Raw genomic sequence first — 72,089 nt, forward strand, 5'->3', positions numbered from 1 at the left:
GTTTCGCGCGGGGGAGTTCACGTTGCCATTAATCCGGTCGGCCGTCGCCGTGCGACTATATACACGTATTATATTATACTTGTAAGTGGTCGATCGTGTATAGTATATATTAACTTTTACTATTATTATTGTTATATTCATTGAGCGCGTAAGAAATATCTGCGATCGCCGGACGAAAATAAACGAGACAAATAATCGCGATGAAAAGGACGACGTATTCTCGCGACGGCTGTACGTGTTTACGTTTCACGACGCGAAGCCATCGGAAAATATAATAAAATGTATACCGTACAACTATTGGTGGATATTGGGGATTTTGAGGGACTTTGTGGACTTGAGCACCCAAGAAAATATTCAAGTACTTTCAAATCACGTGTTAGTTTTTCATTAATTTTTCAATATTGTCGAACCATAAATCATTCGAATGAATCATTTTATAAAAAATATACGTTTTTTCTATCAATTTTCAACAGTGATAAGTTACCGATAAATAATTTAAACACAGAATGGACCATAAAAATAATTAATATATAAATAAATAAATAAGTGTTTGGCCAGGAGTATTATAATATTTGTAAAGTACGACCGGTTTCGATTTAAAAATTCATCGTAGGTATGTACAATAAAATCGAGATTTTTTCTGCATTGCGTCGAATTGAAACATGACTTTGGACCACAATGCTTCAGGAGAAATGTACAGATTACTCTGTATTATGTTTAAAAAAATATACGAAAAAAATTTAGATTTATCTACAGAAAAAAAAAGATATATTACATTGAAATAAAACCTATAGTAGATATAATTTTTTATTTCGTTTGTATTGCACTATTACCTATACATGTTTGGCGCCCAACACGTTAATGAACGGTATTCGTAAATTGCGCCAAATTTGGGACACTACCTGTATAGTATACATCTATTGCGCCGGTATAAAAAGGGAATATTTAAAACGCCTAAATCTATAGCGCCGGTATAGCAACTATACAGTACAATAAAAATCATAATGGCTAAAAAACAAAAATTAAAGTTAAAATGAAACTTATCATTCTACATACTTGGTATTTACACTAATAGTATATTATATATATATTTACATTAATGCTAAATATTTTGAAAAGTTCTTAGGTCTAATTTTAAAATTAGTTCTATCTATATTACTATTTATTTTTTTGTCATAAATTTAGAGTTTGGTCTATTTATGATAACTAAGAAAACACGTATTATGATTGTTGCGTTACATTATTTTTAAAACTTCATAAAAAACAAAAATATCTGAATGGGATGGATAAAAATATTTCCCAAACGCTGAGTGGAATGCCTCACAGGCATTTGTTGTCCTTTCGCCTGAAATGTTACACGATGACCAAAGATACGGAGAAAAAGTTGCATTTTCATCAATATATGTATCAATGAGGTAATCGCATAATATATTAACACGAATATCGATCGGCGCAATAGATGTATACCTTTTTTCCATCCCATAACTTTTCTTTCTTTACCAGCGATTTTTGGTGCAATTGATATAAAGCCTTAATGAAGTAGGCGAGTAGTCGGAGTTTAAAACTTCAATTTTGAGCGAGTAAAATAAAAATTCCGAGCCCCTCCCCCCATTACAGGTATGATCAAATATCCGCCTGCGTTATACAACTCTGCGACGCGTTTACAATTTCACCGGTGTTTTCGTCGAACAAACGTGCACGTCGCGTACAATCGCCCCCGCGATGACCCTAAATCCATTTTCGAATTCCATCGGGTATTCGATGTGACAGAGGCGCAGGGTGAGTACGCCCTCTCGCGAATCGAACGGATCTACCCGTGACACGTTGCACGGACGATATTTGGCCGCGTGACTAATGGCATAGACGTCGACGGAAACCTTCCTGGAACTCTCCGATCGTCGAACAGCTGTCAAAAGCCTACGGGGCGGCAAAACTGCTGCGCCAGCGGTCGTGCGAGCGTAATAGTTACAGGGACCGGAGAGGGACGGTCGCACGGTCGCGCGTGGAGTCGTACAATTAAGGATACGCTTTTCGGTGGTCATCAAAGGACCGCACTAGAACGAAAGGCTCGACAAATGATCCGGAGAGACTTCGTAATGAAACGCGGCAACAAAAGCCGTCTTTGAACGTTGTGCGTGCGTGTGCGAAGCGGTCAGCCGTCGGAAAAGTTCTCTTGATAACCAAGTTTGAGTCTACGGAAAGAGAGAGAGAGAGAGAGAGAGAGAGAGAGAGAAAGAGCTGACGTCACTGGTGTCTTGTTTGTTCGGTGACGAACACAAGCTTCTCTCCAAATGTTTGCGAATTCGTGTACTTTAATATATTATCTCGTATGAAGTATACATAATACGTATCGTACATAATATATGTGATTAATACGAAAACATGGTAAAAATATAGTAAAATGTATCGAATCATCGTGTACAGAGGTTATTACACAAAATAATTCAGAAATTAGTGGAATCCTTATAGTCGGGATCGCTGCTGATATTATTCCGGCAAAAGTTATATCAAACCGTAATAATGTTTGTGCATAACGATTATCAATTGGTTATCGTTTTTTTGCTAAGGGAAAAGTTTATTCTCGTTACAGAAAATATTTTTGAAAGTCGTGTAAAACATTTATCGTTTATTATTAGGCGAATAGGTACACGCAGAAAAAAAGTGGTAAATTATTACTTGGAAAACGGGTTGTTATAGAACGATATATTAGTATTTTATTCACAAAACATTATCAAAAATAAATAAATCGACCGGATTATCATCGGACGTATAGCAGGGCGCCGATAAGTCCGGATGGTAAGACACGGTTGAATCAAATGACTAAATTAAGATGAAAACTAGTTATTTTTATAAAAATAAATAAAAAAACGAATCCCTAATCTATAGGTTCACACTTCGATTGATTTAACATAATATATCTACGTGCGTAATTATTTGAATAAACGTGAATGTATATTAATTGAAAATTTTAACACTTCTACGTTACGCGTTTCATGTATACTACTATCATATATTGCTTGTTGCAAACACGCTGGGTGGAAATACAGTAATGATAATAATATCCCCGAACAATCGTTTGGATCGTAAACGCATTTTTCGGACATAATTTATTGCAATCAAAGTCGATTTTCTCACTGTTGAATGTATTACACTTTCGTATCTATAAGTCGATAAAACACGAAAGTTCAAAACGAAAAAATTTACGAACGTAGATACACCTATAAACATAGCTTAATATATACCGTTTCGGTCTACGACTTACATATACTATACATACATATATTCCAGCACGCGCGCGTGTGTGTGTGTATAATTATAATGGTTAAATATATGTATATACAAAATTTCATATAAATATATAATATACCTACTCGGCGGTGGATCGACCGAAGAAATCGATTTCAAAACGTGATTACGCACACGAGCTCGAAACTGGTAGGTAACGCGTCCAGTGAACGAGTGCAGCATATGTGTGTGTGTGTGTGCGTTTGTGTGTGTGTGAGTACAAGTGTTGAAGAAATAATATACGCATTTCTGTTGGACACACGGATTTAGACCTATTATATTTATTACTATTTTTTTTTTTAAATTTTTACTAATCGTGATGGCTGCGGGCATATCGATTCTCGCGGTGTAACGTTCTTTTTTCCCCCTCTTCCTCCGAAGCTCGAGATTTTAAACACACCGATATGCATTTATCATAATATATACTTCTGTGCATGAATAAATAATACTACATTACATTAATATACGCACGTAATATATTACGTTAAATTGAAATATCCGTTTGTCGCGTACGGTGGTGTACTCGCCGTACGAAGAAGATGAAAATCATGAATCATTATAACGTGTCTGCGTGTTTTTATGGCACATCAATGTATACGATGTTTCATAACACATTAAATCAAATCTTATCGCATTCTATAAATTATACATTTTTTTGAATAAAAGTTCCTTTATCAAAACACAAAATATATCAGCACGACGGTTCGTTCGTATAAGCTAATAACAGAAAAAAGGGTGAGGGGAATCTCATGTATTTCAATTGAGATTAGAATGCCCTAATGGTAATAAAGATCATAAATTGACAATATTCGGTTCGGTACACACAGCAACAGGTGTTTCGATACATGTACGTAACCTAATGTACTAATAATAATAACAATAATATTATAATATGTAAAAGAACCGCGCCAAGCCGACAGAATGAAGGGAAAATGTGTTATTTTTTTAAATTGCTATTGCCAACAAATTAAAAAGATAGATGGAAAGAGAGAGACAGAGAAAATAAACACCTCGACAGCTGGCCCGTGTATGACCGGTGCAAATTCTTTACACGAACTCACCCGCCTGATCGACATCATCGCTCGGCGTATGTTTGCATTTGAGTACGCACATACACGCACACGCACACAAATTATATTTTCATCTGCCGCTTCCAAACGGGGTTCCATTGAAACGCGACAATCGTCCCACATTTTACTACGAACGCAGCAGCACACACGCTGCACGACGACAGCGGCAGCCGATACACTGTTATGTTAATTTTTTTAAGCAGCTTAAGCTATGAAAAAAAAAAAATCATAATAATAATAATAATAATAATAATAATCGTAAGAATACATTCGGCCGAGTCGAATATAATATCCTCGATGCGCGTGTACCGAACGAGATCTCGAAAAAAAAAAAAAATGCGGCGTTGCTTTACTCTGCATCGTGATCGCTGCCGTGCTCTTGGGGAACGTTAACTTTCGATCCGTTGCCTTTGAACCGTCATCGCTGAGCCGTTTGAAGGGATTGGTTTGTACTGGATAGATTGTGCCCACAGGATTGGTCCGCAGTAGTATTACAACAGGCTATATAATATTGTGTGGTATCGCGTCGTTCAGGAACATTTTTAAATCCGATGGAAATGTTCCGAGAATATGTTTATTCAAAGCAATCGATACCACTATACTTACTGTAATTCCATTAGTTTTGGATGAAACGTGATATTTTTGCGATTTCGCATGCCTCGTGTTTTCACTTGTTTCGTTTGTGGTCCCGTATATACTTGAAATAATTTTCGAATCATTTAAACAAACATTCTTGAGGGTTTTAAACGGATTCAATTATTCTTAAATATCTACCCTACAAAATTCTATGTTATACAACAAATCAGTCTTTTGTTGGACACTTTTATGTTTTTCAGATCTTGGCAAATAATATGCTTGTCACTGGTGACTGTTATAATTCCTCTCCCAGTATGGACCCGATCAAACGTGGATGCACATAAGGCCTTTAATTGATTACAATGTATTACCATTTTGTTTCACGCAGCTATAGTGTACCCGACTACAAGCACAAAAAACGATTGGCTTACACAGTGCCGGGTTAAGGGAGGCAAATAATTATAAATACCTATAATATTATGTTTTCTTACGCCTCGGGCGTGATTTATTTTTTAGAATTGTTCAAAGTAAGAACATTATTTTTGTGCAAACACATTATATACTTATACGCCCTAAGCTGAAGGGAGTGCATTATTTTTACCATCCTATTTATATGTTTTGAAATATCCTGAGAGAATAATCCTTAAATCCCTTCTTGCCTACCCTACTAATCAGACGGACCCTTATAATTTCAACCCGGACTTATATAACATTGTTTTAGTAACCTTTATGAAAATTCCGGAGACCGACTAAAATATTTTAAAACACACGATTATAACTCACATAAATTACCTAATACTCCACGGGTGTTATCTATCATCATTTGAACTCAACAGATAATTAATAGCATCCTGGAATAAAATAACGTGTACGAACGGTTCGGATTTCATTTGATTAGGTTTTACGGTCGAAAAAATCATAAGCGCAGTACAATAAAAATAAAAAAATTTAAAAAAAAGTGGCTCATTCGACGTCGCGTCCATAGCGAAATTCAGTAGGAAAAAACATACGAAACGTAAAAGTAGGCTAAAGATCAGTGTTGTTGAAGCCGTGACTAATGGAGAAAAAAAAACATATACCTGTATTTATGTATACGTTTCAGATTAATCATAACTTTTACCTATTACGCGGTACGGATCGACGCAACGTTCACTTTTATTCGGTATACGTTTTTCGGCAAAAGGTTTTAATTGGTTCCCCGAGTACACGAGTTGTGCGTACGCGTACGCTGTACCGTGTGCTTTCCAAAGGGTTGTTATGAATTCGGCATTCGAACGCGTCTACGGGTAAGTTAAGTGCGGTGTGAACCCTAAACTTGGCGGAACGAAACCGACCGTCGTAGTCGGTCGCCGGGTGCGCGAGAGCATTTCGAAATGTACCGGTGCGCAGACCCTGTGTGTCCGAGAGGATTTGAAACCGCGAAAGAGCTGCGACGACACGGTACGGCGACGACGTTTTTGACCGCGCGACGAGCGTTCGGTTGACGGTGAAATGCGGTGCTTGCGTAAGCGCACCTACCACGCACGACGTGATACACGGCGAATCCGCGTTCGAATTTCAAAGGGTTCGACGACCAGATCGGATTCATTGTCCGGGTGATACCGTTGACCGGATTTCCGTATATATATTGCGTACGTTTACGCGGTGCAGCAGCAACCACTACGGCCGACCGACACCACCTACCACCACGGGATCGAAGTAAAATGCGTACCTACCGCGAGATGTTGCACAGAAGCGTTTCGAACGGATAACACTAGAAAAACTACTCTAACAACGATATTAATAATAACGATAAAAAATTATTTTTACATTAAAGTGCCAATTACATATAGGTAGGTACCATTTGAACGGTTTCCATCAACCTACGGATAACGTGTATCTATGGTCCAAGACATGTGCGTTAAGTGACTTTTAATTGAAAATTGTTCAATTAAAAGTTTACACTTCCGTAAAAATCGGATGTAGTCCGATTTCGGGTGGACGCTATATGCGCTATTGTCAACCAGTTTTGAATACAACCGTGTCGTTAAAGATGTTTGAAAAAACGCAGAGAATTGCGTAAAGTACTTAGCTCTCGTTTTTGCGAAAACCGTTTGACTTGCGCCATGGATATGCATCGGTGCATTATAGTGCTATGTTCTCTCCACGCTTAGCAGTTGAGTTATAATTCGTTTCGACGATTGAAATACCGATGCATCGCATCAGACGTAGTAGTACATTATTGTTTTGCGATCGACGACCGATTCGAATATCGAAGAAATCGAATTATGCGAGAGTATGGTAGAACCGAGCGACTACGGTAGACGATATTTTGACATCGACGGGCCGAGGTCGTTTAACGCGTAGTAAAAAAAAATTTAAAAAAATGTCCCTTTTTGACCGGCTCACGCGCCGGACCACACTACACGATGTTGTCGCGTTCGTATTATACGCGCCGTTAACCGTCGTCGTTCAGTGCATAATATAATCATAATAATATATTAATGGGTATTTCATATAAAATGTTATATTATCATCGTTACAATATTATGTATACATTTTCATCGATGTTCGTATACATAATATACACGATCACCGTGGCAACCAGTTTTGTCATGAATTTCATATTGTTCGCTCCGTCGCACGATTAACAGTTCTTTTTCTTCTTCCTTACGGTTTCCTGTGTGTAGTACACCAATATTATTCTCGTTTCATATTCGAATTACGTTATCACATAAATACCACGGAACAGAATGTTATTAAAATATTTTGCCAGCTGTAATATAATTATTATATTATTCAAATCCGTTTGTGTGTATGCGTGCGTGTATGAGTGTGAGCTGTTTAATGATATTCGTTCGGACGTAGATATCTTATTATTATTATTCATTTTTTTTTTTTCAATTAAATCGAACGTTATTAATATTTTTCATTCTAATCTTCTATCCATTTTATCACGAACCATCGCGTGTAGTTTCACCGCGCATCTCACCGCCAAACGTATTGACCTTAATCCAACAAAACAACGCGTTGACAGTTCAAATCAATTGAGCGTATCCGAAACCGGAATATTTTCATGTTTCGACATCTGCGCGGTATAATAATACGCACATGTTGTGCACGCAGACCCGCGTTGAAGATTTCGGATTAGCGAATATACGATAATTCGACCTCTGACGCGTCGTCGACTCGTATGTACTCAATATGTAAGGTTTGAAAACTATAAATTTGAATGTTGTTGAAAACTGTTGGTTTTTGCAAATATTGCTGAACACGAAATTGATCGATCCTTTGATCACATAACATACTCATACGATTGCGACGAAGCCCATCGTTCACGTTCTATATGCACATTTTTTTATTTTTCCTTACACATTCGGAGTACTTATGCCATCTCAAACATATGTCACTGAATGACGGTACTGCTGTTACTGCGTATGCCACTTCATATAGCAGCCATATGGAATTCGTCAACGGTGGTAGGCGCTGCAACGATACGCTCTTGGATCCAAGACGAACACGATTTCAATATTTTAATTCGCGCGTATTGTTATCATCGTCTAGAGTGGTCGCTTAATACGCATGAAAACGATTTCTTAGCACAACTTGTTCATTCCGGGCAATAAAAATTTTGAAATTACCCTTCAATATATATTATTAATAGACTGTAACGCGAGATAGTAGTTAATAATATTATTATTATTATTATTATTATTATCGTTAGTATTATTATAGGGTTAATAAAGATAAAAGGTATTAATTTACTCGACAGAAGCAGCCGTTGCCGTGAGATTACGTTTCGTTCCGAATACTACTGCGGTATAAGGTATACACACGTGTATAGACATAATAATATAATATTATTACACATGTGTATAGTTTTACCACACGCACGTACACGGGTTTTGAGTTTTCCGTTCATTAGAGCGGGCGGCGAAACGAATTGAATAGTATGTGTGTGTGTGTGCGCGCGTGAGTAGACACGGGTAATACGGGAAATATATTTTTTGATTTTATTTTTTTTTTTTTTTAATTCGGTGCGTATCCGATTACAGTGATCCGGCCAAGAAGTTCGATCATCTTTCGGTACTCACTGTGCTGTAAGTCGGCGAGAAACGAGAAAAAAATAGCGATAAAAGACATGCGCAACGTAAACCTGTCGATTTACCGTACGTACACTGTTGTTGCGAAAACGTGTCGCCTGCGAAAAGGCCCGATTCGGCCGCCGGTCAGCTGCGGCTGAACGCGCGCGTAACTCTTGGATTCGAACCGATTTGTCGGTGAGTGCAATGGACCTGCGTGTACGTACACGAATAAGTGTTACGCGTTTGTGCACATGTTGCCGAAATCACGAGCCGTTCGTCAACGATTGTGGTCGTTTCATAGAAAAATAAATAAATTAATAATAACAATAATAACAATAATAACGATGTAAACGATTTCGCGTCGAAAATCTACCCACCGCCGGATTTCTACGTGATAGGGGGGTGGATCGGTCCACGATTCTTTGTACCCCTACACTCCCTGCGGCCTTGACGGCGCTAAAACGTCGTCCGCGAAATCGAAAACCACCCGGTCGAGGGCTTCCGACTGTAAGGGCCCCTTTCACACGTAGCCACTTAGCAGCGCTTCTTAGCAGCGCGTCAATGGCATTGAATATTTTTTCAGAAGCATGTTAGTGGTGCTACGAATTACTGATTGATAAAGACTGAAATTAAAATTAAAATTAAAATTAAATTAAAATCGTCACATGGATTAATCACGCTACCAACGAGTTACAAAAATAGTCGCTTGTGAAACCGCCAATCTAAAAACATGTTCTGTCGCGAGAAGCGCGACTTTTAGACGCGGCGTTCTGCGGCGAAGCCGACCGCTGACACCATCCGTGGTGCTTCGGATCAGTGGCTGTGGTCGTGTGTGAAACCATCCGTATGCCTTCATATTTTTCCATTTAGCAGCGCTGCTAAGAAGCGCTGCCGAATGGCAACGTGTGAAGGCAGGGGCGTATTTAGACTTAATTCTAGGGGGAGTTGACTCAAATTTTTTCTTTAATTCAGGCTCAAAATTAACAAGTAAAATTTTTAGTAATGTTTAAATCTGGTGAATCCTTAATGTTTGTGTTTTTTTTTTCAATCTTAAGCCGGATCCCACTTAGAATCGACTTTTTTGTAGTTCTTTTTTAACACATCTTTTTTAATGTTTGTGTTTTATTTTAATTTTTCACCAAGTACAGACCCGACAAAAAGCCCAATTCCGTATTCACGGCCACGCGTAATTTGATTTCGTTACAAAATGATCCACATTGAAAAAAATTTGAAATTTGTATCTCACATATAATCAATTCCTTAAACATGGATCCAGGGGGGAGATGATCGCCCCTTCGCCCTAGGACAAAGTGTGCGTCACGCGTACGACGCGTTCGAACGGATCGACGGTGGTGCACAGGCGTTCCCGTTTCGTCGTCGCATGTGCGAAGCATCTGCACGGCACACGTTGCGTTCTCGTCAACGCGTCGTCTCAACCGTGGCCTGTTCGGTGTCGAAACGATTAGGTTACAATAACAAGTGGTCGAAGAAAACAAGAAAAAGAAACTCGACTGGACCTTTGCCCGACCGCGCAGTCACAAGCTACGTTTGAATATCGTTTGCTGTTGTCGGGCTCGTAGAAAGCGCCGACCAGCGGGACCCGCGGGACGAGCTCGTAAGCCGCTCGTGTCGTCGTCGTCGTTTCGTAGAGATTTTGCGGTTTTCGAAAACCGCGGTCTGCGTCGTGCGGCATCGGAGACGAGAAGGTTTTCAAATAAAACGCTATACAACGATAACAATTACACGAAACGGTACGCGTGAACGCGGCGATTCACCGGAACACCGCTGCAGTCGTGTACTATAAAACGCGGAGCAAAAGTAACCGCAACGTGTCGCACAATCGATTCCTGGTAAATAGGATTATCGTTTGGGTTGAAAAAAAATCGTTACACTCGAGGTATATATTTCAGCGTAGCTTATACTATGGTAATTTACCTGCGAGGTGCACAACGTTTCAAAATCAGTAGCTGTTTATAATTATATATATATATTATATGATTATCAAAATCAACATTTCAAAGAAAATTAAATAGTGTTTCTAGTTAATCTAAAAGTGAAAGTATAAGAATACATCGTACGGCCCAGAGTCAATAACATTTTTACTCTTAAAAATTCAATTTTAAAAATATCGTGTCTTATTGCATCAACACACAACGATATGTACATTCTCTCAAAATTAATAAGTTTAGTAATTTTGGCTGCGCACCGATCAGTTTATTTATATAAATTGATTATTTAACGACAAAATAAAATAAAATACATTTTTAAGAATTAGAATTTTATGTCAACAAAATAATCTTTTAAAAACTAGGAGACACCATACCCATTTAACTTGTTTATAAACTTTTATCCACTTTTAAAAGTTGAGTGCTCGTAAAAGAGTTAGGAAATGTTTAATTTTTAATCACTATCAATCGAAACTCAAAATGAAAAAACTGTATAAATAAACTTATAAATGCTTATAAAGCTTATAAATAAGCAATGCCTTTTGACTAGTCTTAAGTCAAGAATTTTTAATTTCTATTAATATTTTTACGAACTAAAAAAGTTTTATTTAATATTTCATGATGTACTAGAGCTCTGCGAAACCTCGTATCATCTCAAGAAAATAATGTACATATATAAGCTATTTAGTTATAAAAAATTAATATTAAATTTATAATTATTAAGGTTCACAATATTTTAATTGCTTTTTCGCATTTTCTGAAAAAACTAGGTACATCACTATTAAGTGTATTGAACATTTAAAATTTTTCAAAAAAACTTACTCATGATAATGGAAGATTAAAATTGATTTTCCCCAGAAAACGTATGAATGATTCGATAATTATATAAAAATGTAAAAGACACAGTATAAAACGGACGCGATACTATAGGAAAATGAATATAAATTGTTACCCGAACAACAAAATATATTTGCAGTCTATGACTGTCAGTCCTACCACTTAAATCAATAAACTATTCAAAGTAGTAAACTCTCATTACTACTATATATTTACCTATGACACTCAAAAAACTATAAATACCACTTAAAGGTATAGTAATCCTAGTTTTTAACAAAGATCCCATTAATTGCAACTAACAAGTTCAACATAATTTTGACTTAATTTCTTCAACCACTAAGGAATAAAAAATTAAACTAAACAAAACAAATGAAATTCAGGTAAGCATCTCACTAAACACAAAATAATGTCCTAAACTAATTCTCAACATTAATACTAAGCTTAAATCAAATTCAATAAAGCACCTTAGAGCAACTATTGATAAATTACTTGCATGGAAATATAACATAAAAAAAAAAAAGAAAACAATGTACCTACTCGTAATTCACGCCTTCACCCTCTTCGTCCAATCCAAAACTTAGCTTTGAAAACGAAATACTCATTTACTGGGACATTATGGTTCCTGTTTGGTCATACGGCATCTAAATTCGGTGCCAAGCCAAGCCGTCCAATAACCATCCACTGGAAAAATGTCAGACGGTTAATTTACGATTAATTACCAGTCGCCTTTTATGTTTCAAACCTAAATCCACGCAACGACTTAAGATGCCCTTGGATTCAAATCCTATCCCATCAATATTACAATAGATTCAACGACAACTACAAAAATCCTCTTATTTTCAATCCTATCGACGTTAGTAATTTAGGAGTGAAAATTAAAATGTCGTTAAACACTTCGATGTTCCGTGAAATTTGCTACAAAGTTCACTTGTATACTAGAAACGATACTGCAGGTTATAATCATAACAACATCATATCGGTTACTGCACATGTACAATGTTATGTATATGCGAGTGAAAAAATGACGTTCAACAGTTCTAACATTGATTCATTTATGCGTATAAAATATATATTTAATGACGTACACCGAGGGGATACAATGACAGTAATTAATGATGTTATTTCTAAACTAAATATTTATATTATCAAATAAATTAAAAATCGGCTATTTTTTCTCTTGTGAAAAATGATTATCACGTTTTATATGCCTCCAAGACACAAATCATTATTTAAGAATCTCGGCGTGCCAACGAATGTTGTTACAATCGCATATGTACTCGACTCAAGGACACTGCAGTACGTTTCACGTGATCGTAATAATTTAAACGTTTTGATAAGTACATACTTAAATTATTATTAAGCTTAGGAAACAATCATATTTCCTTGTTTTAATATTCTCACAATTTAATTACATTTATTTTTATTTTTTTATTACTTTCTATGTTGCTATAGACTTCGTGTAATTCATAACGTTATGGAATCCAACAGGACCACTAATTTTCATCCGAACCATGTGCGTTCGTATATGCGACTGCTTCGTAAAACATGTATTCCAAATGAGAATATTTAAAAATATAATTGTTACGTGCACGAACTGAACTGTATAACTCAAAGTCAACGTATTGATTTTCACCTTTGTAGCACGTGAAAAAGTGTATACTTAATGTTGTTTTACAAACATTTGTCGAATACCATAATAGGTGGTTTCACTGATTTTAACGATTTTTTCGGTCCCACACACAGACACACTCATACATAATATACATTTAGGTATTTTATTCACGCCTTTCGATACGAATAAATGTTAAGCCGCACGCATGAACGCTTCAAATTCTAAACCTGCATCACTGGAAAAATCGAATTTAAAAATTAATCCCGGTCGCTAAATTCGACGTGGATTTTTTTTTTTCATTATTAATTCAACTCAAAGCACTATTTGCTCACCAGACGAAAAATTATAATATCACGGATTCGAAAACAATTTAAATATTCCCGAGTGGTAATTATATTCGTTAAATATTCACCGCGCGTGTGCATGTACGCATGCGAGTCGACGTGGTCGCGATCGTCGCGGCGTTCGAAAAGCTCACGAAAACGTCGAGGGAAGAGGCTCGGAAAAATTGAACATGACCGCGGAGGTGATAAGTTTACTACCGTCGCGGTGTGTGCAGTACCTGAAAACATCAGTTTTTCGCAGTGCACATTAAGTATTCGGCGGCGTGGCGCAGTACATAACGTTTCGGGAACCGATTTAGACGTGTTGCGGAGACGGAATTAACTTCTTCGTTTTTTGCCGTACGAAATGGTTCTATGCGAGAAACCGCGATTGTGACCGAACAGGATTTTATCATCCCGCGCTTTTGATTTTTCCAGGGCTCCGGCGCGGATAGGTGCAACACGAACGAACGACACAAGGGGAACTCACTTGTTCGTCCGGCGGACTTTCGACCGAGCCTCGGGAAATAATAGCGACGCATTATCAATGTTACCATACGATAACGTACGCACACGTGGTGGCATTAAATTGCATTATAACACTACCGCGTGTGGGAACTTTAGCGGTGCCGCCATCGTCTACCACGACCACGGTCGTCTCGCAAATCGTATTACACAACGGCGTCCGAGAACATTTACCATAAACAACGACGTGCGCGCTTAAAATATCGACCGCCGTCGCCGCGTAACGTTCTAATGTCGTTATCGTCGTGTTAATATCACTAATATTATGAATCGTATTATCGTCATCGTCGTTATTATATTACAAACGCGCGTGCGCAATCGGATTCGATTAATAAACAATCGGATTCGATTAATAAATATCGGTCTCGCGGGAGCCGACTGGCGGCAGCGACGGACTGCAGCCACGGCCTGACCTCCGCCTTGCCCTCCGTGACGTGCGCGCGCCGTATCGTATATTACACACCGTATTCCGGTAGCCCTTCGCACGCCGTGTAGTCCTTCTCCTTCCCGCCGCCAACTGTACATGTAATACCATGACGGCCACTCCTGTCTCTCTCAATCTCTCTTTCGGTTTCCATAACTCTTTCTCCCTCTTACTCCATCGGTTCTCGTACTGGGACGACCGACTTCTCGCGTGTGCGCCGATCTACACGCACGCACGCATAATAATAAAACGTGTATACCGTATATATTTTATATATTTGTAATGCGTGAACCGGTTTCGACGGTATACACGGACGACAACGACGACCGTGCATGCTTCGTATAAATAAACATATAATACACGTTTACCGCTCTCGTTCGTTTCAAATGTGCGCGCGTACACCGGGTTCGACGCGTTCGTTTTCACTCGAAACGTTTTCCAATCGTTTCTCTCGCGCCCGAAACTATGATTCCGAAAATGTAGACCCTGATGAATGTAATCGACATGCAATAGCCGACGAGAACCGACTTCCTACGAGAACAATGGTCGCATACTTATTACACCTAAATCAAATTGGTGGGACTGCACTTGGGCGCGATGAAAAGACGATGTTTACACATTTTTATGAATATTTAATAAAATTGCATATTTCTCCCTCGATGAGTGGGCCATGTTCGAGACGGTCAGCCGAGATGGCAAACGTAACCAACGGTTCCCTTCGTATTTAAAAAAAAAAACAATTTTCAAATATGTCGTGATTCAATGAATTTTTCATTAAAACTATAGTAGCAATCCAATATGCGACCTACACACTGATTTACGGTCCAATACGTCATAAATGTAAAATATAAATAATTTTAATTAACCTTTTTTTTGTTCCACTTCTTAGTGTCGTCAATAACTGTATTGTTTCAGTCCATATTGTTATGAAACGTCTTTTTCGTATTGGTCAAAAAGTTGTTAAAAATGGTTTTTGGGTTTTGGTCATGATCTCCACCACTATTATTTGAGTTATCTATCTAGTAAAAACGACACCCCATTCTTTATAATATTATATTTGGATTTTATAATTTTCCATAAGCCTTTAATTTGTTGAGTGTGTGCTCCTGTTTCCGGATCAATAAAGAATGCTAAATGGTTATCTGTTTGATGAATATATCCATTATGATTTAATACTGAAAACGCTCTCCGTTGATCGCTATAAATTGTCGTTTCAGTTTTTATTTCATTTTCAATAATTTGTAAAAGAGTTTCTCGGTCCAAAAATTACATAAATAGAATAAAATGCTCATAACAACAATAACCGCGATAACGAAACATGTAGATCAACACAATCTTATCGGTAGGAGTAACGTTTGTGAGTCGCATATTGGACTGTTACCAAAAACGTTTTATCATTTGATTTCCCTCCTTCATATAAAAAAATTACAGAACATACATTTAAATTGATTTTATTTTTTTTGTACATTTTTTCTTGAACCGTGTGTGGTTCTTATTCGACCTTTGTATAGGTACAGCGCACAAAGGGTTACTGGATCGTGATGGATTTCAAAACATTGAATAAGATTTCGTGGATTTTTGTTTTAACCTACCACGCTTCCAAAACGCTAGCACCCAGAAGGAGCAATTACGACCATATTTGCAGCACGTGCTTCCCGGATGTTCAATAAGACCATTATTTTTATATAAATATTATTGTACTGAACTACATAGCAGTTACCGGGTGGCAACTCTATACTCTATCGGTCGCTGCACTGTTTATTAGATTACCACACAATACGCATCCCGAAACGACCGTAATACGGACTTGCCGACGATCAATATACCATATGGATGGAATGTAATGTATACTTATTACGAGCTTTTCGTGAACCTAACGGTATACAGCGCGCGGTCGATAAATGAGTAATGAACGATGAGTAATAATAACAGAGATACACAGGCGTAATGGGGTCGTTGCACGTGTTCGTATATATTCATCTACTTATCGAGTTGTTTTATTTTTTTATTTTTTTTTCCATTTTCTTTCTCCGTGATGGCCTGTAACGCACGAACTATTATAATATATTACCGCTGACATTTTTTTTTTTTTATATTATAAAACGCGACCGCGGAACGCATTTGTTTTCATCCGATAACCGAGACCACGAACTGCTGCGCACGGGACGGACCCACTGTACACGTATACAATAGAAAATATATATGTACATACCCACTGTGTCCGTGGAACGTTCGCGACTACTGTGCACGAGGAACCGTATCTCGATAATAGTAGTGCACTACACAGTTGACGGTAACGATAAATTTAACGCGTTATTATGTGCGTTGTCGTTTCGTGCGCAGATGTACCTATAATACGTTACACGGGCCGAACACGGTTTGTAGTTGTTTTTTTGACAACGTATAAAATACACACGATAAACGTAAATATCGGTTTTTTTTCGCTCCGTACAGTCAACATAATGTATACGATAAGATGCACGTAGGTATTTTGAAAACAGCCTACCTGCGTGGCGTAATGCGACCGACGTTGTTTCTTTTATTTTACATTTTTTTTTTTTTTTTTTTTTTCATTTTTTTTTATCGCCAATACCTGACGGGAACCCCGTCGCGGCGATGGCGACGACCACTGATGCGGGTCACTCGCCGCGGGCCGACCGAATTGAAGAGTTGAAAAAAAAATAAACAAGCAAAAAAGTTGTCCCAAATATATGGAACCACGGACAGTGCTTATACGACGTGTGTTGTACGAATGCGTGCGTGCACACGAAACGATCTTCGGACGAGTAACACAATATCATACTTGTACGAGTTTCTCGCTGCGAAGACGGAAAATATGTCGTTTTCCGTCGATCGCGTTATAATAATAATAATAAAACTAATTATAATTTTTATAATGATTCGAGCTCGTCATCTCTCGCGTCTATTCCGCTGCTACGTCTCTGACCCGTTACACTGTCGCCGGGGTTAGTGTAACATTTTCACGCTAAACAAACCGGTTATGGGCCCACGAACGGGTCGGATGCTTATGCGTCATTGCACTACATTGCATGACGTGTGCATCGGACACATAAGTTTGATACTTCGACACGCCGAACATTTCACCTCGTTTTAAAACTATGATCCTAACGTATTTTCGCGCATAGGTTAACGTCATCGCTTCCTTGTAATTCAACACAAAATTATACAACCGATCGCTCCCATATGGCATATTATACCTCGACGGTTAAAAGCCATTTGTTTCGAACGCTTTGGTCGAAATCGCAATCTCCGTTTTATTCGCATGCGTGCCATTGCTACGTTCTTCCTTCAGGAGATGATAAGATGTTCTTCCTGTTCACTGTATTAATGCGAGCATTATTGCCAGTTGAATAATACGATTGTTAACGCGATCGGAAGAGAAGTGGAAGGAAAATAGTTGTAAAATTGTAGAACATTTAGATTTAAACGTAACTAAAATAATACGTATTCAATATCCGTACACCCGGGAATAATGCATGCTCCTTAATTGCGCCACCGGTAACGTCATGATGGAAATACATTTTTGTTCGCAAAGACTTTAACGGTGGTGCGCTCCGTACACGATTAGGAACGCACGTGTGCGCACAGCCGGTCGGTATGCTTTAAGATCAGACGCGTTCGAGAAATTTGAATCCGATTACAAATACAGACGACTTTTTTTCCCGTGCGGAGGAAACCATACGAGGTCACCGACTCACGCACAGCGTATAAATTGTTTCCGGTATCGAAATATATAAAATTCTCGTTCACTATTATATCCTTGAGGCGGCGGCCGGCAATGAGGCGAGTTGAACGACCGACGACGTTTGTTTTTCCCTCGTACAGTGTAATATAATAGTACAATACTAGAATATAATGAACAGCACTACAATATAATATTAAATATGCGTACGCGCGCTCGCGCATATGTGTAACAATAATAGTGCTCGGAAATACGGTAAAAGGACGCGTAAAAATAGTCCAAAGATTCGAGTTTCTATGGACTGAATGCGCGCATTTCATATGAGATCATTTCGCTCCTTTTCGACTTGAAAAGGAATTCACAACGCTAGGCAAATGTTTGCTGTAGCAAACACTGACCACTGACTATCGGATCGAATAAGACGTGAAACTGTGCCAGGTCGCAATATATTTCGCTGTAGGTGTACGGTTTTCAATCGGAATGATGGATTTTTTTTAACGCGATATAACCGTAGGAATGCGTGAGTCCGTTATTTCGCGTCAAACAAATTATAACAGGGGGGGCGTTTAAAATATTTTCGAAATCAGAAATGTTCCGACACAAATGTCTTGCGCGGATCACGCGCGGCGACATTACACACACGTATACTTGTGAAGGTAATTTCTTATCCTTTTTCGTGTCCTGCGCCGTCGTACATGCGTGGTGCGCGTCTACCTGTGCAGCCGGCCCTGGGCTTGAACGCGCGTCACTTCTAGTACATCATGACGGATTATTATATAACAGCGGAGCGCGCATAACCCGTACACTCACTGTTACGGCGAGCGAACATAATGGTATAGTATTTTAATAGCGTGACCGCCGGTGACGACCTTGGTGGTTTCGGATCACGATTCGCGCGGTGTGTAACAGGCAGCCTGTATGGAATGACGTGCGATGGAAAATTCATATCAGCATGACGGGAAACCGATCGCGGGTGAATGAGCAGGAACGCAAAACTATCAGAGAAGGAAGGGTGGGTGGAAACAACCATAACCTATTGCGTCCGTCGTGTATAGTGCCACTGACCTACCATCATTTTTTTCCTTCCTGTTTTCTACCATTCACGTCTTTTTTTTTTCTCATAATTTTCCCCGCGCACTAGAACCGAAACTTTACCTTCCCAGCTACTAAAGTTAACGTATTCGTCACCACGAGTATTATAGAACTCCTTCGAGAAAACTCTTTGTACACATATACCTTAAATTATGCGTGTAGTGTAATATATATGTATGTACATGTGTGTGTAATCACGAATTTATTATAATTGTTTATTGCAGTTAATACGGTTATTCTTATGGACGGCAACACGATAACGGTGACGTCCAAGAACACCGCGTGTCAACAAATCGAAAATCGTGGACATTTTTATTTTTTATTTTTACCGTTACACTAATTTTCTTTTTGTTCTAAACATCTCAATGTTTAACGAATACGGAAAACACGTTTGTCCAACTTTAATTATGTTTTAATATGTTATATTGTATAAATGCTAATAAACGCGCGCGTACCATGATAAACTCATATCCAACTAAAATCATTGTTCACGTTTACGTCATTGCACGCATTATATTGTAATTATACGTGAGATAGTGAATACATCGTGCATTACTTACGTATTAGACGGTCACCAACTCGTAAATTAACGCATTTTTGACAATGCGAACATACTACTACTACTATACGCTTTACCTAACACAGAGTACACATTATTTATTCCTACCGTCCGCCTTCTCGTGGACGTAAGCAAATGAGGTAATTTTTGAGAATCGAAACGCATGGCAGGCGGGCGGGGGACTAGCAACGTAAAAAGTTATTCGACGAGAGGTTGTTTTTTTTTTCTACATATACATATAAACGTGTACGGTTGTATTGTATTTCGTGAAATATAATGATTTTTATTATTTGAAAAACGAAGTGTTTATGAGTTATTGCACGTTGCACAGCGGGACGTCGACGATTCACAGACGGATGCGGCGATGACGGCGATGCCGAGAGAATGGAAGAGAAAAAAACGAGAAAAAAAAAACTTAAATTACAGGTAATAATATCGTTATTATAACCGGTGGCGAGGTGAACGTAACTATTTTGTGAGTCGTCAAACGACGACGACCGCGGTGGCGGACACACATCGATTGTGATTATTGTTATTTTTCGCGAGACCCGTGCACCGGCTTTTCGAGAACATCTGCGTGGTGGCGCTGCACGCCTCCTTCGTTTGTATACCGTTCCTTCTTTCTCCGGTCGTGCGGCCCGAACAGGTATCGTACGCGGTATTCGTAACGAGAGACCGACGGACGAGAAAATCCAAATCGCCGTTCCCGGATGGAAGCGCACGACGGACAACCGTGATCGCGTCTTCCTCGGGCCCCGTTCGCGGCCTCCAAAACCGTACGGACGCACCCTTGTTCGTTCGCGTACACGTATCTCGCCGAGTGTAGATTTTTTTTCAATTTTTCTATTTTCTATCTCGTTTCGGCTTCAAGTTCAATCGCGCAGCCATGAACCGTCATGTTCTCGCGTACGCTCATTCACTAGCGCGCGCACTCGCATCGTCGTGTCACGCGGCTCACGTCATACATATGTGTACACCCGGAATACGTGTAAACGAAAAATCGTACACATAATGTTATACCGCCATCGCTGCGAGCATGACTCGTCAGTAAAACTGTGACAAACTAGTTTCGATCATTTTTTTTTTTTTTCCAACGTTTGTGCACGCGCCCCGAGCGAATGACCTAAACAGCTTCATTATTACACACGCGTCCCACCCGCCACCGGTCTCTTCTCGTTCACCAGTCCATCTCTGTTTTTCACTATTTCCCTCTCACACCGTATTCATCTGTATTCATATACACTACGTTTTCCTCTCTCTCTCTCTCTCTCTCTCTCTCTCTCTCTCTTCGTCTACTAATACACTACTCCACACTTTGTGCATACATATTCACTATTACTACATCATTGCTACAACTACTACTACTATTACTGCTGTGGCCTATACATATATGTACTCGTTTTGGGTGCGTGTTCGCGCGTAAGTGTATTCTTCGAGTTGTACAATACGCGCATCATGAACACGTATATACATATATATATATATATATATATTATAACCTTTTCCTTCCGCGCGCGTTCATCGTACCAAACTTCTCGCGCCCATCCGCTGCAGCGCGCACACGCGTTCGTCGCGTGTTCCAATTAACGCGTGAACTATGTGCACATCCGACTCGCGATCGTCACGTCGAGACCATTGCGGTTTATCTCGTCCGTCCCCTCATACTTGTCATTTATACATTTCGTGCTCGTATCCGTGAACCGTCCCGCAACTGTCATCGAGAAACGCTCCGGCGGCGCGTGTGATTAATATTCGTCACGACGCGGACCCAACGAAAACGAAATAAAAGTCTTCCCCGCCAACACTACCCCCTCCCCCCATAAATATTACCATGTAGTCAAACGTCTTCAACGGAACAATGTTACAAATATGTGAACAGTCGAGTGTATTACTTGAACTGCGCTTCTTGCTTTGATTAAAACTGCACTCTTGACAAACACCAAATACGACAGTAGAATCGTGTTAAAAAAACGTTATGTTAAAATACGTATAGATATAACAATTACATTGTATTTCTAGTGATTGATCGTTTGAATCACGATTACAAGGTTTTCTAAAAGGCATATTATTCCGATTGAAAATGTTGGTCGGTAAAAATATAGTAATAAAATAATAAAACAAAAATTAAAAATTATTCATACTTGTGAATTAATATCTAAATAAACAAACAAATAATTTGTACATAGAAATAAATGAACAAATCAATAAATGCTCGATCTGGAGTAGTATTACGTTTGTAAAGTACGACCAGTTTCGAGTTCTTCATCGGGTACATTCAAAGTCATTAAAATCGCGACTAAGAGTGTCTAGATTCTCGATTTTATTGACTTTTAATTCGAAACCGATCGTGCTTTACAAGTGTAATAATAATGCTCCGGGCTAAGCATTTATTCATTTCCATACGTAAACTATTTGTTGATCTATGTATGTATTGAAAATGCAGTGTTCATCGTTATATTTTCGTCCTTACAAAACACATAAGCCATTATTTAAGCTTTTAAATAAAGATTATTTTTCCGGCCATATCTCTTGCACTATTCGATCATTGCCATTCGTTGGTCACAATGTGCAGCGCGACATTATCCGTAGATAAACGCATGATAATTTACCTAAATTGCAAGTTCGGCGGCAGCGGTCGTCGCGGGGTCGTCAGCCGTTTTTGTTATGGGTTTGTGATGAACGAGTTGACGTGGTGACAACGACAGCCGCCACTACCGCTACCACTAACCATCGTCAACCCGAGCCCGACCGGATCGACGACATTAGTGTTATAACCGTTCGGACTTCAAAAAAAAAAAACCTCGTTTTCGTTTCGTTTCGGCGGAAGCGAACGCAATAATGCCCGCGATACGACAATGGCGCCGAACGGCGAAACGAGGTCCGGCCGAGGACGGTTGTTATTACGAGTTTGGCCGCGACGGTTTTCCATTTTAATAGCGGACGAACGGTGAACAGTTAGAGCTATACATGGTGCACATAAACAAAACCGAATGCCCGTACACTCTCCCCCCGCTGACATTTTCTTTTTCATTTTTCTAATGGCCACTGGCCGTTATTCATTAAATAGGGTGAATTCGGTAAATTACTAAAATAAATAATATTTACTATCGCAACGGACGCTGGTCGGATTGTTGAAAAAATCGTTTTCGTTCGTAGGAATCAAGGTTCGAAATAAATCAATAGCTTTTTTTTCCCCGTACGCCACGACGACGCATTATGATAATACGCATCGCAATCTATTATTATTATTATTATTGTAAACGCTCTTGAACACTTTCTCGTGGGATTACAGACTGGCGCGTGCATTTTGTGTATACGCAATACGAAATTGGCTTTCCATGTAATCGGGTTAAACCCGAATAAAATAATTATTAATTATACACTATTATTTTTTAATAGTTACAGTTGACACGGTTGTGTAATAAATATTTTTCCTCGGCTGTCGCACGTCGTACTCTGTGATATTAGGAAAACAATATAGTTGACAGAAACAAAAAAAAAAAAAAAAACAATTACTCCGCATGATGTAAATGTTAATTAAAATCGCTTTTAACTTTTTGTATACGTATATATAGCGTGGTGATGAATACAATAATTTTTGAATTATTCAACGAATCCGATGATTTAACATTGGTTTTAATTTAAACGGGCGTGGCCGTACGGAATATAAATTATACGAATTATACGCACAAAAACATATTTAAGATTTAACAATCGAGAAGACGATCAATTAAAACGAAACAACCAGTTCCGTAATGAATAATACTTTTACACATTCGAATGTTTTTACAGCGTTTCATTTATTCTACCGCATTTGGATACAATATTTTGCCCACGTCATGAATAACGAAAATAAAAACAAAAATGTGTTCCATAAGTTTTCCTAGAGACAAATTCCCGGAATGTGCACATATGCAAGTATTAACAACAAGAAAGCGCGAAAAAGTTACATTACGTTTTTTCTGCAAGTTAACATTTCAGAATGACGTCGTAAATCGATCGATCAAACACTTCTTAATCTCGAAAAAAGAAAACATTGTTTCTAACGTAAACAAAATGATATTTCAAAACAGCAGTCGCTTTTGTAAATATTTTTCGGAAATCATCATTTAATTATGTGTGTACTTTTGTCGGTATTTACTATTTTTAAATTAAAATGAATAGTTTACGATGTAATCTAAATACTTTTGATGTCGCATACATCGTATGTTAAATAATTTATACTCGGGGTGTGACATCGTACAGACGGGAATGAAAAAAAAAAATCAAATATTCATATTCAAAAATAATTTTTTTTCAGATTACAATTCCACTCGTTACTTTCAAAACATTGATGTGACATGAATATCATATCATATCGATCGGACTCAACAATTTCCTTTACGAATAGTAGGTATATGCAATAAGAATAAAGGAAAACAAATTATACAAGATCAAAAATGTATACATTTCATTTTAGATACAAGTTCGTTGGATTAATGGCTTAAGCGTGATTCACGCAGTTACGGCACGACACGGACCGTCACATCACATTACGGTACGACTAAACACAAAATTATTAGTTTATATGAAATAATACACCTTTATCTGAAAGAATGTTTGGTCGATCCGGTCCGTGTCGGCGCAGTGTGAACCCTTAAATTGAAAAACTGTAATATTGAATCACAATGTCTAAATAGCGAACTATATCTATGATACGGCGATATGATTAGGGACTTTTTATCAACTATAAATTAACAATATTTATATTATAGTTTTGCATATTTTTAAAATTTAAAAGTCACTAAAAATCGTATAGTAAAAATATGTCTGCGGTCCCTTGCGAGTCGTGATCGATAGCATAAATGATGAGGATTAGCTGCTTGGTGAGCCACCGAAGTATTTTTAAACAGTTAACCTTCAGTAATAGTTTATTAATAATATAATAAATTAACTATTATAATCCTCCAGTTGGTGATATAGAGTTGCGAATTCACTTTCACTTTTTCTTTTTTTTTAAAAAATATTGTTTAAATTTTGTGGATCCAAATTGTTCTTTTATGTTTGGAATTTTTTTGAACATGTTTCGAACATTATGTTTCGAATTTTTTTCTTCTTCTTTATTTATTAAAACTGCTATAATCAGACATCGAAAAATTACGAGACATTACAAATTTTTCATTATACTAATGAACACTGAACTGGAAAGAAAGAACGACCAGCTGCGTATGCGATCTAATATTTAATTATTTATTCGAAATGCTAGTGGTTGACGTTATTTGATAATGGATGCCTGTGAAAAGTGAATAAAATAACAGTTTGTCGTGCCATAACGTGCTGTAACGGTCCATGGCGTTCCGTCACAGGGTGAATCGCACATTGTCCGGTTAAATATTATTCTGAGAATAACTTAATCAAATTCATATCCGTTTAAGACGTACATTGTGTTTCCGGATTATCGAAGATTTTCGTTTTACTGCGTGTTATGTATTTAAACTTAAACACTGAGATTTCTTCCATACCTATATATTCGAGTTCTGACTTATATTGACTCTATATAAACCTATAGATATACAAGTCATATAAATATATCGGTTTTAATTAAAGAAAACGAATGCCATGGCTTTTACAAAGTTTGTACGATGAGTGTAGTAAACATTGTATTCGTATTACTGACTGATTAAAAAAATTACATTCGTTTCCCACACCTGCAAGCTAATTGATTCAACCGAATGTAAAAAACTCTGTTAAGATAAAATATGAATATAAGCCAACCTGTAACAAAATATTTAAATTTATCTATCCTGCAAGTAAATATAATTTAAATAATGGCCTTGGCGGCCAAAATTGTAACACGTCCAATTAAAAAAAATCCATGACATGAATGTCATAGACAAAAAAGCACTTCAAAATTGAAACGCAAGGCATTTTTCGTAAAACTAATTTACAAAGTGTAAACTGTTCGTCAACCTTTGTTTGTATATATATCAATGGTAAAGTTAGTTCTTAAACCATAGTTCGGTACGGGTAAATGATATATAAGAGTATAAAATAACCACCAGGAAAATGAGGACAAATGCTAACATAATATTTATTTATTTATCTATAAGAATAAATTTAACGGAAAAATTTCCTATAAGAGACTATGTTAACTGCCACTTACTTTTTCTATGCATTGTCCAGGAGGCCATGTGTACATTTTTGTGTACAAGTCATAAATTGCCAAACTTGTTTTCATGTACATTATCGTGTCTTTTTAAATTACAAAACAAATAAAAACAGCGAGAGTAAAAAATTGATTTTGAAAAATAGTCTTGTTTTTATGTTTTAGCAAACATAAGCTATACACGAACTGCAATTTTACCACGTTAAAAACAATGTATACGTGATAATCAACGTGTTAACAATAAAAACAACAGAGTTTTTAAGAGTTAAAAAATGTACAGAAAATAAATCACATAAATATAATGTGATGATAATAATAATAATAATATTAACGATTCAAAACGACATTTATTGAACACTCATGTTTTCGAGAAAAGTTTAAGCGTTAGCTTTAAAAATCGGACGAAACATGGTTAAAATATCAAAGGGTCGTAGAAATCGAATTGACCAGTGGAGGAGCAACAGCAACAGTGTTTGGATGTACAAAACGAAACTTTGGACGCGTGTACTTTCGAGGTATACGGAAATCGGTTCGAACCGGTAATATCTCGGGACGGATAACGAGAACGTTTGGCACATCGAAAACGAACGTCGTACCGTTCGATACTCACATTCTGCTCAGGGGGTCTATTCTCAAACGTATCGAACCACGCTTTCGATCAATAGTTGATCGAAAACAACTTTGATTTCGATTGATAACAAAAATACAATTCTCAAACCGCTTTCGATCATTAGTTCGATAGGAATATTCGACAATATACAACGATAGTGAATTTGGTGTCGAAAACTGTTTTCGACACACAATTTTCATTGTAATCAACTAATTTATCAGTTTTTTCAATTTATTGTTCGTACTTGTATCGTATTTAGTACTATAATCTATAATTAATAATTAAAAGAGTATAGTTCGCGAACGAGAATGAATGTTTAAATATTTAACATGGCATTTGATGACGATTTTGAGATTTACAATATAATGCAAATTAATGAATTAGAAATTCAAAACGAAATTAATATTACTAATGAAGTAAGACGAGTTATGAAACAAGAAGATCCTTTTGGTAAGTTTTTATTTTATATATATATATATATATATATATTTAGTTATAAACAAATATATAATTGCTTTCCAAAAATTATTTTTGATAATATTCTGGATATGGGATTCTGGATATGGTTTGAGACCGTGGTTATTGACACCAATCAACGACCATCTACCGAATAGCCCAGAAGCTAGGTATAATAATTGGTTATATAAAACCAGGTCAATTATAGAACGGTGTAATGGTGTACTTAAGATGAGATTTAGGTATATTGAATTTTTACTCAATATATTCTTCCAAAAAGATAAAAAAAAACATAATTACTATAAATATGTTATATTACAATAAATTCTTTATTTTTTTTTTTTTTAAATGTTTACTTAAACATAGAGTTTTACACTACACACCGGAAAAAGCGGCTAGTATAATAAATGCCTGTGCTATATTGAATAATATTTGTATAATCAATAATCTACCTCTTATAAATAATAATGATATCGATGAAAATGATTTGGGCCTTTTAAATTATACTGCTCCGAATGAAACAAACATAATTAATAATTATATTGTAGCAGGAAGACGTATGCAACAATTAATGATAGATTCATATTTTCAGTAATAAAATTAAATAAATAACAACAAAAATTTAAATTATTATTATACATGTATTATTCAGACTTGTTATTAGTTATTAATTACATTTGTATATTTGTATTACAAAATTTAAATATACATATATTAATATATGCATTCATATATAAGTATCAATATAATATTATTTATTCAGACTTATTAGTTATAAATATCACAATTGTATCATAAAACTTAAATTTATAAGTAACAACTACCAATATAATATTAATTATTCAGCATTTAATATTAATTGTTAAATTGTATCACAAAATTTAAAATTAAAAAATATATAAGTAAGTATATATAATTATTCAGACTTCTTAGTTAACAATTGTATCACACAATTTAAATATGCATATATAAATATTATAACTATGAATTAATGTAACAAGAAATAACAAATATAAGTTTCAATCTTTAAATTTACTATTAAATTTAACCTCCATTAAAGCAACTTTCCTTTCTTTTGCAATAACCATTCTTTCTAAAAGCTTTAATTTTGCTGCATAATAATCTTTAAGAACTGAAGTTCTCTCTTCAGTAGCATAACGCATTTTTAATGAATTTTCAGCAGATTTTTTAAATATATCAAGCTTACTAGAAAGAAATTAAACTAAAATTGAGCATCAGTAAAAATGTATTTGATACAGAACTATAGTAAATTTAGGAATATTTGTATCATTTTAAGTTAATCTTAAACAAACAATTTATCAAGAAAATTAACTTTTAGAATTTTTTATACACATTATATGTATATACCTAATACCTTTTTTTATTAGTTAATTGAATAGGTTCATTGATTCGTTTATTTTTATCTTCCAATGCCTCCGATGGTAAAGCTAAGGGTAAAACATCAGTTGACACTATTGTTTCACATTTATTTTCTGATTGAACTAATGGCCTAAGAGGTACAATTAATACAATAAATACTTTTAAGTTACACTGTCTATTTTTTTTTAATAAAAAAATACTTATAAGAATAACAATTTTATCCTTACTGTAAAATATGAAAATTAGAAGAATCTATACAAATTTCATGATCTTCAAATTTAATAACCGGTTCAGCTATATGTGGTTGACCAAAAATAGGTACATCTCCTATAATTTCAACTATCTTCTCATCAATTGGTGTTGAAACATATTTCCTCATAACTACCTCGACCTGTTTTACCTATACTTTTTTTATGCTCAACACTTTTTGTTTTAGCATTACATTTCATATCTGTCCAACACTAACAAATGTTAAAGCAAAAATGTAGTATAAAAATTTGTCACAAATTGAATTCATAATATATGTAATAATTATTAATACTTTTCTCCATTTGTCCGCGGTTTTGGTAGCACCAATCATCGAATTTAGATCAACCGTTATTTTGTTCCACAGATTTTGGGATATTTTATGAGTAAACGTTGAACTAAACTTCCCTTTGTTTAACTCAGGGTTTGCTTCCATAAATTCCACGAGCGATTGTTTCTGTGCCAAAGTAACTGACTTCCCTTTAAATTTCTTTTCCATATTCTTATTATTTGTTAGGTATTAATTTTACTTAAACTTAAAATAATTGTAATTATTACAATATAAATTTTCACTTTAAAGTTTACATTTTTAACATTGTCAATAATAAGTGATAACAACAGATAATATCATGGAAAAAGCAATGATTTTTTTCGTCAATCGAATAGTGTATTGAATATTACTTTATTCGATAATCAACATTCGATAGTCGTTTGAGAATACGATAGATCGAATATTCTGTGTCGAATGAACTTTTATGATCGAATAGTGTCAATCGAACTATTCTATTCGATCATTACTTTCGATGCGTTTGAGAATAGGCTCCCAGGACCAGGGACGGAAGGATAAAGGACAATAAGTGCAGGAATCTTCCTGTGGCGGCATGTGACGATGCAAAACGCACCTTGAACTTGACCGCGCGCAGCAATTTCGAACTCGATTTGTCCGCGCCCGGAAACGATACCACAGCATTTATTCCACATGCGCGTCTCCGGAGTACGTTTGATTTCACAACCTTGGCGGTGGAGGGAGGGAGCGATACCAGTTTTGTATCAGCGAACGATGATGTCACAATGAGACCTTGAGGAAAATATAGTTGCAACGTTTAATATTAATATATCATCGGGTTGCAACGGTTCACACCATACGTAGAATAATACGGTAAAACACGTTTTCGGGGCCGATAGAGGAAAATCGATTTTACAGAACATTTACCGTTGAATCGTTATGGTCATTGTCGTCTATTGCTCCGAAAAGCCAACGGGCCTCGCCGAACGCGTTCGTACCCAATGCATAACGTTATGGTACGTGCACGATATTTTTTTTCATTTAAATCCGTTTGGTATATATTTTCTCAAAAGACCACTGTAAATTATAATATGTGAAAATACATACATCGACTACAAGTTATTTTTGATTTAAATCCTATTGAATAGGTGCAATGTTCATTTGTAACGTAGTCTGCTGGAGATGTGTGGATTTCAGAGCAATTCGATCATCACGTTTTACCGGAGCTGGCTGTACTTTTAAAAACACTACCAACTGCGACTCGGTTTCGAGTGGCAGTGTTTACTCCCCTTGTTCGAACAGGACGCACCCATAAACCAAAACACTCTGATTACTCGATGTTTACATAGTTTTTCGAACATTTCAGAATTGTATTCTAACGACGCGAGCACGCGACTACGCAGTCGAACGGAGAAATATCGTTGCACAAAACCTACATACGTGGAGCACCTGTTGGTCTAGTTGTCCGGGCCCTAGTCGAACGCATTTTATAAAATATGCGTTCTTGTGCTACATGGTGGTTGACGAAATGAATATCAAAAATGATGGCGTGCAAACCGAACAATCGGACGCTGATTAACATACGTAAATTAATTTTTAATTTTCGCCCTCTCCCTCTACTACAGAGAATTATACCTACCGCCGACGCTTCATGGGAGACTGGTCAATCGTGAAACTCCTCAGCGCACGCCGCAGGTAGCGTGCGCTGAAAACAAATTATAGTTTTTTGAATTTATTACCATAATGATACACAAAATATATAACATGTACACACACACACACACACACACATACACGCCCGCACGCACCCACGAATATACGATGTATATCGAATGAACAAGAGTTCACCGTTCTTTTTACGGTAAAAATATTTTTGGCAGCCATATATACCTATGTACATGTTTCCCATCGGATAATGCGCACGATACAACAAGGGTAATAAAAACGGCCAATTCATTTCCTATGCCGTTTTCAAAAACTTACCCGTGTACACTCCACAACATACCGTGGGCTGTGGCGTGGTTTCAAAGTTTGACCCCGGAAGTATAAATATTTCAACGCCGTTCCCCCGGCATTGAAACGAGAACTTTTGTAACAAATAGTATTATTTTTTATAAAACACAAATTAACACGAACTGTTATTCGTAATTTTAGACTTAATTAATCTGCAAAAAAAAAAAAAAAAAATAAAATATATTAACTGTTAAGGGTTAATTTTATTTATACCTACATATAAAATTCGTATGCAGTAGGCTTGACGTTTGAGTGATGCCTTATGCTAATTTTTACGACGATAATCGATTTCATCGTAGTAAGATTTGGCTTCGGAATTTAAAATCGCAATCCACAACACTATAATAATGCACGCAGTCAAATACACTATTTTTTAACTGAAACCGTAACAGTTACGACGGGCCGCCTAAACGTTTGAGTGAAATATACCCGTCGCGTTCTTTCATCCCTCTTCCCGTAGATAATCATATGTATACAGCGCACACGTTTGCCTTGCTTCGTTTACTAACTTTGTTCGTTCGGAAAGCTTTGCTCGCGCCGAACAACCGAGATAGAGCGGACATGGACGTAACCGTGCGACAACACAGTCGGAGTGTTACGTTTTTACACGTGTGCGTACTTACAAACTTCGCACATCTAACCATTAAAAATCAGTGTCCCATTATATCGTGTGATACGAGTGTATACTCGTTGATATGTCACGTATTTTTATAACCCGTTTATATGTGCGCGTACATAACACCATCGTGCGGCGTTTAATGTACGGGAAACGAGAGCATAGAACGGCGTACGCGTAGACATGAGCGTCCGATCGGAAAAAATTTTTTTTTTTAAGAAAACACTAGAAATGAATGTTAAAAACGAGTGGAGAGCTCGGTGAAAAGAGCCCCCAGAAGCGGGGATCGATCGATGTGGCCAGCATACAAATACAAATATTCATACCGTACATGAGTTTCTATTATAATAAAACATTTATCCAATAAATCTATGCATTACATTTTTTTTTTTTTTTTTTTTAATTCACGTATACAGGCTTTTTTATGTATTGCTCGAAGTATACGGAACAGCTGCTGTTCTCCACCCCCTAAATCTCTCTGTAAACGTCACCGATATGTATGCGTTATTATGAAATAACTCGTGTACAGGGTGCGCGCGCTTTAAAAACATAGTCCTCAACGCGCACTACGATCGAATTCTCCGATGGGCGGTCGATCGTAACCCGTAATACATTTCAACTTCATTTTCTGACTTGTTTTTACCTGATACGCGTACCCGCAGTACATTTCAATGTCACTGGATTATATTCAATCATCGTCGGCATAATCCGAATAAATATAAAAACAAATAATTTTGATAGCGATATTTTTGATTTATAAGTTTAATTATTTTTACGAAGAATTACATTATGTTATATTGATTATATCGCATCCTTCGTAAGCTTTACGTGGTAATCACGATAGAAACTTTTAAGAACAATACTTGTACAATTGTATAACCATATTGATGAACATTGTACACTCGCATTTATCCCATGACACGTTTGACAGTCGATACGACATTACTCGTCTGAATGTTGCCTAATATTAAACAATAGTAGATATTTGACTACCGTCAACGGTACATTTTACTTCGAGGACTATTCAATTCTACCATAATTATATAATGCGTATACATAGTTAAATAATTAATTCTTACTTGAAAAATCAAAAATAAATCCGCAATGTACATCATCATACATACATCATGTTAGTGCAATAATTGTTAATACACAAAAGACTGCTAATATTTAAAGCTTGATGTATTTTAAAAAAATTATAAAAACATTTAAAACTAGAATTTATTAATTTTTGATAAAATGAGGGATTTACAGAAATTTCTATGAGGGATACAGCCCCCACATAATAAGGTACATTTTTTTATTTGTTTATTTATTTTTTTTAACAATAAATGGGTGAAAACCTTAAACAATGTAATGTGATAGTATAATACAGATAATACCTAATTGGTGACACACTTTATAAATGTATACATATAAAAATATATTAAACTAAGGGTCATATCAAAATATTAAGATAAATAATAATGAATAGAATAACTAATATTTTATTGAGGGTAGTTAAAATGATAGGAACATAAAAGTGTAATGATATTTTACTTAATAATATAAATTAGATACCAAGTAAATATTAATAACTAGCAATCATTTATTTATTAATCAATTTATTTAATATTTTAGTTATATCTTTTATCCGCATTATTTTTCTAAATAATTTACTATTGGTAGTTTTTTAATCAATTAACATGTTCGATGGAAAGTAATTATGTAAAGTAATTTATATAGAAATATTATTTTATGGATCCATGACCTTGAATTTTGTTTGTGATTTATTGAAAACAGATTTTAATACTTAAACAAAAAATTTCAAAGTGTCTTCTGAACTACTTTTTTATAGCCAATATTTTATTTATAACATTTTTAAAAAAATTGAATATTACCTAGGTAATTTAAAAATATAAATTGTTTATGAAAATTTTATGTTAGTATTAACTTTGAAACTAGTAATTGGTTTAATATTTTTTATACTAATTTCAGTAATTATATTTTGACTCAATAATGTCGGGGTATAATAATTATGAAAATTGGCCGCAAGAATCAACTTCAAATACAGATGAAGAAGAATTGTCGTCTCCTGAAATTGAACAGGATGATAGTGACGACGATTCTGAAACATCAACATCTAGCACGAGTACATCTGCATCCAGTAGTAGTGGTAGTAGTCAGTCAGGCTCTGATTCTGAAAGTACTAGTACTGCAGATGAAGACGAAACTATATCACTCAAAACTGAAACTGTAGTGGCTAATAAAACTGAGCTTAGTTTACCTGTTGGAATGTGCGAAGATGAAGAAGTTTTCAAGCAACTTTTTTCTGTTAATTCTTGGGTATGCTTAAGTGACCAACAAAAGCAACATTTAAAGGTATAATTGTGTAACAGAAACTCACCTTTATACAAATAAAACTTATAAAAAATGAAATTAAGTGTAAAACATACTAACATTTTTTTTTTTTTTGTAGAATTTTCTTCCAACTTTTCCTGAAAATGATTTAATGGAAAAAGAAATCACTTTAAGAATGCTTTTTGGTGGTCAAAGTTTTCGATTTGGAGTTAATCCAATTAATGATTTTCATGACAAATTAAAAAATGGATATTATCGTCCTGATATTGTTAAAATGAAATCTTTGTTAAGACGTACTCTCAAACAAAAATATAGGTATGGATTATTTAAAGAAATATTTTTTAATTTCTGTTAATGTACTTAATTAGTGTTATTAATTGATGTTCCAGAAAAAATCAACGTATTAACCGTTTTAATACATTAAAAAAATTACTCTCTGAACGTCTAGATTTGTCTAAAATTGCTTTGCCTATGAGTAATCATTTTGATCCAACTGAAGATATGTATAGAGAAATGTTGTTATCTTATAAGATAAAACAGAAGAAAATTGAACAAGTATATTTTTTAAAACAATTTAATATTTATGACAGGTATAATATTTTTACTTATTTTTTTTTTTAATTAAGGAAAAAGAACAAATAAGACTTGACCTAATGAAAGAACAGATAAAACCAGCTGTTTCATTGGGAAATGAGAAAAAGAGGTCAGCAACTAGCGATCGGTCTCGAGTGAAACGAACAAAGGTTAGTAAACAATCAGCACAATCATCTTCATCTTCATCTTCACAATTAGATGTAAAATTTCCTGTGCAGTTGGATGGATTTGATAATATTACAGTAAAATATAAATCAGTTGAATCAGAACCAAAGTATTCCATTGATTAAAAAAGAAGTATTTCATGAGCCATCTCCAACTACACCAACATCACCACCACCGCCACCACCACCACCACCACCACCACCACCAATATCACCATCATTACCATCACCACCACCTTCAACACCTATACTTGATTTGATTCAAGAAGAATCAATTAAAACCAATTTAGATGCCATAAAATTAGAACCAAAATTAATTATAACTGATATTGTTTAGACGGAAGAAGAAATAGTACAAGAGAGTCAAATTGAAGTTGAACCTATCAGTTTAACGGCTGATGAAATATTTATGGCAGAAGAAGGTCAGGCTGCTGCAGCAATGTTGTTAGAGGTAATGAGTGATGTGGAAGAGAAGTATAATAATTCGCCATAAATATTGTCATCACCTTCATCTACACCTCCACCATCTGAAAACAATTTAGAGTCCAAGTACAGTCCACCTACTTATCACAATAGTTATAATATAAAATATTATATTAATAACTGATTAATTTATAATTTAGTACGTTATATTGTATTCTGTTAAGAAATTATATCAAAAATTATATTTAATTATATTTGGAAAAATCATTATTTATTTTACACGATTTCTGTTAGCTGTTATTATTAATATTGTAATGTACCTGTTATAATAATAATACATAGTACATTATTATTAAATCATGTAACTGCTCCATTACTACACCGTTGTATTTTAAATTCTGAGTGAAATGTGGAATGTATTGGCTTAAATATGATGTGTTTTATTTTGTGTTTGTGTACACAATTTCAACCAAAATGATAATCACAATTATTAAAGATTTTATAAAGAAAATGTTGTCTAGTTGGTATGTTGAAGAGGTTGATTACATAATTTCTCAACAGTTTTTAATAATTGAGAAATACTGACGATAAGTTATAAAAATAGGCAACATTTATGTACGGTATATTTGACAAAATAAAATATAGGTACGTATATTATTTTTCTTCGTAACTCGAAAAATAATAATCGTAAATCGTTTTGGTTTAAAAAATTATCTTGAGAATTTAACAAACATTTTTTCAAATATATTTATCACTACTTAATGAAAAAAAAAAAAATTGAAATTATTTTCAAAAACAATTTTATAAGCCCCATGCATACTACGCACATTCACCACAGTAGATTCGACCCAAGTTCACTGGTCATGGTTTCACTCAAGGGCTTGACCTTGCCATCAGTACTAAGATTCGTGAAATACATTTTCATTTTAACTTCGCACCAATTGTAAAATTAAGCAGGTGGCATATATGCAAATGATCGAAATACAGGAGACTGTTTCGCACGTTCTATGACAACATTTGCAATAGGTTTATGCACATGACGCAGAAGTAAAGTACTGGGAGGTAACATAATGGGTTACAGTTCGGGATTGTATCAACTGAAATTTTAGTCATGGACATTATACGAAAATTGAAAGGTTAAACATTTTAGAATTAAATTGACAAGACAATTTTTAAAAAATGATAACTTTGATAAGCAACATACGTTATCAGAAGAATAAATTTGGGAAAAAAAAATAGGTATATTATACCAATTTTTTTTGTTAAATATCTTACGTTTTTTAATAAATATTTTAGCAAAAATAAGAACATAAATATTTACATATTTTGACTTTTTTATTACATAAAAATCTGCACCCTACTTATAATAACATTTTAGTGATTTAAATTATATAGATATACATTGATGTAAAGGAAACTTTTTAATTGGGTCCCGAGATATTTGATTGCTTAAAAAAGCACGATTTGGGTCCGCGGTTCTTTAATAATACTCAAATTGGGTCCATGGTCACATTTGATACTACGTGAATTGGGTCCACGGTAGGCGCGGATCCAGCCTACCATAACGGGAGGGGCGGATTATAAATAAGTATACTCTATGAGTCGGCTAGGGCTGGCCGGCTGACGGTTGTCGTCGATCATACGGTCACAATAATATTGTTTTTATCGACAATTCATTAATTTATGTTATAAAAATAAAAGACGAAAATTTGTAATAATAACAATACATTATAATGTTATTACGTAAGATAATGCAATTTAATAGTACATCAAATTAAATTAACACAATTTGATACGGCCAACGGGGGGTCGCCCCTACCCCCCCCCCTGGATACGTGCCTGGTCCACAGTTGATTTTATCTTGTTTTTATCATAATTACCCAACTCAAGTTTTCCCAGTGAAAAATGTGCTTTTTAAATTTCTCCGTAATTTAAACTATATAATTATAAATAAACTATTAGTGATAAAAATAAAAATAAATTAAAATTTGATCTAAAATCAATTTAATAATAACTTTTTACACAAAAAAAAATTCTAATTGAATAATAATTTTAACATTTTAATAATGTAATACGGTAACCTTGCGTTTATTTGGTCGACACTGGTGGTGGTTATTTAAAAAAACAGGCAGACATTTTTCCTGACAGAGAACATTTTGGGAGAATATTTTTCAATGAAGCTATTATGTCTTCAAAAAATATTACTCAAGTAAGAATGTTAAAATTATCCAATTTATAAAGTTTTACTTAAAAGAGTTTAAATGACATCAATGTTTCAGGTAGCCGTAGTGATGGAGAGCTGTACGGCAGGCGCTGCTTACTTGCCTACTATGGCTGATGAGAATGTAATTGTGAGAAATATCGGAACAATTTTTCTTGCTGGTCTTCCGTTAATAAAGGCTGCGGCAGGAGAAGTCATGTCTGCCGAGGATTTATGTGGTGCGAAACTTTATTGCTCGTAAGACTTATATTTTTATGTTGAATACAATATCATTTTAAATGATGAAGCGTTAGATATGCGTGTCTTACTAACTTAATAGTGGTTTTTCCCCTAAGTTAATTATTTGTCTGGATTTTATTTAATTCTCCGTTAAATATTCGTATGCACCACATGGTTTTCATACGCTATCATTTTTTTTATTTAGAGTGTCTGAAGCTTCTAATCATTACACCAATGATGATTACCACGCATTACATATAACTAAAAACATCATGTATACGTTAGGGGATGTAGAAAATCAAGGCGAGTGGAGATTTAGGACAAGAGTGGTCGCCCCCAAACAGTTTGGAGAAAGACGAAGAAGTAGATAAACGCATAGCTGTATCGATAACAATTTTTCTAATTAAAATGTATACAAATGTACACAAAAAATCTATAATATTTCACTCGTTTTTTTTTTTTAATATTTCTTTATTTTATTATACAAACTATCGCTATAAATATGTGTTTTTCAGATTCGTTTACTTAACGCTTCTAATTTACTATATTATATATATTTATATAAGAGTGCAATAATAATATTATCCATCACGATAGTCGCAATACATTTATATATATATATATATATATAACATTGTTGAAACACGCGAAATGGTTTCATTAACTTAAATGTGTGTCGCGCGCATTGAATTCATTTCTAAACGATGTGTGCCAAACGGCTCGTACATAACGCAACTCGCAATAAGGCAACGATAATAAAGATGATTTAGTTTTGTAAATCGCCATTTTCACCCTTTTTCCGTAAACAAGGACAGCCGATGGCCATTAGAAAAATGAAAAAATAGTGCACGTTTATACGTATACATGTATTATATTAGCGAGGGCTGCAAGTGGCCCGTGCGTACACGGCGCTCCGACTATTTGCAATATTAGTTCACCCTGCGTCCGTACCGTGTAATACTACGATTTATTCACCGCGACGCGAACGCCAAACCTTAACGTAGCACATCTGCCTGGCGGCTAGGAAGATCCTAAATACGTTTCCGTTCCGGTTCGGTTAATTCGCGTTGGGCTCATACCATCGCGGACGTCAACGATGACGATGACGACGAAAGTGCAGACGTCCGAGGAACGGGTCGTGTGCGCACACAATCAATGGATAACCGTTGGGGAGACTTCGGAGCAAAGATTTTTCTGTTTTCGGTGTCTACAACAACTGAAAGTAATGCATTTGATCTGAGGATTGGACCGAACTACTCCTAAAAATTATTGAACCGGACCAAACCGGTGATTCAATAATTTTCGTATGTCAAGATCGTACTAGACCGGACTAATTGAGACCGGACCATACACCATGCACTAGTACCACACACCAGTGGAAGATTGGCTCGTTGGTTCGTGTTTAACTACAAGAGCAAACGGCACAACCTACGAACGAATGTTAAAAATTTAGTGCGCGGTATATGAAAAATTGAAGATTTTAGTCCCTGGCTCTGACGCGTGCACGGCGGACGCGGTGCATACGAACAAATGTAATAAATCGCGTTAGTACGCGTGTACACGCGTATGAGTTATTACACATTTTCATGTAATTCGCGTGTAGAAAGCGACGTGTGTGTGCGGTACAAGTGCGCGCGCGGAAGTCAATTAGAATGGTTGACGGTGCTATAAATTATTGTGAAATAAAAGGTAAAATAAAAAAAAAAAATTAAAATAAGGAAAAAAGCCACTGTCACAACACACAGATTAATATTAATATTATAATATCAAATGTACCGTCGACGGACAAACGGTGGCGGTTTATTATTAACGTTGCACCGCCGCTAAACAGCTTACGTGCAGACCGAAGGAAAATAATAATATCATATTTTATTTACGCCCGAGAAATCGCGATGGTGACTATATAACGGTGACCCGAACAGCATATTACATCTGATAGATACGAATCTTTTACAGGGATTATGTCGGGCGGACTTTAACGACAGCGAATTCAAAATCGTAGTACCCACAGAATCTAAACTGACATTTATACTCATGAACAGCTTTGAATCGTAAGAGTTCGCATATCGTATACGAACACAGCTAACATTTATGGTTTATGAGTAGACTGTCTATTATAATACAGTCAACGACCAGTGACGATATGAATTCGGCAAGTTATGAAAAACAATATAATAAAAATAGTAATATTTGATGAACATATGATGAATGTTTATATGTGCTATATAGAATGATGAACATTCTTTCCTAATACTTTATTCAGGGGTGCAATGAAAGTAAGGTTAGCCGTAGTAAGGAAGTGAGGTCGAGAGGGGCCTACGTCCCGGGCGCAATTCCTAAGAGGGAGCAAAAACTTGCATTTTAAATCACAAATTTCAAGGGTCAGTGTTGCATAATTTATTTACAAGAACTTACAACGTCTTTTATATCAATTGAAACAATTTTTGAATATAATATACTTTAATAATTATAATATTTTTCAATTAAAAATACATTAGGGCGCATTTTGAAGTTTCGCCTCGGACACAATATTGGGTTGATACGGTACTAAGCGTGATCATGTGTACATTATGTATTACAAAACATGATTGTTAGTTGAATAGTTGAATAGTTGGCGGGTCGTTAAAACAAAAGTCGTCCACAAGACCCCTTCACCTCAATTTTTTTTGGATTTTCCGACGGTGCTCCATATTACGATAGTCGTACGCTAACAAATTACGGTGCAATCGAGTTATCCTTAATCCTCGAGGACAGCGAACGCGTCATCGAAACGTCAGCAGAGCTTACGGGTTTTCATGTCAAAGAGTGCGCGCGCATATTATTATTGTAGGCGCCACGTGGACCGGGAATAGGTGTAATAGTCGCGGGCCGTCCGCCCCATCAATCAGGGGCGGATTCAGAAATATTTCACCTAGGCAAGGGGGACAAAACCAACAAAGTTAAATTTTACAAAAATTAAATTAATAAAATAACATAATATTATAATGTTAGAAATTAATAGTATACTTTATTTTTACAAAATCAAGTTATGTAAAAGTAACTTTTTTTGTTTTTGTACACCACTTTCGAATATATGTTTAGAACGAAAAAGCAAAACAAAAAAAAAAAAAAAAACAAAATTATCACGAAAAGGACAAATACAACTGTAGGTTTAGGTCCCATAGAGCCCGGTACACTGCACGTCCCGCATCCCCACTAAATTCGGCACTGGCATTACGTACGTCCGCGTGACCGGCGTACGCGTCCACCTGGCGAGCGTATACCGCATGTGTGCACGTTATGCCGGCAGAACACGCTCAACGGAATGTGACGAGATGAACCGAACGCGAGAGTGAACTAAACGTGCTCATGTCGTCTTGGCTCGCTTAACCTCGACGGCGCTCGGTCGGAAGACGATATCTTGTGCCCGGGTCAAAGGACACGAGGCCATTCGAGACGCGAACACAAGAGCATCTAGTTCATATACTATTACGTTCTCGCACATTCGTCGCTTTTTTTTTTATGCTTTTCGTCATGTATGACTGGTTCCAATGAATTTACGTTTTTTAAGTTTTTGGAGTTATACCAAAACGAACGCGTTATATGGAACCCGATAAATTTATACCACAAAGACGACAGGAAACGATAATCAACGGTGCATGGGTTCGATTATTAAGTGAAACGTTCAGTAACCGAATTAACGAAAAAAAAAAAAAAGACTTGCTCATGGGTACATTTAGGGGTAGTTTGCGTGAAAAAAAAAAGAAGCTTCGATCAGATCAGGTGCAAATGATATTTACAAGCCAATAACCATAGTAGCCGCACCCAAGGGGCGAGAATGTACTGCGTGCACTCGCGCTTCCTCGCCGGACCTGAATTCTTGCCGAGAGTCTCGCCGAGACCGTCTCGGCGAACGTGTGCTGCCGGCATTACTCATTCACGTGCAGTTACCGTAGCCTTGCGTTTTAATTAGATTGTCCATTGACGACAGTGGTGAGTGGCGGGGAAGGGGTGAGGGGGAGGCTACACGTTGACCCGATTCGAATCGATTGGAAACGGTCGACGGCCGTAATAATTAAGTATACAAGTAAGAGGCATGCACGACCGGTACACAGGTACGACGACGGCGTGTAAATCATATTTTACCGCGAACCCGGTTTCTGGTTTACATATTATTATTATTATTATTATATACACGATGTATTTGCGAGAACGAGTGCGTGTGCGTGTACGTTTACGAGTACATGACGTACGCTGCAGGTCGTCGTTATAATATATGCATATTATTGTACACACACATGTACATGTATATCATACACACACACACACACACACACACAAATATATAGTACATACATAGCACACAATGTTTATAAACACGAGTTTTTCCGTCCGCCTCTTTCCGGTGTTGGGCCGCGTGTGTTTTGTGCACGGCCCCGTCTCGTTTCGTAATAATAATATTATCGTTCCGCATAACGGCGGTCGGTCGAACGGCAGAGACGACGTTGACGTGCGCACGAGATATGCCTCCTGCATCGAGTTCGTGACCGTATCGGTCCGGGGCGACGTTACGACGCTGTACCGACGCGCGTTCAAATCGTGTTTTCATTACGTCTCCGTTGGACGCACACGTTTTTCGTTATTTTAATTTCATTCGATTTTACCAAAATCCAAAACCTAATCCGCTCGCATCATCCCCGGGGGATTCCGGGAACCCGTGTGGTCAAATACCGTGCGGTACGCGACACTCGTCGTCGTCGTCGTCGTCGTCGTCTTCGTACACCGTCGTTTTTATTGCGTGAAATGAAAAGAAAAATACAGGTGAAAATTCCGTAGTCCGTAAACGCTGCGTAATCGTAAAAAATAGTGATCGATTGTGCGTCGGTGTACGTGTTCGCCCCAGTCCGTTTCGGATGGCCGCTCGTCCCGCGGCGATAATGCAGCATACCTATGTATACCTGCGCAGCGATCCGACCCGTATGCGTATATAATGCCGTGTTTTCGCCCCCGAGGAAAATAATTTCTCCGGTTTTTGTATACAAACCACCCGAAAACCCCTGGGATATCGTCGCTCATCGATATAATGTTGTCATTTTTCTCCCCTCGCCATATAATATTGTCCACCCCTCTTGGCCACCGCGTCCATTGTTTAGTCACCGGTCGCTCTGACGCTCGACTGTCGGTACACAGAACAAGAAAAAGATTTTAAATTACATTAGAAGATTAAGGTCTTCTCATCCGTTTAATATTCGAAAAGTATCATTGTGCGACACGAGGATAAATAACAAATTGAATACTTACCACGGTTTTTTGAAACCGGCAAGCATTTCGGGAAAATATTCCAACCGCTTATTGAAATTGAACCGAATCTCTTTTAATTGTTCTTTTAATTTTTTATTTATTGTTTTAATTAAAACATTCTCAGTAAATGAATGCTCTCACAAGTTTGTAACATTTAATGTAATGTAACGTATGGCATTTATGTAATTGATGATACGATACTAATGTTTACAAAGCAATTAAAGATTTCGGTTATTCGATAAACAACTTAGTGATGGAATTAAATATAGATAATGATGATTTTAATGAGGTTTGTGAATAAGAGATTGGATATTGAAATCACTAGCTATTATGGGAAGTTTGTTGCGAGTTTGTTTAAAATTACGGTGAATAGAGAGATTATATAGGGTTTAACAAGGTTTTGAATTCGTTCAAAATTCTTGACATTGAATCATTAATCTTAAATATCATATGATTTGTTTGAAGTACCTTATGAATACCAATCGCTATATGCAGATAAGCTCGTATATTATTCAAGTGTAAAGCACCCATCGATCTTCCATAGCATATTATACCAAAATCACGACAGTTATAATATGCATCGAACCGGTAACGAATTTTCAAAAGTACTTCTTCTCTTTTTAACAGACGTGCGATCAAAGTATTTTTATTTGATTTTTCAATTATCGAGAAAGACAAACGTAATAGCCTATAAAACAACACAATAGAATATAATAGAATAACAGTTACTGTTCTACGGATGTATTAGTGAATACAGTGGCGGCACCAGGAATTTTTCCCAGGGCGGGCCAAAAGGAGGGCAATATATATTAGAGCTGACACAGTTGTACCATAGGCCTGCGCAGACCTCTTTTTCAGGGTATGCAAATGGCTGGCACTACCTACCCCTCCCCCCTAAAACTGAAAGTTAATTTAAGCGTTCGAAATTCTGTCCTTAATAACTATTTAATTTAAAATTTTAATTTTTTTTCCTAAAAAAAGTGACTGAATAGCCATTTCTTATTCGTTATAACTGTCTTCATAATTAAAATTTAAAATAAATTACGAAAAAAAAAAAATTAAATACATAACACTTGAAATAATTTGAGTAATACGTTTAAATAAAATAAATAAATATAAAAGTAATTATATATTTAAATGAAAAACAAAATAAATTTGATAAGTAATCAAATGTAATCATAAAACGATTCTGCGTACAGTTGAGTTCATAATATCACCAATAATGTTTTCGGGATTTTAATTTATAGCCATTTCTTGTTCTGTAGTTTATAGCTATTTAATCTCGCTTGAATTATTGTACTTCTTTATTTCATTAACATATTAAATTGTTTTTTTTTTTTTTATTTTATAATATATCCGCGGCTTCTATGGCCATTGGACGTTACAATTTTTTTTTAACTTAATACATAAAATAAACAAATAGATTGGTGCAGGTTGGTTAAAGGAGGTTGATGAGTTGTGTATTTGTGAGGAATTGGCAGAGCTTGACGATATTGTCAGGTTTGGGGCTTAGTGATTCTGCCAGGTGATAAGATATCTGCTGCTTAATTCTCTCCATATTGTGTGCGTTACATTCGGTGATAATATTAAATTGTTATTATAGCATATGATTTGTGTTTCAAAAATAAATTAAACTGTCTGGGACTGAATATAAAAATATAATAAAAATCATAATGTTATACAAAATCACATAATATACATAAGACCAAATATGTCATAATTTTTATTTATTTTTTGTAATTTTAGAAAGAAGGCTCTATGTTTAGGGTATGCAGTTACATACCCCGCATACCCCCTGCGCACGCCTATGAGTTGTACGATAGTTAAATAAACGGGAGGGAAGGGTTGAAAAAGGCTGGACTGCCCTGAGTGTCCTTTTTTGGAATCCGTATCGGGTAAAAATGATTCACTAATATTATCCACAAATTTAAATTGTAATTTATAAGTTTTAAGTACATTATGTTTTAGACAATTTAAAATTGTACAAACAAGTACTTGTAGTATAGTAATAGTTAATATGTTTGTATGAATTGGGAAACCAGATCACAAAATTACAGGTATATGTACTATTTACGTAACAATGCTTAAAAATTATAATATAAACTGTTAAATCAAAATCAAAATTTTTAGGCGGGTCAGAGGTGTCATTTGGCGCCGCCACTGAGTGAATATATTCGCATTATGTTTGGAATTCATCCTGGTCAAGTAATATTTTTACGTTTGATATTACTAAACACGTTTACGGAAAACAAACCGTGTACGGCAAAATACAACCACGACCGTTAACAGTTCTTTCGAAAGCTAAAATCTCGTCAATTTGTACAACACGTAAGTTACATACGTACATATATCACGTGTACGTATATAATATTAAATAATCTCGTCAAAAATTATTAATTCGAAACGAGAACCGAACCCGTTCTGATAATAGCTAATTGTATAGAACATCACCATCGCCGTATCCGCTGAATCCGTAACGATTGAAAATCGAAAACAAGCAGAAAAAAAATCTATATAAAAAACAGGCACGCACACACACACACACACACACACACACAAGCTCACAGGAAATCTATTCATTATGATTTTCTATAGGATCCGGCGGTGGCAATGTCGAACACAATGCGAGTTAAACGGTAAAAGGCCTCAGTGAACCGGATAAGTTTGGAAAAAAACCGTGGGTTTTGAACCGGGTAGGGGCTACAATCGAGGGTTGCGCTTGTACGTGCCTATATAATACGTATACGAGTATGCGTGTGTGAGTGTGCGAAAGAGAGAAAGAGAGAGAGAAAGCAGTCGATTCAGCAGCAGGATGATTCGTCGTGGGTTCAAATGCCATGGAAACAACTACGGTGACGAAGTCGCGAGGAGGTAGAGGGGAACCATTCTATACCAGATGTTTAGCTAGACGTATATACACAGTCGAGGCGCTAACTACAGCAACAGCAATGGCAACGTATACTGAATAGTTCCACCTTTAAAGCATTACGAAAAAAAAAAATAATAATAATAATAAAATAGTGATTGAAGGGGAAAACTTTAAATGCGTTTAAGCAATGGGCGTTTCGTGTTCGTGCGCCCAAAACGACGGAAAAATCCTCGGTAAAAAAGGTATAATTTCGTTTGGCCAAAAAAAATAATGAAATAAAAACGTACACCTCGCCGGAGGAGCTAATAATAATATTCTGACGTGTCGAATATCTCGGGATAGTTGATAATATTTCTCTCGAGATCTCTGCGAAACGACTTAACGAGTGTGTTGTACGTTTTTCACGTAAACCATATTCTACATGCGATGTTTGAAGACGAGATGATCCAACGACGCGGCGCGTCTCTGCCCCTCGCCAAAGTCGATTTGTACAATATCTGTTTTGATTGTTTTCACGAGGCTTTCGTTCCCCGAGCATAATGCGCACGCCTTTATCTCGTTGGCAAAATATCAACGACGGACGTCTGACAGCAATCGGTTCACACGTCATCCGCGCGCGATTCGTTTGTACGAATCGCGCGCCGCCCAAGAGAAACGGTTAGTAATAATAACATTCGCGTTCGTTCGAATCGTTGCGATAGTCAGACAAGATGGTAGACGATCGTCCGAATACTATACGGAAATCACGGATACAAACGCGAAATCGAACGCCGCCCAGAATAAGACAAAAATATTTAACAACTTAAAATTATTAAAAAGTTATTTTTAATGTTATTTAAATACCATTTCACTTAATATACACAAAACTAAGTTAACATTAAACAATTTTTTATTTTTTATTTTTTGAATTTGAATTTTCACTACTCACTGTTGTACTACTATTTTCAATGTTATTGCTATATTCATGAACTTGTTCATTATTTTAAATTTCATAATCTTCAAAATCGGATGTCAAAAGTAATTTTGCATCTGGTAAAAAGTGTTTTGGTTTATAATTATGAGATTTTCTTATGTAAGATATTAACGGATCTGATGATATAAGAAGATTATTGAGTAAATCTGTTATGGTAATTCTTTTATTTCGGTAGAAATTATTGAGTGGTCGATAGTTTGAAACATACGAGTTATGTTATGGTTAAGTAAACCTTGAAATTTTATTTCCTCATTTAATTCATTAATACAAATTGATCGTGGGCGCAACTAGAGCTCAAATATTGGGGGTGCTGAAATTGCTGAAAACAAATTGAATGGTACGTCACTGTAATTTCTATATATTATATAGATCTGAAAAAAAACATGAGTGCTACATTTGAATTTAGGAATACTAAACACCCTATTGTCCCCCCCCCCTAATTGTGCCTATGAAATTGATTCATCATTCGGGGTAACAAAAGTTTTTTAATTCTCTAACTAAATTATATGATGGATATATGCATCATATAATATATGTTTGCATTTTTATTTTTTGCTTGAAGACGGATAAGGTTAAATTGATACTTTGATAATTTGGCATCATAAGCAGAGCTTATACTTAATTTTAGTCATATTTGTTACTAATGTTTCACTTGAAATCTGGTTAGAAAATTTGAATTCTAAATTTAAGCAAGAATTAAATTTACCATCAAAAACTACGAGTTCGATTTGCTATTTGCCATTTTCCATAAAACTCAGAATAAAGTCTATCAACCGATTTTTTAAATTCATTTGTAGCTTTTGGTATATTATTTTTACTTAAAATTTATTGAATAAGTTCGTTTTTTATTTGGGTTTCATTTTTATTACGAGAAAGTACAACGGATTTATACAATCCTCGACGTGAAACTTGCATATAATTAAATAATAACAGATTTAAATTTCCATAAGTTTCAAATAGGTAGTTATTGGCAGTTAGTGACACGTATATATTGGTAAAATTGTATTAGTATGTTAAGTTTTATGTATACACTATTCTAGTAATATATTTACATAAAATGACTGCTTTTTTTTTAGTAAATTTAATACAATTTTACCTGAACTAATTACCTGCACAGGATTCATGATGACTATAACAAATTAATAAAAGAATAAACAATATTTCGGTAAAAGTAATATTTAATTATAAAACATTGAATGTTCGTACAACGACTTTGTGTAATAATTATACAGAATGAACGAGATATTCAAGTCACTTTGGACACAATATTATCAACTTAAGTATATAATTATATCTTATCTAGCTGATTACATAAGATAAACATTTATCTTAGTAGTTTTGTCCCATTATTTTATATTCTGGCCCAGTGCGCGCCGTCAGTTACGAATGCAGCGTAGGTTTCCGTGATGATGAAATATTGAATCGGGATAGCAGAGTCGTAACTAGGATGAGGCGAGCGAGGCACTTACTCTGGGAGCCTGAAGCTGGGGGGGGGGGGGGGGGTGCAAAAATATTAAATAACTTATTTAAGGAAATGTTATTTCTTGTTTTGCTAGAAACCTAATTACAATTTTTCAGATTTTTCCGAATCGTATTATACATATTAAAAGCAGTGGTGTGACAACCCTACAACCATGCCGCATTGCATCGATTCTGCTTCGGGATAAAAAATGGCTCGGTACGGCTCTGCGAGATAGCTTTCGACAACCATTCGACAAACGCCATTACGTTTGTTGGCTTTTAAGGGTTTTTCACCGCGTATCGCTTCGGTGTCGTTGCCTCGTCTTTGGGAGGAGGTGCATGCACCGCTAACGTTCGGGAAATCGATGGCCAACACTCCGGGGCAAAACGTACCGGGGATTACAAGTTTGGGCGTTCGACGTGGACTCCGATAACAAACAGGATAGCATTGTGCAATACGAGTTACGATTGCGTTTACGTGTCGGCTACGGTTCGCGGCCGGTGATTGCCTGTGGCGCGGGTCAAAGACACGGGACCTTGGGAGACGATGACCGATCTCGAACGTAATTGTCCGGAACCGTATTCTTCTCCGCGATTCCTCGTGCGCGCCGTACCACGTATTCCAGTCTCGTCGAAATGACATTATTAAATTATTCGCCGTACGGATAACGATCGAATACAGTAAGCCAAATACGGGCGCGTAATATTTTATATTATATTATATTATTATTATTATTATTATTATTATTATTACTATTATTATTATTATTATATTATTGTTTATATTTGTTTCGTTTACCGTCGTCGGTTAACGAACGCGGTGCTACGCGTGTTGCGATGATAACGCGTTAATCGTTCGAAAAACGCTCACGCACGGTATAATAATGTGGAAAACGCGCTCACGACCCGATGACAATGCGTGTACGGGGAACGATAGTAAAAAGGTTTTGTGACAAAAAAATAATTATTTACCAATACGCGTAATACGCGTAACGCAATATATTTGTATACGTGCAACGTTATAAAACTAATGTAATGTACGTCTGTCCGGACATTAATATCGGAACGATAACAATTTAAATGTGATTCAGCCGCATTGTAATGTACACACGTTAACGCGTTATTGTACACGCGCGTACGAGTCTATGTACAGCATAATGACGGTAATTTGGAAACATTAACAGCCGTTGTCTCATCGCGTTTAGTGATCGGATATGTGCATTATCGATTGTTACCGTTTAAAACGGGTACACGTAACGTTGACCTCTTTAAAAATCGCGCACGTGTACACGTGCGATCGATTCGGATGGATTATTTTATTTATTTTTTTTTTTTTTTTTTTGTTCCGTGACACCGAAACGACAAAGGCAGCGTAGCGAGTTTATTATTATTATTATACGTATTCGGTTCAACGACGACGTTCGTTCGACGGCTGCGAGATATTACGTCAAGTTACACATCCGCCTCCCTGTCACATTGTCGCATTTCAGTCTGTAAAACGCGTTTTCTGCACTGGCTCGCGTGCGCGGTTGCAGGGGTCCAGTGTTGTGGGCCCTGTCGTTTTCTTCGCAGCTCGTCGCCCCGAACGGTAACAGTCCGGCAACCATGTTAACGGTGCACGAGGGCGACAACGGGATTCGTGAAAACGGAATTTTCTACATCCTAAACGGTAGGGCCGGAGCGGGTCGAAAATTCCTACCGGGAAATTAAAAAAAAAAAAAAAAACGGTCAACTTAGATATATCAAAGGTATAAAAACAACCCTAAAAGAAAAACGTGTATTTTCATATAAAATGATCATATATTATGTAGAGAATTTGAACACTTGATATTATTATTAAAAATTAAAAGTTTTAGTTTTAGACAGTTTCTAATGCAATCGCATCAGAAAATGTATCTACGTATGTTGGACACGATGAACCTAACCCGATAAACTTGAAAAAAAAAACGGCACCGTTCAAACAAGTGGCCCACCGGGAAACCCGTAAGGTAATCCGTCTACCCTGGTCGTCGACGACGGACCACGAATGCGCTAGAGGACGGTCCGCCGTCGACATCTAGCGTAACGGTGGCTAAGGGAATGACCTCGGTTGTTCCTTCGTGGTCTTGCCGGCTTAGTCACTATTTCAACACGATGGCACGTGCGACTAGATCGGGTCCGCAGGTTGTGGACAGCGGTAATTGAACACTCCCTTGTGGTGAGGGTGGGAAGCGGAATAAACCGAATATGCCTACCCGAATAGCGAACTTGCGCCAAAGGCTACACGGGGCAGCGGGTTCTGCCAATACGTGTAGACCGCGTTAAATGTTGGCTGCGCGAGGCCTCTCGACGGTTATAATTTACTCTGAATTCGCCGACGGAGCCAACATCCACGGAAGCTGGTCGGTTCGAGGTGTGACCGTCCCTTGAACTCGGGTCCCCGTCTTTACGGGACCCGGGCGGCCAGTCACGTCTCACGACGGTCTCGAATCACTTGCCCCGACCCGTGGCCAAATGCGGTACAGGGAAGTGCCCGAGCCGCAATGGTCGGATCCCGTATTAACACGGTGTATGACGAAGATATGACTTCCCGCCGTCGAGGCACATCTCACCAACAACGCCAAAACCGAACGCAAGGTTGCTTTTACGCCGTTTTTCGTCGACGAGACGTGCGCAACGGAAAGCGAATATCGATGATACGTTTATATACGTGTGAATATGTAATTTTCGGCCGATACGTCGAGACGAAGTACACCGTGCCCGTACGCTTACCGTTTGGGTGTTCTTCCCGTGAATTATGATACGGGAAAAAACGAGCAGCGACAGTGTCCTGCTGCACGCCGCGATCAACATATTATTATCGTCGTGCGCGTATTGTATTTCACCTCGAAAATAATACGCTTATAAAACGCCGTCGACCCGTACGTGCGCGTTGCGTACAAATATAATATTCAAATTGTGTACACGTACATATCGTACCCGTTCGTCGTGACGGCGGAGTAAAGTGAAAACTTAATGATTTCGTTTCGCGTTTGTTTTTTTTTTTTTTTTTCTGAAACCTTGACGTGTTTTATAATTTTCGCAGTCAACCGATTTCCGCGGAGTACGATTTTTTCGTATTTTTAACGACGATCTGTCCTTTTTTCGTCCACAAGTGTCATTCGACTCGTATCCCGTAATATAAGTACACGAAACGTGTCAATTAAAAATTTAACGCGTATGTCGTCAGTGATGTAACTTGTGTGTAGTCAAATATAATTACGTTTTTCGTACCTATTAGTGTTGGCATACACATATTCGGATAACTGAAATACGATATCCGAATAATTCGAATTGTAAAATCCGAATATTCTCGGTTATGCGCGATAATTGGATATCCAGATTGTTCGGATATTTGCTATAATGGCGAGTCAATCATATTTTACAAAGAAAATATCCGAAAAACTAGAGCTTATGGAAGATGACTGGGAAAAATGCAACAAACTAATTATTATTAGAATTAAAATACAATAATAATAATAAAATTATTTAACTACAACCGCCCTTTGTGCTGATAAAAAAATGAACATATCTATAATAAGTATATATATATATATATAGTCATGAAACCACCTATATACATATATACTATATAATATATAGTAATTGTTATATTATAACAATATATCCAACTATTTCAAAGGTCACCAAAAATGTCGTATGCATACCTGCGCCATCAGCATCTGAAGAAAAAGTTTTTTCAACTGTCGGGAATATTGTTACATCAAAACGCAACAGATTAAATGAGAAAATGTTTTTATTATACTTATTGTTGTACGTTTTTTGTTAATTATAAATCATAATTTTTTATGAAATTAATATTTCTTTTAATATGTATTTATATCCCAAATATTCTTGATTACATTTTATGAGTATTTAATTAATAAAAATATCTGGATAGTAGGTACATGCGCACGTTATGTATAATATCCGAATACATCTGGATTAGGTACAACGGAATTTTTTTTCGGAATTTAAATGTTCGAGTATCCAGATAGTTCCAATACTAGTATGTATGTGTAACTGTGATGGTTTTATTGTTAGTTTATGGATATCACACGTTTGTATAGTTTACTAGGTGCACAATACTATCAACACGAATTAAGTCTTATTGATTCTCGTCAACTCTTTGGCTAACCGTTCGGTATGCTGTTATCATAAAGTAGCATAGTCACATCATACAATATTATTGAAGCCATCAAGATATATATTCGTGAACAATTTAAATATACCTTGGAGTGGGTCATGGGCTGTGGAAATGTCGAACGATCCCGATGATTGATAAAACCGAACAATATAATACACTTTAAATACGCAGTAAAACGAACGGCTCTCGGATTCCTATAATAACGTGAGATGGCTGCGGAGACGTCGTGAAATTTCGAACATTAGAATAATGTATTTACTGCAGGTGCGTACAAGTCGTCATCGTCGTCTTGGAGTATTGTATTGTACCAACAGGTTGGACTATCCATTTTCGGTGCATTATAATAATATAGAAATATACCATTTTTTTTTTTTTTTTGCTCTCTAACGAACCTGCCCTTTCACGGATTCTCCGAATAATTTACATTTATTACAATACGGTAAAGAGTAATTTTTTCTAAACCATTATGATATTGCTTTACGTTATATTATTATACGTCCTATGAAACGGTACACAGAAATCGTATAAACGAGAGACGACCCATAAAGCGGTAAAACCTGTGTCGCGCGTCAACAATGAAACCGTACGGGGCAATACACTCGTAAATTATTTTCGACATTTGCCTTATAACGTCCACACACATACGGCGTACATTATCAACTATATGCGCACTCGAGGTTATCATATCTGTTCAAAATTTATCGAAAAATTCTACCACAATGACAAATGCGTGTACAATACTGTAGTGGTGCAGTATTGCGTTACGCGTACACGACAATACGATCGTTTCAAGGGAAAAAATAACTGCGTAATATCAGCTGTTACACTGTGTACGTATCAAGAACACGCAAACCGGAGAAATGTCTCGTCGGACACAACACAATCGTATTTAAATTACACGTTTTATACGCGTTCGTCTACACACAAGCGCTGTCGTATCGAATGCATAGTGCACGCTCAAATGGAACGCTTGAATTCGATTACACCAAAACGATATAGATGATACTACACCTTAAGTAAAAAATAACGTGTAAGGTTGTAAGTAACACTGATGAGATTTGTACCCGTGCCCGGGCAATAACTTCAAAGGTGTACCCGTGTATGTTGAAAAAATTAATTTTTATAACGCTTCAAAAATAGAATAAATTTAAATATATTTTTTTTTTTAATTATACGCAAATATTATTAAAACATTAGTTTTTTCATAAAATTTGAATAAATTAAGTTTTTGATTAATCGAATTGCAGAGGTTTTTAATTTATAAGGAGGGCCTTTGATGTAACGATTATTGCATAAAATACACGGTACACACACAATAATATTCGCACGTTAGTAATTTTGACGTAAAAACACTGAGCGTGGGAGAAATTTTACGAAAATACGTATCGACTAAATGGGATTTTCAATCTGGAAATATAGTGACTGACAATCTTCCCCCTGTAATTGAATGGTATTACACGAGGATAACACAAAGAATGCCACGCGTGGGGCAAGCGCAAATTGATTTTCATATAATACGCATTAAGGGGAGAATTACAACAAAAAAAAAACCTTTCAAAATTGTATTGTGTACCAAAAATATGGCCGTAAAATCAATGCCATTTCGTGCATTGAAAATTTCATTTACATTAAAAAAATATATATACATAAAAATAAAGAGAGAGAAAGAGAATAAAAAATGTCACTTACGTTTACATCATTTTTTTATACTCACATGTACCGACGTGAATAATTATTATTTAAATTACGTCCTTCTTTTCATATGCATAATATGAAAATATTATATACATAATATGCACGTGCCAATATTATACTGTACCAACCGATAGCACCTCCAAAATTCCAATTATATGAACTTGTTGTACAATATACATGCGTCCCGCCTTAACACGCACTCCGGTGTCGTAATACTGTTTAGGTTTAATTATTTTTATCCGAACCGTGACAACAAATCGACGATCGAGTAACCGATAGTCGTCGGATTCATTTGCTTCATGGTCGTATGAGACGGAAAACGATATTTCCAAGCCATCGAGTGAAACGATATCGGATACATAAGTCGTCGTATTATCAATATATTTACATCAATCCTACGTCCATCCCACGTCGTCGAAATATTCGAAAAAGTGAACGCACGCGTATAATTGATAGTGGCTCGTATAATAATTGATCAGTATTATTACTGCACCACGTCGTACGATATGTGACTGACGTTACAGATTCGCATGGTTAACGACACGCGTGAATTTCGCAATCACTAATATTAATTTAAAATTATTGAAGTTATTAGCGATGAAACCATCTGGACCGTCGGATTTTTTAAAACCCGAGTAAAATGAATTCCTGTCTTCCGTCCGAAGATGTTCGGGTGTTGTACGCGCACCGCACCGCGCGATCCGTCGCGCAACGATAATCCTTTGCTCGATCATTATTCGCGTCGCCCGTCGCCGGTAAACCGTTCGGTCGTCGCGTCGGCAGGAACGCGTCTGGATAAAAGGCGCGTTATAGCCTTTGGCGTCCCTTCGGCGACCCGGAGACGTTCGATTCGGACCGGTCGCAGGGACACGTCGAACCCCGTGTCACGTTGAGACCACCCCGGGGACGTCCCGCCGGGACAATCGTTATCAGCACCGTTCACCGAGCGACGACGTTAAACGCGCGCACACCCGGAACGAACGCGCGATCGACGTGGCCCCGTCACCGTTTCGCTCTGCACTTACGACCGCGCGTGTAACATTACCGAAAGACGTCATGATGACATAATTCCCCCCGCGGGTGGCCCGCCACCGTCGCCTCCGTTCAAGGTCCACCGGTTCGTGTAGTTACTCCGCCGCCGCCGACCTCTTCTATCCGCGCGCGCACGAGTTCGTCGTCTCGCGCATTAATATACGACGAGCAGTCCATATTTCAACAGTCAGTGTACTGTACCATCGACGATTCGTGTACGGTTCTAAGTACACACTTTCGATCCTCGAAGAACGCATTAACTTACACGGCGTTTCGGAAAACGGTACACGAGTTCAAAAACGCCATAAAAGTCACAAGTCTTATTGAAAGTTGAACATTTCATTCGTGGACGGCTCAGAAAACATCTCCCGTTCGCAAAGAACGTCTTATCCGATTAGACGGAGAGAAACCGAACACGTCTTATCAGATGATTCTTACATTGACAAGGACAGGGAGTGTTCAGGGACCGACATAAAACAGCGTTTCATGCTGGTTTTACGTTGTGCGTGCAACACGTCCTACGTTATATTGCAGTGCGCGCGGGCGCAGTCGAAAACGCACGCGCCAACGTATCCAACCCGCGATGACTTATTACCAGGATAATGACAATAATCGTTTCGTGGTGCAAAAGTTATCGATCGATTAAGAACACCCGTGTTGTCGTCGACTCCGCGGTCGACCTAGACGTATCCATCTGCTGCAGGATGCACACGACGGTTTCTCGACGACGCCGACGATCTCTACGAACGCACGGATTTCGTCCGAGTTCGGTGACAACGGGACACGAGCTCTTCCGACGATATCCGTTTTAGTTATAATAATACACAATAGTATATATCCATCACGCTGAAACCGTTGAAATCCGATTACAGCGTTCGAATCGAGATTTCAAAGTCACGCGCACGCTCTTATATTGTTGTTCGCATATTACCATCCGAACAAATGATTCAAACCTTCGCTTGACATTTAATTTGTTTCGAGTGTAATATCTATATGCTATTATACTACACACACACACATGTATATACATAGTTTTTGCGGCCACGTGACTCGAAAGGGGGTTCACTTCACGAACCCTATGGCACTTCGCACGGACCTGTATATATACGCGCGCGCGCGCGCGCGCGTGTATGTGTGTGTGTGTGTATGAGAGAGAGTTAATGCATATGTAGTTCTGCAGCTTAGTCACGAGGCGTCTATTGTAAAATATAGTAGTTCGAACGGATGGTGGAGATGAGAGAGAAGCGAAATTCAAAGGAAAATCTATGAACTCATCGCATATACAATATGAAATCCTTACAACACGTCCAGCACACGCGCGTGCAAACCGTGTCGGAGGATATTATAATAATAGACTTAGCTGCACAGCGTTGACAGCTCGTAAGAGATCACTACGATTTGTTTTACAACAAAAAAAAAAAAAAAAATTGTTCTTCTAATCGAAAGTTTAAAACTGTTAAAGTTTGACCATTTTACATCAACTGCTCAACTCCTGTAACTGAGATCAATTAGATTATATTAATCGTGGATTCATTTTCACCGTGCACTTGTCAGTAATATCGGTATACTGCAGCAGGTCACTACCTTACACCGATTAATGTGTATTTTTTTGATCTATGAAGTACAAATTGAAAATAATGAATATTGTGATATGTTGATTGATGTGATTAGCGAGGAAGTTGTAGAAAAATAAAACCCCCTTGAGATTTTGAGTGTTTCGCGAGTACTACATATAAAACGTTTGAGTTGTCTTGACGACAAACGAGTCGATGATTGTTTTCGATTGAACAAACCGTAGTGGAACACGATAACGGTGTTTTACGATATTGTATGCAATCGATAATCGGTCTGCCGGAGTGGACGTGGGCGATTTTCGGCGCGTCCGTCGCGGTTTATTTCCACTGTTACGTACGTAGACAGAATCATCGTTCAAACCATTCCATATCGTATCGCAGCTCCGTCGGCGATTCGTGCCGGGAACGCTAAACCGCTGTGCTCAGTAATCTTCACGCGCGCGTCCGTCGACGTGTACCTACTGCGTGCAATGACCATTAAAATTTGTCGTTTTTCATTCTACACGCCAAATGTTAAACAAACGACCTATGTGACGAAACACGCTGTTAAAATCGAGCGCATATAATCCGATAACCGATTTAAACGTGTCAAATAAATGAAGTAATTTTCCCGGGATCAACTGTACAACACCGGTCATATGATGTTTTCTCGTGTGAGTGATTGCGACTCCGACGAATACAGTTTAGCGCACTTGACGTTTTCGCGACACGTAACAACCGAAAATATGTATTATCGTTTTAATAATTCGTGGAGCGCGTCGCGGTGCATACGATTTTAGGCCCCAGCATGTATGGCGAACGTCGTCTCTTCGTTATTATCGTTGCGCGGAACGCTTTTTTTTTCTATTTTTCTTTTCAACATAGTTTTACGCACCGCTTTTCCCGTTTTTCCCGTTCATTTCCCGGCATTGTATATGTGTAAACGCGTATCCGTACCGTTTATACTCGCCATGCAGTCGTCGTCGTGTCCGTGGCCGGGGGTGAAAACGCGCGTTTTTTCCACCATCCACCCTGTGAAAACGGAAAACTATATTTTTTTTTTTTTTATTTGATAATACCTGTATTTTATTTACGAATTTTCGGGACAAAAGTCATTATGAAATATAATATATATTAAGTTGTAGGTATTTATATGCAGTAATAATAATAAAATTATTTTGAAAAAAATAGAAATAATATAATAACTAATTAATTGTTCTTGCAAATAAAAATATTTAATAAACATGATTATTATTTAAAAATAATAGTTGGTTATTATTAAAGCTACGAATGATGAATGATAAACCGATGTAAACGTATTTTATGAGTGCATGAACTTGGGCGATCGAAATATTGTTTAATGATTGTATTACAATATTATAACTGGTGTTATATCTTCATGTGATTTCAACTCTGACGTGTATAATAATTCACCAAAACCAAGATTCAACGTAACATTTCGAAAAGTTTTCAATCATTTAGTTTCTATTCGATGTAGACGATATGCATAGAACCGGCCAAAAATAGGTCGTTCGCCCAAATTAATTGTCCGCGTTCCGAGTTTTTGTAACGTATAATGACAAATGATTAATGATGATCAACGGTAAAAGGGGGAGTCTAGGAAGGGGTCCATCAATTTAAGGGTAGCTAAGTGTTGGTAACATGCGATACTAGTTTATTTTTATTTATTTATTATTATTATTATTTTTTTTTTTTTTGTAAAAGTGGTGAAGACAAATTATTTTTGTACAAGTTAATGTATTATATTTCAGAAGAAAAAAATTATTTTTTTATAAGCTCACCGTTCATTTTAAATAAATACCGTAGACACCAATAAATAGATGCGTGTATTAATAGAGTGGTCTGGAGAGAAAAAAATCGGTATGTATCAGTGATAAAATATACATAAGAAATAGTAATAAGTTTGCATTACCATTGCACGTTAGAACGTTAAACGTTATAAATTATAATAAGCATATACCACACGTTTTATTTTGGCATATAAAGAACATACGTTGAAAAATCATAACGACCCTGGATTTGATCGTGCGAATGAATATACTTCGGGTTCGACCGCGAATCTTAATCAGTAGTAACTGTATAATAAAATATTATTACGTCTTGACGGTTCATGTTTATAAGGCGCGATACGGCCGTGCCACCGTAAGCGATTTCAAATATAATTTTTCCGTTTAAACACTCAACTATCCATTCGCATTTGATATTTAGATACATAATGTATGCATTCGATTAATGATAGAGTTTTGTATAATTAAATACCAAGATATCAAATCATCGAAAATAATAGCGCCTGAGATCGGTTGAGATAAATCGTATGCCCAGTACGTGTAGTTTTAAATCCGAGAAGGTCATTTTACGAAGAAAAAAACACCGAAATTAATACGCTGTTCTACGCGTAAATGAAAATTACGTGTGTTCGTAAAATCCGAATTAATTACAGCGGGAGGAACCGTTTACAGCACACGAAACGCATTATAATTTGGCATTCATACGAGTGAAATATTTTGCTTAGTGCTTGCTTTTTAGTGTAGTAGCGATGTAATGAAATATTATCATTGCCGCGCGTCTAATGAGAATATTTAGAACAACTAACGCCTACCGTTTTTCCACAAGTAACCGATAAATTTGAACGTTGACAACAAAATCACATCATATTATAATAGTGTATACGAACTTGTTACGTACAACATACATTTGTCTACAACTCTGTAACATATTACATTCCGGTCAGTTAAATGAAAATAATACTTCGATGTACTAACAGCCGTAATAAGTCAAGCTGAATAATGCTTCGTACTTAAGTCTAAACCTTAAGAAGAAGTACAGTTTATTTAATAGTTAACAATATCGTTCTACTCCATTTATCGTGAGGGTGATTATCACATAATGTCTGTTCGCGTGAAAATTATAGCTAAAGTTAAAACCAAACGTAAAATATGTTTCGAGTAAAAGAAAAGAAAAAAAAAACGATTACATGTAATTTGCTACATCCAACACTATATAATTATAATAATTGTACTATAATCAATTCTGAATTGACTTCAAACACAATTTATAAGTGCATCCAACACCACATAATATTATAAGTACAATAACAATATCATCAATTATCACTTGGTGTTAATAAATAATAATAATTTGATAAAATAAAAAAGTTGTTATTAAAATAAATATTAATTTCTTGGTTTAAGACACAAGATTTAGTAAAACAATCTATGTTTCGCTGTATGCACACCTAAGTTATTGCATTAGTCGCGAATTGACAAGTGCATATTATTATTGACAAATATGTTACAATTATATGCACTCGTCATGAGCTCGTTATTAGTGCACGCCACATTTTTCTTGTGCACTTGTAAATATTCATATTAAACCGGTTACGTTGCGAATTGTTCACATGCAATCGACTTCTATTGCACTGTATTCAATATAATATTTACTTCCGTGTTGTGAAAAAATGGATGTCGAACGTTGTATCCAATCGAGTCGAAACCCCAAACAAAAATATTAATGAAATATATGTGCGCGTGTGTGTATATCGATCTCGTCAATGGTATAAATATGCTAATTGAAATATTCATAATAACGTCGTAATAGGTCGTAACATCGTAATCGTCGTTGCGAGTACACGTGAAGGTATAATATGTATATACCACATGTTTATTTGGTCGTAAGCTTGTTGTGTGCACCTGGAGACCATCCGCACTAGCCAAGTGCCCCCGCGGATAATATTTAACCGTTTTCACGTTTTACCATCCAACGGAATTAGATTTTCAACACCCGGACACTTGCTGCGGTTCACAGATTAATCGCCAAACGTTCGACAACTTCCTGCCGTAGCCACTTCTACCGCTACTGCGCTACTACTATATATTGTTATCTACTAATACAATGTACAGTGTCAAGGTGAAATTAATAAGTTTACTGTTTTCCGACGAAATTTCAGTTTGGAAAAGGCTTAGAGCGTTCCGCGTCCTGCCAGCGAGATCGTATTAAACTTTAACGGGAAAGAGAACGAGTGAGACGGAAAGGACGGACGGAGAGATTAAATGTGAGAGAGAACGCAAAGGGTGTAAACCTATATATGTATTTATGCAGTAGTGTAGCTAATCAGTGCCCCGAGGTGCCGAAGAACAGAAGGCCTTGGAAGCCTTGAACGATTCTGGACTATAATTCCATAAAATAATTGAAAATATTGATAAATTTAATACCTAAATTATACATGATAGTTTGATAATTTGATAATTTGTTTTTCAACGACCATCAGCGAAAATAGTATACGTAATGTTATAAAGAACAACACGGAAAACAATAACAGTAAATATGGAGTATCAAGAATAGTAAATATTAAAATTAAATAGTACGTGGAATTATTATTTATTCGAAATCAATTCTAGTTACGATCGAGTATTTAAGTAGAATAATAATTCGCGCAATAAATGGTTTTTATAGTATTAAACTGGATTTCATTTTTACTTTGTATAATTATTAATTATCGGTTCATTCTTTTCGTTTATCGTTTTACATAGTAAGTATTCACATTTGAAAGAAAAATATAACATATTTATTTTTCATTTTCATACTTAGATAATATAAGAAAGGGGCACAATTATTTTTACTGCACCGGGGCAGTTAACTACCTGGCTACGCCACTGTATGTACAAACATCTAAATTTATCTGTCGGAAAATGACAACGTGCTGTTTTAGTAATTTCGCACTGGCGGTGTAATGTATTTTACTCGGGCTTTAAAATTAAACTCTTTATGAAATTAAAGACTAAATAAATAATTGTTATACCGTGGAAAATGACTACAACGCATATTAATCGTGCACGTATATGTTTATCATAAAGTGCATCTACAATTGTCGATGTACGTTTTGTAACGATAGATCTACGTAGATGATACTGGAAGGGTAAACAATTTTTTTAAAAAAAAAAAAGACATCATTAACGGTAAAAAGCTGTGTAAAAACTTCAAGAATCCCATTTCGGTGGCGCGGAAAAGAAAACGAGTATTAAAAAATGTCACTATCACTGCGATTTTTGTGATATTTCTGCACTATTTTGTGGGTCACGTTGATTAGTAGTGTACCGCGTCTATATTATAATAGAGTATAAATACGTTCCTCCCACTACTATATTTTCAGTATGTATATGTGTGTGTGTTTGTATGTTTGAGTGTGTATTTGTGTCGGGACAACATTGTTATCGTGTCACACTATCACATGTTTTAATTAAAATGTACACAATACGCATGCACACACGCACACATTACATTTATCAAAAATTAGACAATTCTCATTTTATTGTCTTATCGGGAAATGAATAGTAATAGTAATATGTAACTGCGTTAATCAAAATTCTATTGTTAAAATAATTATCATTTAATCCAAGGACGCGTCTCGCATAAACATATTTACCGAACGCGTTGATATACATCTTTCATCTGTCACATTAGTCGTGTTGAAATAAATAATTATTCATAACTCAAATAAGCGCTCTATATACTGGTCATCATCATTGCGTGACATTTAATAATAATATAGTAATTGTGTAAATATGACGAATACATGTTAATTAAACCAATGGGCCACTTTCTCAAATGCCAACGGAGTGAACCGCATTATTTTTCTTTAACTTTGGATACATTTGAAGATACCGTCATTTCAACGATCCCAATATTGATAATCGTAATTTCACGTAAGAATACTGCTCGAGCAGAATTCGATATTTTCAATTGAAAGGGATGAGCTGAATATCTTTTACGAAAAACGAATCAAAAAAAACTGATGGGGAGACTAAATTTTTTCTTGGGGTGGTCTATTCCTGCAAATCGCACTTATGGTATTTCAGCTCACGCAGGCACGCATAACGATCGGAACGAAAGAGTCTGGTCTGTCGATGTCCGAGTCCGTAAACTCATGCTTATATTGCGTGTTCACAACAAACGATTGTAAATGAAAATAAACATTAGATACGATATTCCTTAAACACTTATACGTGCACGCAATACTTATCATGAAATTAACAATGTGCTGTTTGACATTTTGTTTAGCGATCAATTGATTAAACGCGATGCATTTCTAAGAATATTTTCATCGGAGGGCAAGGGAATCGTTCAGCGTTTTCGGAAGGGCTGAGCGCCCACAGAGAGCTCACCGCAACCATATATCTGCGACCATAAGCTTCTGCTGCGATTCGAAGATTATCGTCTCCGCTTATTTGACTAAATAAAACACCATCGTCGTTATCTCAATGGTATTAATCTCTGTTTTGGCTCGTACTCGTCGGAAAGGTAAAGATAATCCAATTGAACCTTTTCGCGTCGACGACGTTGTACATGTTGTGCGCCACTCTAGATAGGGATACTGCAAACGAGTGCACCGTGTTCCTCGTTATCACATTAACACTAGTCATTACTGTTATTAATATTAATACATCACTGGAACGGCTGCCGACACTTTTGGCTGATGATCGCACACTGTATGCGTCCGTGGTGGATTTTCGACCAGATTATTATTGTATTGTTAGCGCGCATACGTCGGACGGCGGCGTTGATTGATTGACGCAAACGCGCGATATCCAGCTATTAAGCCGTTTTGGTGATCGTCCAAAGGACAAAACAAATAGAAGAAGGAGAGTAGAGAAAAAAAATAGTAAGTTTAAGAAGAAGTTATAAGTGTGCTAATGCAATCGGGCGAATAGCCAGTACACGGTCTCCCGCGTTCGCACTGCAGGAGGAACAGCGTGACTGCCGTTAGTCCCTGCTCGTCCCGCCGCTGCGGCTGCGCGCGTAACGCTGCCGACGAACAAAAAAGTCCCACGGGAATGTTATTCTTGTCTAATGAACTTTTACCAGATGGCAGAAACCGTCGAGTGGTTTTACAAATCGAGGGTATAAATGTGCTTGTTCGATAACAAAAAAAAAAAAAAAAAAAGATGGAAAAAAATTCCGTCCGTTCCTCGGGGAAATGCGACACACATATGTGTTTGCAAACAATTTGTTTTCCGAGCGCTGTTTCGCGCAAAAACGAACGTCACATAACAACGTACACACACGATACGGCAAACATCCGAATGCCATCGATCCGGCTCGCGTCCCGTACCTACATTATATTGTGCACGAAAGTCGAACGAGAACTTTCGACCGAAAACCCAACGAGACGGACACGGTTTTCCCTCGTCGTACAACGCATTCGCGTTATAATATTTATCCGCGCAAACGTAACGCGGTAATATGATAGCCATCGTCGCGCGTACGTGTACACGTATTTTACGTCGGCGTAAGTGTATAACGTACCCGGGGTCCCAACGGTGTCCGTAAACGCGTACGACCGGAGGAAACTATTTGTACGGATAAATAATATATTAGATCCCGGTTTCATAACAAGCTCGTCAAGAGTTTGAACAGGACACTCAACTTTAGATTTCCAAGGTTTTTCCCGCGCGCGCCCCGCTCGCTACACGCGTTTTCAACAGACACACTGGAGGAACGTCTTAAACTCCGGACCGGAGTTTCGTTTATTAATTCATGGTCTCGGACACAAGCGTTAAAAAGTGCGAACAACTATCCGACACGACTGCGGACTGCTACCCGCCGAACACGCATTACAGGTACCCGATGATTATTTTTATTTTTCTAACCTCTGTAAACCATTTGGCCGTAGTCATTTCTGTTTTTCTCTTTCCTTTGATGTGTTCCAATTTCCCCGATCGCGCGAGTTCCATCTCCCGTGCACCGACAATCCATCAAGCGCGGTCTTGTCCCCTCCATCCCTCCATATTTTTATTATTTCAATAATAATTTCTGTTGCAAAAAAACCGAGATGGTTACGAGTCGGCACTTGACTATAATGGTATACCCAGAGGTGGAACCAGGAATTTTTACGCCCGGGGAAAATATAAAAATTACACCCTACTGTAGACGAATAATCTAATACACTTCTCGATCATTTTTTTCTAATAACTAATATGGGCACAATCATACTTATTAAGTTTTAACATAGTATCACAGTATTTAACAAAGTTAAAAATATCAAATTAGTTGTTAATAATTACAAAAATTATACCCTCTAAAATTTTACACCCAGGGAGGAATCCCCGTCTTCCACCCACTAGTTCCGCCTGTGAGTATACCCACAAACTCCAACTCATCGGGTCCACGCGTTTACAGTATAATATGAAACACACGATGCATTACGATCCGTTGATCAGCTGCAAGTCCAATAGGGGACGGGTATCGGCCACCTACGTATCGATTAATCAACTGTTACTTATAAATTTTATTGCGTCGCACAGACTGTTCAAGTGTACGTTGGAACAATCGAATAAAAGACGTTTTTATTATTGTTCGCACACAGCATTATATCGGACGGCTACGTGTCGCACACTGCGTTAATTTCAGCGCACCCGCGATCAAACGCTCCCCGTGTACGTTTCGAAATTACTTAACTCGCAATCGGTTTTCTTCGATTTCCAACGGTGTCTCATAGCGCTGAAAAAAAAAATAAAATATAATCGCGTTTACCATGAATCGAGAATTTTTTTTTTTTTGCATCATGAAATTACGCGAACTAATAAAATGTGACGTGTAATACCCGACCAATGGTTGTCTTGCGTTTCGCCGGACTAAACCGTATACGACGAATCGAACGTGTACACGTAACACGCGCTATATATTATTCATTGTAATCGTTAATTCCGAAATCGGCACTCGTGCCGTACACTGTCTGCGTACGAAACTGCAACAAAGTGTAATAATACGGTATTCAGCACGCCAACGGAAACCGAACGTTCCCATGCGCACGCGTATCTTTAAGGATAAACCCTTGCGCGGCCTGCGAATCGCGTAACACGTGCATAAGTCGTACGACAATAGCAAAACGGTATACAAAATGTCACCAACGCGAAGACAAGAACGACAAAAACCGCCGCGGAACCGGGTCGTTAGTGCGAATCGCTTAAGTTCAGTACAGTCTCATCCCTGGACGGTTTTCAATGAGGGAGGAGCAAACCTATTTTAACTCGATAATTTCTAATATAATACAAATAACAAATAAGACACATACAAATAAGATTTATTCATCAAATTATATTACTCTATGGAATATCTATAGTTCAAGGTATCGAATTGTGCACGTTATAGCCAGTACCATGGTTACAGTCAAGCGCATATTGTCCTACCGGGATACCGGGAAAATCCCGGTAGATCCTCTCAAAAATTATAAGACATGGGCCTCTTATCAAATAGGTACCTGTAGTTTCAGTTAAATTCAGTAATTGTATTATTTTTAACAATTACAATAGAATACAGATGGACAGTCGACTTCATAATTTAGTACCCCCTAATGGGAAACGAGTAAAACACGCAATTTTTCGAATAATTTAATTAATTTACTTTTGGTAAATATGTCTGTTACCATTACTTCAATTATTAATATCATTCGATTATTTCATTTGATTATACCCATCACTAGTTGTAACATCACCAGCAGAATCGGTAAGTAATGTTGTTGAAGTTTGATGGAAAAAATGACCTGTATCAGCTGGGGAATACAGTAAATTTAAATATATTGCAATTCCTTGTAACTTTCAGGTTTATTTCGTTTATTTAACAAAGGGTTCATTCACAAATTTTTAAAAATTGCTATAGGAAGTGCCCCCCCCCCCTTGGAGACACGCTCGGTTCAGTATGGGCATTTCGATGGGAACGATTTGTTCTATTAATCATTTATTTACGTAAAACTATCAAGACGATCTAGTGTCACACACGGTCAAATAGTTTAATGTTTCTGGCCACTCGGTATACAGTGCAGCCAGTGCCGTCGCAAGCTTTTGCGAGGCCTTAGGCAAAATCAGTACAATTTCCTTACATCCAGTACCGGATTTAGGAAATTTGAGGATCGGGGCTAATTAAAATGCAGCGTCCTTACGATGATAGATGTATGGATATATGTATGTTCATGACATTTTTTATTTTACGTTAATTTAAGAGCGCCCTTACACTAACTGCGCCTGGGACAAGCATACTCACTTGCTCCTCCTAGATCCGACATTGCTTACATCTAAGTATATTTAACTAACTTGACAAAACTGTGGGCTCCCAAATTTATTTTAAGTACGAGACCCAAGGCAAATGCCTAAGTTGTCTGTTCGCTAACGATGGCACTGAGTGCAACACGGTAACGTGTTGACCAAGTTTTGACCGCAAACGAAATCGACTGACAAAATCCACGCGTTCAACTACACGGGACGTGGTGACCATACCCGGCGCCTTCTCGAGAATCTCGGGACCGGGTTACCGCGGACGAGGTTTTCGAAATGGACTTTACGCACCGACCGGTAAAACATTGTGACGATGTCGTTTGAAGAGCGACAAAAGATCGCGCAAGAAAGTCCGACGTTCATTATGCCGCGGCGTTCGGAACGTATATTAAATTCATTGTGCGACCCTCCACCAACACCATCACCGCCCCCGCGGAGCGTATGTGTTTGCGAAAATTCGATATTAACGACGTTTAATTATTATCATAATATTGCCAAAAGTCGTCCGGGCCGCGAGTGCGTGTGTCCAAATGACTTTATAATGGGAAATAATGTTTTTATAAACGTCTCGCGGAGCCGATGCATGCGAACGAGATAATTTTCCCGGGCGGCCGCCGTGCATGGGCGACGTAATTAAATCGGACGTAACATCTGCACGTGATTGATGAATGCCCGCTAGACCCGACGGCGACGACGAACGACTTTCAACCCGTCCGTCTCGGAAATTTTTCCATTTTTTTTTTTTTTCTTTCTTTTTTTTACGGCCAAACCGTGTGTTTTCGGTACATCGAAAATAATATAATACATAGTTCTTATTGCAGTCGTAAGCGAGGGATTTTTCGTGCGTTGAAAACAAGACTAGTCTTATACACGATTTAAATTAATTAATTTATGCATAATATTACTATATTACGGCTTATATATACACACACTGATAAAATTGACGACATTCTGATAGCCCACGATTGTAACACATACGGACGGACGCTTGCGCGAACATTTAGATTAAACTACAATCATCTGAAAACCGCAGAACAGATAACGTACGAATTCAAATCGAACGGGACGGACATTTTATCAGCACGACATTGTACAGAAAACATTGACAAAACGATAATATCATACGATTTTTATTAAATTATAATCATTTGCTCTGTGAGTAACGCATGTTAAAGTTTTTATGTTTTGTTTAGTTGATAGGCTCGATGTTTACATAATTCAATCATGAGCAGATTAATACGCATCAAATAGTATAATATGGTACTTATTTGATTTTTAACCATTGAAAAATACAATAATTATATATAAAAAAAATATAAAGTATATGATTGTACTGTGGTGATAAAAGTTAAAATATTTAATAAAATAATGAGAAATGCTAGGATAAAAAAACAGCAGCAAGGAGGGAAATGAGTGATCCAATCAGAGAATTTTAATTTAAAGAACGATTAAAGGAAACAGAAACGAATGTTATAATACTATAGCTAACCAGAGTGGTAATAAGTTAATTACGGCTTTTGTACCGTCGACGAATTTCAGTTAGTTCTATGTTTTTGAGTTTTTCCCGTACTTATTACTCATATCATAGTGAATTAAAATATAAAACAGAAATTCAAATTAATAGTAACAATTTGTTTTTTTTTTTGTTTTTCTTTTTTTTAATGCCTGTTAGAATGATAAAATGCTCAAAAGTTCGTACAAACATACGGTCACATTTCACAAGAATATATAAAAATTAATAAATAACAAATTGAATTAGTGATTTCAATTGAAACCGTACTGGTATTCATAATGTATGTTTGACCACACTCATGCCATATACTATATTATAAAATATTACACAGATTATGATAATATTTCTAGTATTTCATGCTGATCATTAAGCCTTTTATATTATATTTTATACCATTTTGTTAGAGGTTACATATAATTTTTGAAACGTCGTTGATAAAACAACATATATATATACATAAAATATTAGGCTAGATTGCTTGACCTGAAATTAGTTATTATTAAATTCACACAATGTTCATCGTTAACTATACGTAATAAATCAAGTACTCTATGAAAATGAAACAAGTTATGTTAATGAATATCTGTCATTTCCATAACAATCGACACATTTTTTCATCTAAAACTATAGTTTATTTATTATCGTAAATAGTTAATGATTTTCACTCTCACGATCGGATATTGTAAAAAAATACGTACTACGAATGACTTATGATGCGGATAATATGCTACAAATTGCTCGCAATTTTTTTTTGATCAAAAAATATTTTCGTAGAGCACAAACTGCGTGTTGCTGCAGAGTACGGACGAAACACAAAAATAAGTGATTAATATTCGTTACACCAAGATGTTATACCTATTGCTCATAAATACTTTATAATGCTATTATTATATTTTAATTCAGTATGTCAATTCGTAATCGTTGTTTCGGTTACAATAATATTCTATGCGCACACGCGCGCCCGTGTGATTCGGTAACTTAAAATTTTAAATATTCCACGAGTGCGTAAGTCGCTATTACGTCTCGTTTATTGAAACGCGGGTAATGAATGTTTACATACAGATAAAACACTATATTATAATATTGTTTGGTATATATATTTAATATTTATATACCGCGTATATGATATACATAACGTGCTGCGTATGTCCACTGTTGGGCTTGTTATCGCGTACCATTATGTGGCACATTGCACATGATTAACCGTTTCAAACAATGCTAATGAGAACAATTCAATACACGTTTTAGGTTTTTGTTTGGTTTTGAAATCGTTTTTCAAATAGTTCTTTATCGAAAAAACACCAGTTCGGCGTGTATACATTATACATATATACATATCTATACATACGCACGCATAGCTTTAGATATTATTACAGTATAAATATTTGAACGAAACCTCGTCCGTTAATATATTTTCACATGCCCATTAAATCTTATTGGACATAGTAATAACCAAAATAATAATGTGATTACACAACGTTTGTATATGATTTAAGCGAAACAGAGTCCGAATTCTACATAATATACGCGTAAAATGTAACAAACGATTATGAAGTGACATTATCTAAATGGAATGAATGCGTTTTCCTCAATCGTACGCATAGGTGGAAATCGTACGGGGCTTGAAGGGACTAAGCCCCCCCCCCCAAAAAATGTAAAGTTCAGGCCTTAGCCTCCTGCCCTAAAAATTGTTAAGTGACTAAAAATACAATAATTATTATAATTTTAAAATGCATTTTTAATAACTGAATTAAAAGAAAATATTCTGTGATAAAAATGAAATCAAATTTATAAGATTTTACAAACTTACTGTCATGACTTGGAACGATTGTAAATAATGTAATATTAATAATATGTAATAATACCCGGGTTGGTTGTTTAATTTAATTAATTAATAATTTCTGTTTAGAGTACCTACTCCAAAAATGTTTATGATAAGGCACCTAATTGTTTTTTTGGCTAAATTTAATTTTTGAGTATGTCAAATTGTCAAACTTTATAAATAGCCTTGTTGAAATAAATAATTGCATACAGGGGTACTTATAAGTGTAATAAACGAATAATGCTCAGCCCCCCCCACCACTAATTTCATCAAATTTCCGCTTATGGTCGTACGATAAGCGTACTACGATGTACAATAAAATAAAAACGATTTTTCTGCAGAGTACACACCACGTGGAATTCAAAAAAAAATGTTGGTCAATATCTGTGGCTATTATTCATCTTGATTTTTATCAAAAAAATTGAATTCCTTCGCTGTACAGCAATCACGGTCCTTTCGCAGGACGTCTGTGTATAGAACCGCGTATGGTATTTCAATGAAACGGCATGGCGTCATGTCGACTGCCTTTTGAATTTACCTTCGTAATCGGATACTCAGGTAAAAGGTGCACAAATTGTAAACATAATTTGCGTTTACCTAATATTAATCCGAGCCGACTGAGCACGGAATGAGTTTTGTACACTCGGTGCAACGTACACGGGGGTGCACTACGTAAACTGTTCGGATATTATTAAGCCAGCGCAAGGACACTGCTATACGTCAAATATTAAAAGGCATTTGTTTAGGTTATCGAGCAAACACAGCGTTCGGTTGGCATATTTTTCTAATACTATCTTTCGAATATCCGTCTCGGTACACGGATGACGTACGGGTACAATCCCATACGTTTTTTTTTCCAATCATAAACCCGAAACGCGATTCATTACGTTGCTCGTCTTATCCGTCCACGTAACAATAGGTTGATCGCATTGAATGACTCAGGCGAAAATAAAATATCGCTCAATCCAAAGAGTAATATTGCATAACGTATCCTACGATTCTGTTGCGTTTCTAAAAAATAACAAGGTTATATTCAAACCTATACAATCATTGATTTTCGATTTACAAATTATAATACTTTTTTAAACGACCATACATAAATGATGTACAAAAAATATAGATACTTCGCCTGTAGCGTATAATATAAATGTACGTAATAAACGTGACCGGAATTCTGTGACAGTAATGTGACAAAAACAAGATTAATAGTGATAAGCCAATATACTTGTACTGTATTATATCTTGTCAATGCATCAAAAATAAATACTTTACTCGAGAGAATTTATTTTAAGTCTTGCGACTGAAAACATTGGAAATCTTTTCGTATCTGATTTGTAAGAACGACTTTTTTTAAGTAATGTAAATGAGGTTTTTACCGAGTACAATTCCCACATTGTTATCTAATTTAAATATTTTAACCGACTCAAAACAAGACGGAAATTACTTATAAAAGAAATAGAAGTATTAAAAATACAAAACAAAACAAAAATTACGATTTATTTGTTTATTTTCCGCCCCGGCTCGTAGTAGGTTTAGTGGTTAACCCTCTGGTGAGATAGACGAGGAAATCCGGTTTTTTTTTTTTAATATTACCACGGTGCTCTGCCTCGTTGGAGGCAACTAACTCACTTGGGCGTTTTCGATTTACGATGTACCTACCTTTAGAGGTTATCCATATTGTGTAGTGTTATATATTTACAATTTTTTGGACACGTACAATGTTCCAAAGGATAGCGCTGCAGTTGTACAAGTTTCTATCGTAATAATAATGATGATGATAATTGTACGTAATAATAATGATACGTGTGGCGAACACGTAAAACGCCGAAATCACATCACGGATAACGATTGTATGGAAGCAATCGTCCAAAACTTGTATACACGTATATGGGTGTACAACGTCGTCGGTCGGAGAAGGAAAAAATGCAGT

The 72,089-nt window shown here is 36.5% G+C and overlaps 4 protein-coding genes across 4 annotated transcripts; 3 read left to right on the forward strand and 1 right to left on the reverse strand.

Moving 5' to 3' along the window:
- Nucleotides 1–27,199: 27,199 nt before the first annotated feature.
- Nucleotides 27,200–27,837, forward strand: LOC112693468 (putative nuclease HARBI1). Its single transcript, XM_025568557.1, has 3 exons — nt 27,200–27,221; nt 27,310–27,469; nt 27,576–27,837. The coding sequence occupies exons 1-3, from the start codon at nt 27,200–27,202 to the stop codon at nt 27,820–27,822; spliced, it is 429 nt and encodes a 142-aa protein (XP_025424342.1). The 3' UTR covers nt 27,823–27,837.
- A 306-nt stretch (nt 27,838–28,143) lies between these two features.
- On the reverse strand, nt 28,144–28,986 carry LOC112693469. The gene is made up of 4 exons (XM_025568558.1): nt 28,835–28,986; nt 28,603–28,737; nt 28,277–28,433; nt 28,144–28,155 (listed from the first exon to the last, which is right to left on the reverse strand). Exons 1-4 carry the CDS (start codon nt 28,984–28,986, stop codon nt 28,144–28,146), a joined length of 456 nt encoding a protein of 151 aa, XP_025424343.1.
- A 4,747-nt stretch (nt 28,987–33,733) lies between these two features.
- On the forward strand, nt 33,734–35,359 carry LOC112693470. Its single transcript, XM_025568559.1, has 5 exons — nt 33,734–34,129; nt 34,227–34,423; nt 34,498–34,663; nt 34,735–34,851; nt 35,204–35,359. The coding sequence occupies exons 1-5, from the start codon at nt 33,767–33,769 to the stop codon at nt 35,357–35,359; spliced, it is 999 nt and encodes a 332-aa protein (XP_025424344.1). The 5' UTR covers nt 33,734–33,766.
- Nucleotides 35,360–37,463: 2,104 nt separating this feature from the next.
- LOC112693493 (methylcrotonoyl-CoA carboxylase beta chain, mitochondrial-like) lies at nt 37,464–37,797 on the forward strand. The gene is made up of 2 exons (XM_025568587.1): nt 37,464–37,498; nt 37,569–37,797. Exons 1-2 carry the CDS (start codon nt 37,475–37,477, stop codon nt 37,749–37,751), a joined length of 207 nt encoding a protein of 68 aa, XP_025424372.1. The 5' UTR covers nt 37,464–37,474; the 3' UTR covers nt 37,752–37,797.
- Nucleotides 37,798–72,089: the final 34,292 nt, after the last annotated feature.

This window comes from Sipha flava, unplaced genomic scaffold (assembly GCF_003268045.1).
Source record: "Sipha flava isolate LNK unplaced genomic scaffold, YSA_version1 87_pilon_pilon, whole genome shotgun sequence".
NCBI lineage: Eukaryota > Metazoa > Arthropoda > Insecta > Hemiptera > Aphididae > Sipha > Sipha flava.

Bases quoted from the DNA above. Each gene is read 5' to 3' on its own strand.
- LOC112693468 (XM_025568557.1), top strand. From the start codon at position 27,200: ATGAAACAAGAAGATCCTTTTG. The intron at 27,222-27,309 runs GTAAGTTTTTAT...TATTTTTGATAA, and splicing joins GAAACAAGAAGATCCTTTTG to TATTCTGGATATGGGATTCT. The intron at 27,470-27,575 runs GTATATTGAATT...TTTTTTTTTTAA, and splicing joins GTACTTAAGATGAGATTTAG to ATGTTTACTTAAACATAGAG.
- LOC112693469 (XM_025568558.1), bottom strand. From the start codon at position 28,986: ATGAGGAAATATGTTTCAACACCAATTGATGAGAAGATAGTTGAAATT. The intron at 28,738-28,834 runs GTAAGGATAAAA...TGTACCTCTTAG, and splicing joins TCTAATTTTCATATTTTACA to GCCATTAGTTCAATCAGAAA. The intron at 28,434-28,602 runs GTATTAGGTATA...ATTTCTTTCTAG, and splicing joins CAATTAACTAATAAAAAAAG to TAAGCTTGATATATTTAAAA.
- LOC112693470 (XM_025568559.1), top strand. From the start codon at position 33,767: ATGTCGGGGTATAATAATTATGAAAATTGGCCGCAAGAATCAACTTCA. The intron at 34,424-34,497 runs GTATGGATTATT...TTGATGTTCCAG, and splicing joins ACTCTCAAACAAAAATATAG to AAAAAATCAACGTATTAACC. The intron at 34,852-35,203 runs GTTAGTAAACAA...GATATTGTTTAG, and splicing joins CTCGAGTGAAACGAACAAAG to ACGGAAGAAGAAATAGTACA.
- LOC112693493 (XM_025568587.1), top strand. From the start codon at position 37,475: ATGTCTTCAAAAAATATTACTCAA. The intron at 37,499-37,568 runs GTAAGAATGTTA...TCAATGTTTCAG, and splicing joins CTTCAAAAAATATTACTCAA to GTAGCCGTAGTGATGGAGAG.